This window comes from Ruditapes philippinarum, unplaced genomic scaffold (genome assembly GCF_026571515.1).
Source record: "Ruditapes philippinarum isolate M1 unplaced genomic scaffold, ASM2657151v2 ctg3053_1_1_1_1, whole genome shotgun sequence".
NCBI classification, from domain to species: Eukaryota; Metazoa; Mollusca; class Bivalvia; order Venerida; family Veneridae; genus Ruditapes; species Ruditapes philippinarum.
The window spans coordinates 1891-73979 of NW_026864477.1; the positions used below are offsets into that span (position 1 = coordinate 1891).

General features: G+C 32.9%; 1 protein-coding gene across 1 annotated transcript; it reads right to left on the reverse strand.

Moving 5' to 3' along the window:
- Nucleotides 1-14362: 14362 nt before the first annotated feature.
- Nucleotides 14363-41048, reverse strand: LOC132725750 (uncharacterized). The gene is made up of 5 exons (XM_060710937.1): nt 40627-41048; nt 40230-40301; nt 39267-39528; nt 38909-38974; nt 14363-17097 (listed from the first exon to the last, which is right to left on the reverse strand). The coding sequence occupies exons 1-5, from the start codon at nt 41011-41013 to the stop codon at nt 14711-14713; spliced, it is 3174 nt and encodes a 1057-aa protein (XP_060566920.1). The 5' UTR covers nt 41014-41048; the 3' UTR covers nt 14363-14710.
- Between the last annotated feature and the right edge of the window lie 31041 nt (nt 41049-72089).

A 72089-nucleotide genomic window follows, 5' to 3' on the forward strand; every position in this document is an offset into this window, starting at 1 on the left:
GATCCGTTGCTAGTTTATGCAAATGTTTGTCAAGTTAATTGTCGATAACTTTCCAATATAAAGTTAATGCAGTTCCTCAGGAAAGTCAATAGAAATAAATTCATTAAGACTTTTGCTATCAAGCGCTTTTTTTCTCAAAAATGTAAAAACAGTAATTAAATACTTCAAACTCAGACTGTGTATTACTCTGTCAGAGCATTAAGAACGCTGGATAAACATAATGCTCAATAATTTCTGAAGCCTGAGTTATAAAAGAAATGTGCAATCATCTTATAAATCAGTTGTAATGAAATGCAGGACAAGTATCATTTTAACACAACTTGAAAATACTTTGCTCAATTTTCTAGTTAAAGGTACATATATTAATTTGTATGTTTCAATATTAAACCTCTTCATCACTAAGGTCATCTTAGACGGTCCAATAATTAGCCTTATGTTGTTTCATACTGTTTTGGTGACACTTTTGCTTGTGTCCCTTGTTGTTTTCTCCTCTACGGTAAGTATCTTCCCCTTTGCCCCTAGTCTTATTTTTTTAATTTACCCCCTCTAAGGCTATATTATCATGTATATCACATAAGTTACTTGTATAACAAATATATAACAATGCAAATTCTTATTAATGGCAATTCACATTCAAGAATGTTATAAACGCTACTTAACATAATACTGAATTTCTACTGTTCCCTGTTCTATGCCTCATCGTACGCTTCAGTTCCTATGGCAGATCATGATATATATTTATGCTAAAGGTATTCGGCTAGCTTATAGAACTTCGGTGGTTCTACCTAGGTGTCCGTTTGTGCTTGAAATAATTCAGAGGGACACCTGAGGTCTTCTTCCATCATTAAAACTAGAAAGGGATGATCCAAATATATGTATATAACATAATATGTATATGACAGAATACACCTCAGGCAGACAATATATCGTCAACAGTTTGAACCTTAGAAAGACATAGAGGTTTATACATTTTACAGAGAGAATTTTCGAAATATTAGATTATACACAATAAGTTTTACTAATTGTTTCAAATGAGTGACAAGTGTGCATGTGCACGTCAAATTAACTTGGATAATGTAATAATTTTCAGTTTTATATTAACTATGCTTATCTATTAAAAACACTTCCTGTCTAGTCATGTTAATTTAAGATAGTTCATTTGTAAAACAGATTTAAATTGAAATATCTAAACAAACGTCTTGGGCCTATTAAGTAAAAGTATTTAAATAAAGTTTAAACATTTAATCTCAACTGAGAGTTATCCAATCTCATTCCCATTTCATTGTACATACTGAAAGCTTCTCTCACCAATTAAGAACATTCCCACCAATAAGGTAATTTTCCGGGATCATAAACACAATACGTTTTCCGTATGCAAACAAACATAAAAAATCAAACATTACATTAAAGGGAAATATGTCTCTGACATGCTTGAATAAGGTATTTTTACGTGAGTTATAATGTACTTTTAAAGGTACATAATGAGCTGGTAGAAGAGACAATACTTAAATTGTATTCTACTTTCTATTAATTTAAACTTCATATAAAAACATTTCTTACGAAATATCCAATCTAATTGTTGTCTCGGTCACTATAATTAACTAGGACACTTTTTTTTATTATGGTACACTGAAGTAAATACAGTGTGGTGAGGTAATATATATAACAGACATACAAAATACAGAGCAATGGTTAATGTCATTTTCTTTTAACAAAAAATAGCAATAAGCTACTCTTAACAACTTAAAGAATTTACAATCATGATACAAATATTCACTAAACGATATGAACAAATCATAAAAATAAGATTCATACTAACACTTTATTACAACATAAAAAATATTCCACTATTACTGTCTAAAGATAGAAACAAAAGCAACGATGAAAATACACTGAGTACATGTATACACGTAAAAATAGCTCGAGCATTTTTTTAAAAAGAGTGGAACATGAACACAAGCTATTTGTAGCAACGTTTGTGATTAAACTTACTGTTATTCAAATTAGAAACCAGACATTTCAACTGTTAAACCAGGTTTGAATACGGTAATATAACCTTTGTTGTGCCTTCCTTTGAAGCAAAAACAGGCAAGACTTATTTTTGAAAAACGTACAACCATTTAGAAATAACATTAATAATTGTGAAACTCGGAAAGCTGAGCTTGCCTGTAACCAATCATGTATCTGTTATGATTTCAATGACATCAAAGTAATTGTTTTTTTTTAGTAAATACATGTACTAAATAGTGATAAGTTTGCTTGTAAATAAATTATTTTCAAATGATATCACAGATAGACAAGTGTTAAAAGTAAATAAAAAAATAGACCTCAAAACATGTTTTAAATAAAATTTTGGGCATAACTTCTGACTTAATTTCAAAGAAGAGTTGTAAAACCTATTCCTCTTTAGAATCTATATACATTTTAAATTTCAAGCAAATACCTGTTCTGTTTCTAATAACAATCAAATAATTAGTGGCTTTACAAGTCAAAACAACTTTGATTCCATATTTTCAGTTTTATATTAATTTTGCAGGAATCAAATACCTAAAAATATGTAATAACAAATTCTAGAAATATAATGAATACAATGCATTCATAATGTTCATTAAAAAAGTAGATAAATCTTTTTTAGATTTTTAGTCTGTTTTAAAGCTGATAGCCTTCAGATGAGCAAAAATGTATTATAAAAACAACCAAGAAAAAAACATGTTCTTAGAGTTTACGAAAAGTAGAATATAATAATCTCAATGCGAGTAATAATTTGCATATTACCAAGGGGTCATATAGTGGGGCGGGAAATAGGGTCTCTGCTGTCAAAATAGTGCAAACTGTGATACAAGCATGAATCTTTCAGGAAATTATCTTTAGACCATGTAGATTTCAAAAGTGAAGTGGGCCCAAAAATATCTCTGCTCATTCAAGATGGCCGCCATTTTCAAGATGGCCGCCATATAAATTTGACGTACATAATAGCTCATTCATTCCAATTTTTGTACAGACCTGAAACTTACACTAAAGCATGCATAAATGTTACTCATTTTCAAACATTTAAATCTTTTAGCAATTTCGCTTGGATATTTCTTCAGAATCCAAGATGGCGTCCAATATGGCTGCCAATTTTAATGAAAACTGATATATCTCTTTTGTAGTATATTTTTTGCACACAGTATGCTTATTTCCATATAAAATTGTTAAACATATAAGAGAAAAAAAAAAATCAAATTTCAGGTTAACCACATTGTTAGTCATGTTTTTAGTTTTTTGTACAAAAAAAAATCTTCAAAAATATCAAAGAAAAAGAGCCATTTTCTCTAACATGGTTTTCTAGGTCTATGTACAAAAATTCCAAAAGTTACATAGTTCCTTATAGTGTATTTGATGGTCAATCAACAGTATGTTTTATTGTATAATTGTAACAAAAACAAAAAATGTGAAGGTTTTATACTTATTCAAAGTGGGTGGGGTAAATTTATCAGACAATTGTAGTACAAAATAACGTCTTTTATGAATTCTTATGCAAATATTCACTGTAAAAGTATTTTATTGTATTAAGGTATTTTTATTTTCCTTCAGGTCTAGAGGGTCTACTAAAATATCAATAAATGCAGATACATTCATATGTATACATTAAGTTATTAAATGTGTTTGCATGATATAAGTTGTTTCAATATTCTTGATATAATTTGATAATTGTACAGAAAGAAGACTGAATATTCATCAACGAACCGTATGTTAGATAAAATCATGCCTGGACCCGAGTGAAATGTTGTCTATTTATGAATACAATTATTTCCTGGACAATTTAGTCTTGCTAAAAGCTTGTAACAAAATGATAAAAAGCTATATTTACTTGCACATCATTGTAACCAAGTATAATTGAGTTAGTACTGTCCATTTCTAATAACTTATGTAGACATGATATTTTCAAAAGAAATAAAAATTTAGGCGACTGATACATCATACTATCTACGTGTGCTAAAATAGGTATCAATAAAACCGCTTGACCCACATAACATAGCTTATGATTTGAAATTTAAACTAAATGTATTCATACTTTATGTTCCCCATTAAACAATAGAGAATTGTTGAGCCTAGATCACTCGCCTAAGATCCACTGCTGGAAAAGGTCTATAAATCTTTAATACTGAAGAATGCTAAAATCATATAAGGAGTATCTTTTTTCACCAAATACAGTCATGATTTATAAACTATTTGAAAAGAAACATGCCCAATAACTAGGCTTTCAGAACTACAAGAAGACTCATAACTATATTCTAATAAGAGTCCATGTAAGTGATTTTGGCCCTTTGATAAAATAGTTCATAATCTTTATATAGCATCACAATGTGATGATATACGATATATTTTCTTCTCTGTGCGCACTGTAGTTTTGGAGAAGAATTTTGAAATATAAGGCGACAGGTAAAGCCATTTAAACTGCAGGAGCATGATTAAAAGACCCCCACGTGGAACACAGTTTTTAAAGACCTGTGTAGGGAATCTTATTGAAGTTGTTTTGTTGTTGTTGTTATTTTTAAAAAAATCAACAAACAAACAAATTCCAATGCCTAGAGCTTAGATAGTCACAATATAACCTTGCCAAGTAAAGAAGACCTCTTTAAAGTTACATAAAAAACCTTTTGGATCATTAAGTGTACATGCAAAATAAAAAGTCTTCTCAAAAATCAAAATGCACAGAGCACAGGTACTAAGCATGTAGCACCACCTTGGGTCTTTATTAACATTTTTAATGAATCATGCTCATAGAGCGACCTGGGTTCACAGACGTGTATAGGAAAACACATTAAAAACATCATGTGTTAAACCACAATGACTTGAACTAAGATATTTGGGATACATGCATAAATTTGTATGATGCTACTGCAGTCTAAAATGGTTTTGCAATGAGTATCACTTAATTTACAAAGACTAATGTATTAAATCTGTTTTCTCTTAACCTACAGTATCCGACGCATAGACATTAATCAATTGTGTTATACTCTACAAATATTTGATATATCATGGACAAGTTAACATGGTCCAAATTTACCAAACACCAGAGGTCACTAAGTTTATATGGACTCATATACGAATATGGTTTATTAAAGTCCTCTCGTAAGAAAAAAAATGAAACAAGATATTGAGCATGTTTCTTTAAAAGCAACCGGATTCAATTATGACACAAATCATGTGTGTTATGACATAATTGACACGCCCATAATGATCTTGTTACCTTTTTCCCAACAATTGTCTTAGGTGAGTGATCCAGGGTCATCATTGCCCGTCTTATTGAAAGAAAAAAATGAGATATGATTACTTTAGGAAATACACTTAGTTTGTATCTTAACTTTTAAAAATACCTGCATGCAGGCCAGGCCATATCATTGATACATCTGTTTCACATCACATACATTTTGTTGGCTTTGAAGCCATGTTTATATTATAAATATTGTAAAGGAGGCGTAAATTGTGAAGGAGGCGAAAATATGCGTTTATGGACTACCTTTATACCTTTGTACATGCTTGCTATTTTAAGCACGTTTAGTTGATTTATTGTCTTCTTATATGTCTTTACAATTAACAATTAATATATGATATAAAATATATTGAAACTAGAATTATCATACAACCAAATTTAATAACTGAATGTATACACATGTTTGTATGTGCATTTCTTGCTCAGCGACTTGGCCCGAAGGAAGACAAAACTATTTCATCCAATAAAAAGTACTTTTTAAGTTGGAACATTTGCATGAGAATCTATAGAAAAGTAAAAAGGCAAAGAAATAGAATGAACTTAGCTATGTTTATTTTCTGTTGTTTTTTCTTTTACAATTATCGTACAAAATTACCCCACCCACTTTCACAAAATATAAAACCTACAAATTTAATGTTTTTCTTACATTTTTTTACAATAAACACATGATATAAATGGAATGTCAAATACAGTTTAAGATATAAAGCAACTTTTTTAACTTTGTTCATTAATTTAGAAAATCAAATTTGAAAAATATGAAAAAATTGGAATTTTTTCTTGACCTTTTTAAAAGTCATTTTTAAGACAAAAACTTTTAAAATGTTTACTTTTATTTAGATTAACATATAATTTGACTATCTCTAATATGTTTAAACACTTTTTATCATAATTAATATAATTTGTGCAACAAATTATACTATAAAATGAAATAACAGTTTTGCACAAAATCGACGGCCATATTGGACGCCATCTTGGATTTGGAAGCGGTATGAAAGAGAAATTTTGTAAGATTTAAATTTTTGAAAAGGAGAAACTATATTCATGCTTTTGGTGTTAGTTAAAGGTCTGTACCAAATATTTGAATGAATGAGTTAGTATGTACGTCAAATGTATATGGCGGCCATTTTGGAAATGGCGGCCATCTTGAATGAGCAGAGATATTTTTGGGCCCACTTCACTTTTGAAATCTACATGGTCTAAAGATGATTTCCTAAAAGTTTCGTGCTTGTATCACAATTTGCACTATTTTCTCAATTTCCCGCCCCTCTATATAAAATAAATTCTGAGGAAGAAAGAATGAGACCTGCGGCAGCAATATACCTTTCTAACCAAGATACCAGACATAACTTATTTCCAGTTCTAGCGATACAGACTTCAGAACCTTTACTAAATTGATCTGTTTTGTTCTTTCTAACATTGACTGACATAAAAGAAACATGAAAAACCATATATTTCATTTGTAAAGAAGCAAGTTCGCTAAAGCGTAGAAACCCCGAGAAACCAAGATTAGAACTGTCATATAAATAAACAATACGATGTAGCATACTAACAGTCACTTGTTGTTTCTGAGTTGCGGGTTTAGACAAAACCTTTTTACTTCCTTCATACACTAATTTCACAAGTTCATTATTTATTTTGTAAAGACAATTGATGTTTCCAGCTTATACTGTAGAAGTAAGAGTCTAAAACTCCGCCCGAAACGTTTGTAAAGTCAAATCACTCAAAAAAACACTAAAAGTCGATACTTTAGCTTTCAAATATTCAAAATCATTTTCTGTACACCATTTGACAAAATTTATTAAAATACAAGTCATATTTCTGATTTGTATTCTTGGCTTTGGAGGCTCTGGCCAAATCCGTCTCTTGAGCGCTGCAGATTGGAGGGATTCTATATGCGACAAATTGTTTATCTCAACCCAATGTTCGTGCCTCCACATATTCTGAAAATACAAAGACTAATAAATTACTCAATTCAACATTTTGAAACGTACAATAATGAATTATTTTTTTAACTATTTATTACACTTTATTAATTGCAATGAATAATTGTTCTTGAATTTTCCCAAAAAAGTACAAGTGTTCCACTTGACACATTGTTATACAATATCAAAAAAACACCATTTTCCATATATAACACATCACTTTCCAGAGATTTACTGTTACAAAATTAATTAAATAGAATATTCCATAGTGATGATAGCATCACTCTTCCCTGACTCTGGCCAGCGGTTCAACAATTATATCCAGTTTATATACATTCATTGATACACATATCACCAATATTCATAAATATCCACACTAAAATAACCCGATAGTATTACTCTACCAGTCCCTGACGAGAGATTCAACAAATTCAATATAATAAAGGAAATCATTTCAAACCGACTATAGAAAGGCAAATACTATTAAGCATGTATTTTAAATATCCTTTTTTCTTTCTTTTTTTAATAGCAATGTCATACCATAAATAAACAACTGTGGAAACCGCTTAAGCGTGACGTTACAATCAAAGTGAACTATTTCAAACACGAATTTTTCGTGTTTATTTTTTAACCACATAACTGACTTTTGACCTAATATTACCAAAGTACGCGTGTCGAGCACAATTATACGCTTGTATTACTTCGTACTAAACATGAGATCATGCAACTTTTGAATCCTGTACAATGAAACATAAATCTTAACGTTCGATCCAATTGAAATCTCTATTAACATCTAAATTGAAATTACTTAAACCTTATTTTTAACACCAACACATTACTATTAAATTGAGGCTTTGCAAAAATACTCTCTTTGCAAGAACCTCCTATGAAAAACTTGAAAGGTTTCTTGTATTCCACAAAATCTAATATAAAACCTCTGTAAGTACTTGAATATGTATTCACTAGTAAAGGCCAGAAAATAGCGGATTCCCATTTTGGAATAACCAAAGTACCTTCTGCGCTACATGCTTTCATATGTAAAATAACCCTTGGTACCAAGTGTACAGGTGGTACCAACCAGTTATTTACACCACTCCAATCATATGCAAAAGCATCTACTCCGGACGATCCGGGACACCAGTATTGTGAATTAAATACACCAACCTTGCAATTTGTGTTATCCGCAAACCTATCGATTTGATATGGACCCCATTTTCTATTGAAAAAATCAAAAATCTTGTGTGATACACACCAATCGTCAAAGTCATATATCTTACTATAATAGTCCGCTTCAACATTCAATTCCTTGGGAACCCAAGCTAATTCTAACAGAATTTTAAACTGAACACTCAAATCAAAATATTTCTTGCAAGAGTCTGCAAAAAAGGCTTTGTGCTCCCCCTATTGCAAACACGGACAACATTTTGATTAACTGTATATACTTTAACCAATTTTCCTTCTAATTGATTTTATAAAGAACTTAAAGCTTGTTCTATCGCCTTCAATTCCCTGAATGTTGAACTTTGACCCTGTTCGTAATCTGTAAACATTACATGAGACACCCGATTTATATTCTGTAACAATACTCTTGCTCCCGCGAAATTGCTAGCATCTACAAACATGATTCTTTCTGGTACTCTGTAAAACGATGTAACTGACCTAAAAAGTAAAATATCTAATTTGTTTTGCCAAAAACTTAATTCATCCAACACCTGTGAACCTTATTTGACATAACTGTCCCAATTACATCTGTTTATAAATGGATAATACAAGTTTCTGGTCATAATATTACAAATGTTTCCAAAACAAAAAACATTGAAATAATACTTCCAACTATTTTTCCTAGATCTCTTGCTGAGCAACTTTTAATACTCAAAATATCAGTGACAGCGCGTTTCAATTTACATATTTTTCAGATTTTACTTCAACACTTCCCACTTTTAAATTCCAAACATTACCTAACCTTTCTAAAATTGGAACAGGTAACCAAATACTTTTATCTTCGTTCACAATAAGTCCTGCTCGACTTAAATCTTTTTGTACTTGATTACTAATATTTTGACACAGCAGACTATCTTTACTCCACCCATCATCTAAATACATTATAATCTTTATGCCTTTTGATCTCCAATATGTAACAAGAGGTCTAACAGCTTTGTGAATAGAAAAGGAGCTGATGAAATTCCAAATGGTTATACAGTAAAAACATAGAAATGAAATTTTCCGTTCTTTTCCCAGGAAAAACCTAAATATTTTTGAAAATCATCATGTATGTTAATGTGATGATACCCCGACTTAAGATCAAATTTAAACATTAAATTCCCTACATGACAATAATTTAGCGCTTCCTTGCAACCTTCAAACTTTACTTGAAATTTATGTAAATGTCTATTAATATGTCTCATATCTAAAATAAGCCTTTCTTTGCCCGAGCTATTTACAGAGATTGTCAACGGATTGACGCAAACCGGAATTGACTCTACCTCTTGTACACAATGTTTGCCACAAAATCTGCAATTGCATTTTCTACAAATCTATAGTAATATTTCTTGGCTGAAGTATTATTTTTGAGAAAAACAGTCGTCGAAAAAGTTTCAAAAGGAATCTTGTACCCATTTGTGTATTACGTCTTCTATGAAAGAATTAACTTTTAATTCTGACCTCCAACAATTTATGTTCTTTTTAATACTTTCTTTAACAGAAATAACAGATGTAACGCTTGTCTTTTCTTCATAAGCCAAACCATTCAATAAATCAAAAGAATACTCAACTTTTTCACTTGTTTGCGTCATTTCCCTGTATAACGTCTGTTGCCCCTGAAGTGCTTGGCAACTGGCGTTTGCTGATGGTGTTCATCTGCACAAACGGGCACTCTCTGGCATAATGCCGGGCAGGTTGCAGGCAAAGCAAGCTACATTGGATATTCCTTTCCCCGTAACGCCTCTTCCGTAACCATTTTGGAGACTTTGTTCATTTCCGACCGAATATCCTCGAAAAATAGACTGGTTCCGAAATGACCCATGAAATGACTGAGCTGACCTTGATTGAAGCGGTGAGATAACTTTATGCTGACTGACGTCATAAGGCTTGGATTTACGTGCCCTATTGGCCTTGGAAATTGCTCCCCGCAGTTTAACGGCGTCTTCTTCATCGCCAGCCAAAGGATCATCAGAATACTCGCGTACAGTATCCCAGCCATGACGTCGGCAATCTTCAATAACTTATTGCGTTTGTTGATAGTTTCCGCTTCGGTGCTCACAATTGATAAAATAGCATCCCTATTAGATGAACAAAGAATTTCAATTCTGCCGAACGCTTCTAACCTGTCGTTGTTAAACAAAAATTTTCAAACCATCGTTTTTAAAGTCAAATAAACCTTCTTCAGGTTTCTTTGTATTCTCATTGTCGAACCTGGATTCTATTTCTTGTAGAAATAAGTCTTTCTGACGAGACATACGTGTTCTAATGTGACCGAAAAAACAGCTTGTCCTGACCGAATTTCTTCTTGTCGACTCCTTTTAGACGATAAACTCGGCTCATTATGTTCAGTTTTTTCCGCCGAACTCATATCATATGAAAAATTTACTGAGCAAAAAACAACCTTCCTTATAGTAGCTAACCTCGAAAGTGATTTCTCCCGCTAATTACCCACCAAAAGCACGTGCGTTATCTATCCCAATGAGCTAAATACCGAAAAAAAAAGAAAATAGGACCGAGACACATTTCATAAAAATAACAACGGCTAAAATTTTATAATTAAAAAAAGTTGTTGAAGGTAAACTGACGTCAACAGATTTTGTGTCGGTGAATAAATTCGCTTCAAGCAAGCTTATATTAATATAGATAATTTCGTTTCCTTCTTTATTCTATAAGGGTAATCATTATTGAGTTGAATAGCAAGCAACTTTGTGCTCCGATTAACATAGACGCATACAGTTCAAAATATTTAAGTGTACGTTGGGGTTATGGTGCGATAAAATAAATGTATCCAGTTAACGGTTCGAAATGTTTTCATTATCACTGTTATTTTTATTTTTCTATGATTATACAAAGAGAGAGAGCTTCCATTTATGCGTCTGTTTCCGGTTTTCTAAAAAAAAATTTGTACACCTTCTTTTTCCTTAAGGATTTACTTTAAACAAACGTTTCGTATCACCATCTATATAAATGTTACTATTTGAATTTAATCTTAATAATTAGATATCTACCAGAGATAATTAGGAGTTGGAAAAAGTAACTTTTTCTCTCAGATCACAGATAACTATGTTTCTTGTCATCACTCAATCTTATCAACGTTCAAAGTTACTGTATCTTCATTCCAAAAAGTTGTTGCCCTTTTCAACAATAAGAGTCTTGTTTTTTGTACTGTATCTGGTTTGTGATGTATTTTTCTTTTATTTTTTATTTTACATATAAATTATCCTACAATGCACATCATTCACATAAAAGGCAACATGCAAGTTCAAAATTATTTTTTTTTAACTCCAACCTGCCAATTAAGCAAGAACATACAACAGTTCATACAGATTTAGAAAGGCACTAGCTTGCACATTTAAAGGCACTAGCTTGCAAAAGAGGTCACAGAATCTTGTTAAAGAACTCCTTAGGAACCTTAACAATAGTTTAACAGTATATACAATCAGTCCTGTAGTACATTTTATTCTAACTTTTACATATTGATATAAACACTTTTTAGTTTCATTTTTATACAAAAAGTAGGAATATTAGGAATATTTGTGAAAAAGTAGGAAAGCAGGCAAAAGTAGAACTACTTTAAGCCTGAATAATAAAAGTGCCACAATGTCTTTAATCTTTGACCTAAAATAACATTAAATAAATAGGGGTGATCTAATAGACTCTTGTCGATTTTTTTTAATTTTCTAAAAAGATATATAACATCCAATCCATAAAGGAAATCAAACCAGTATTTTTTCATAAAATTTCGAACCCCAATGCAAAATAAACAACGCAATTTATTACATGTACTTCTCAAGGTATTGAATGAAAGTAAGAATAAATGAGAAGCGTTTTTTTCCGGCCAATACATGTAATACAATAGAAGATCCATTCTCGTATGTTGCTGTTTTAATTAAAGATAGTGTTTTCTGATAATATAAATATGCAATAAATAATAGAATAAAACGGAATAAACAAATAAAATATCATCGTTACTATTGGTTTTTAGACAGAATTTCATGTTCCTGTGCAATAACTAATTTTAATATGTAACCTTTGTGAGGAAAGTATATTTAAATTAACTATATCGTAGTATAATACATTAATTGACAGTGTTGTTTTATTGACACTGTGGTTTACATATGATTACAATACAAACACAAAACTTGATATTTCATTAATATTGAATTAGAATGTACTGAAATGAGGAAGTCTCCGTCGTTACAGAAAAACACACCAAAATTTGCGAGTACAGTTAGTTTGTCGGACCAATTTTAGTCGTACAGTAAGAAAACTGGAAATGTTGTTTATATTTTCGGATAGATATTGAACACTACTCTTGTATATCGTTTTGTTATCAAAAATAAACATGTTGGAACTTAAACTAATCGAATATTTCTTTTAAAACTACTGATACTGAATGTGTTTGCATGTGCGTAACAGGTTGACGGTTGATATTGCAGCAACAAATATCTCAATAACTTCCCCAATACTTTAAAATTTAAGGCTCCAGAATCTGACCTTAAAGAGTAAAATAAATCTGACTTTTTCAGAGGCATATTACTCAGAAATTAGGAAGATAACCCGTATTATTCGTTAGAATCATTATACGGTTTAATTACTCTGGAATCATTTTTGTTCATGTGGGATGAATTTTTAGGTATTATGTGCTAGGACAAATGCGCGAATTTAAGTCTACGCTAATATAAAACCAAACAAATGTTGTCAAAATATCTTTGTACGAAAAATATGCATTGAACACTACATCTCCCGAATCGTGCCGCTTATCAGTGTCATTTATTGATTCAATATATTACTAGTAGTAAGTTTATAAGTTGTACATGGTTATATTAAAGAAATGACTTACTTACTGTCATTCTTTTCGTGAATTTGTACATAACAATTAACTTTTTATTGTATAATCAGTACACTACATGTTATCATATAGTTAACCCTGACTGACACATATACACGCGAGATAGGTGACAACGTGTGAGAGTGGTATTGTTCACTATTTAGATTTGTTTCAAGTAATTAGAAATTACTGTTTTTGTTTGTTTGTTTTTGTTGTTGTTTTTTTTAATTGGAAATGTGAGAATTTAAGACCACACAAACTTACTTTGAAACAAATAAAAGTTAAATCTTTAAGAGTGGAAAACTGAAAATATATATAAGCAAGTTGATTTAACTTTTTCAAAATATATTTTACTTGGAAAATTATCTTAATGTTAAAAAACTTAGAATATAGGAAGGGTCACAAGAAGGATAAAACAGGTAAAATTTTAATCTGATTAAAAATTTTGCGCGATTACAAAACTTACAATATTTATATATTAGACGCTTCACGTTATCGGTCGGTTGGTTCTTCTGTCAGTCGGTCTGTAGACAAAACCATTTCCAGTCAATTATTATAAATCAGTCAAAATGCTTAATAGAGTTACCTCCTCCTGTCTACAGGTTTGTGGCATGATGATAGACAAGTGTGCAACGTTTCAAAGTCATATGTTTATGGACTTTGAAAATATTTGAGGTGGTACGCAAACTTAAACATAAATTGTAAGTCGACAAAGGGGCAAAATTCTGTCAAAATACTTATTAGAGTTACCTCCTCCTGTCTATAGATTGGGACATTATAGTGAACAACTGTTGCAACGGTTTAAAGTCATATGTCAATTGACTTTGAAAATATTTGAGGTGGTACGCAAACTTTTACATAAATTCTAAGTTGAAAAAGGGGCAACATTCTGTCAAAAATACTTAATAGGGTTACCTCCCCCTGTCTTCATGTTGGGGGCATGATGGTGAACAAAGTGTTCAAAGTAACAAAGCCATTTGTCAATTGACTTAAGGGTGTGGTTTTTATGTGTCTGAATTGACTTAGTCAATTAAATGTTTTATTTTAAGTATAAAATCTACTTTAAGAAGCAAAACTTTATGAAAAATATTAAAATTAGAATTATCTATTATTGTATAAAAATGTTGTTTTTTATTTATCAAGAGAAAATGTCATAAAAATAATTCACTATTAATAATCTTTTTCAATACTCTTGATATAAAGTATAAAATAACTCACTAAAAATCCCTTACTTGTGAAATTAATCCAAAGCCATTAAGTTCCGATAAACAACTTCCTTAAATTATTTCTCCTCTTAATATGTTTTTATTTATTTATAAACGGCTGTCATTTAATTAAACTTTAAACGGAAATAAATGTTTGTAAAACAAATTACCGAACTATACGTTGAAGAAATCGCAATTTTGTTTTTAAGGGTCCATTATTAAATTGTTTTCATTTAAAAGTATTGAAGTAATTTCTTCAGTTCATTTTACAATGTTTTTCTATGTTTATTCTTTACTTGTTTTTCTTGTTTCGAACGAACTCAATCATCCCCCAACAGTATCCGTCATCTTGTTTCACATGAAAAGTTTGTGAACTCCGAATATTTTCTCTAACACTTTCATATTCTGTTTCCGGTTTTATGTCGTACATCTTCACTGTTACTGACTGCGGCAGATTTTTCAGCACAGTAATAAAGGTCTGTAAACTTCCTGCAGACATTTCTATCCCCCACAACTCGACAAATTCAATATTCAACATGTCACGTGACAATAACAATGAACTTTCATCTAGATTGATTCTCCACAACTCAACATTAACTAATGACGGTGTTGATATATTTAATTGTAACCTGAAAGGTAACTGCCACAAATATAAATTTGACAGATTTGATAGAGTTGAATGTTGAGACAAGTCCAAGTTCAATCTCTTACAATCATGGCCGTCATGTTCTTTACAGTCTAACGACTCCAATGTTAACTCTTTCATTGATTTTTGACCGGATATAAAATTAAAAAATGTTTCCAGTATTTTGTGAGATATCGTGAAGCGTCTAATATATAAATATTGTAAGTTTTGTAATCGCGCCAAATTTTCACTCAGATTTTCGTCATCATTTGTCCATTTACCATTCCACAAAGTTACGTTCTGTAAATTTGGAAACAATATCCGATTTATATCAGCCTCCTTCTCCCTGATGCCACCCTCATAGTGAAGTTTTTGAATATGACTGAGATCTGTGATAGAGAATAAATCTATAATTTCACGTAAACTGCTGGCGTTGGTGTTTATATAAAGAGATTTTAGGTTGCTTTTATTTTGTTTAAACAAACGTTGTAACTGCTCACTGCGCATGGTGAACAAGTCAATGAAGAAATCTTGTACACATATTTGAATATTTTCACTTTCAGGCATTTTTTGTAAACACGACATGAACATTCTCTGTATTTTTCTCAATGGATTATCGTACTGGCCCCAGCCACCTGTCCTAGTTCTATAGTCGCGTGTTTTCTCGTCTTTATTTATCACAGACATCAAATCATTTGATATTGCAAACATCCGGTCAGAATTCATTTCAATTATAAATGTATAAATTTTTGACAAGTCCAGAATGTCTTGAATATTTCTACATTTTTCTAGAACAATTTCCTGAGCGTCACTGTGAAAACTTAGAAATATGGCTGCGAAGAATTCCTGAACGATTTTGTTGGAAAACGATACTTTACTTAACTTTTTTTTTGGTGTATTAGATGTACTTTCTGACAACATTCCTGAGTGAAGTGTGAAATTCGTCTCGTCTTGTGTGAGGTGTTTTCTAGCAACTGATCCATCAAATACGGGTGTGTTTTCTTTTGTTTCACTAAATAACGTATAATAAGCTAATTTCCCTAAATGCATCAGGAAAGGGTAGTATTTCGTACAGTTAGCATATTCTGCAAAGCATTCTGGGATGTAACTGGAAGAAGGTTCACGCAATTGTTGAAGCTCCCCTTGGATCTCAATCGTTCTTTTTAAGAGAAACTCTACTATATTCATATACAGATCACATATTGAATCTCCTATTTGAACACCATTACACCATAAACAAGTTGTATATATCAAAAGTAGGGGTACAAAAACAAGCTCAGTGTTTTGTCCTTTTTTGAGTGTTTCAAAGAACCGTCTGACGTCGCTATTTAATGAATCCTTATTCGGGTGATACTTCCATTTTTGTAATATCCTTTCTGCAAGTGTAACTGCCGTGATATAACACAGTTTTGTAAGTTCTACCTTTTTTCCTAATTGACACGAATTTAGATCCAAAACACCTAATTTCCATGGTCGCGTGGTAGTCAAGACTGTACACTTTTCTCGGTCATTCCTGTGGGGGATCGATCGTGGCGATCTGTAACATTTCTTGTCGGGGTGAGTCCATTCATCTAGTCCATCAAGTATAACTAGGCATTTCTCATTTTTCAAAATTTTAAGCAAAACATCTTCGGGGATCTTTTCTTCAAGACCCAAATTTGAAACAATCTTTTCAAATATAAGCTCATCTATAGAGCATAAATCGTCTGTATCTCGCAATAAGACCAAAAATAAAAAGTCAAATTCATGCATACAGTCTATATCATCTTTTAACAATAATTTATACATATCTTCGTCTAGGCAATGAGCTTGACACCACACGTTTGCCAAATACTTTGAAAATGCAGTTTTTCCGATTCCAGCATCAGCGAGTACATAAATTTCTCGGTTTGGCTTATTTCTAGTTTTAAACATTTCCGATAATGATTCTTTTGAGCTCAATTCCGGTCTGACATAGAAAGAAGCCAACGGAATGTCTTTCTCTTCAAAACGAGGCGACAGGAAAATTTTACTGTGTCTTGTTTTGTAGAATTCAAACAGACCATCTTTTAGCTCTGAAATATATAATAAAACATTTTACAACTCAAGAATTTGAAATCAATTATAAAAAAAGATGATAGCTGAGAACTGTTTAAATATTTTTAATCAAATACAAATCATCAATGAGTATAAAGCTTTGCATCAATGTAATTATTAGAATTACCAAACAATAAATGTTTTTATAATCATCTTTGTAAATAAAACAAAAACCTACTTGTAGTATTAGTAACACTGTCATATTAACACAGTAAAGGGAATCATACGTCGAAGAATTTTTTCTTTAAAACCATTTTAGGGAATTGGGCAGTATTCTTTTTATAGCTCTAACCATTAAATTATGCTGGTGGTATCAACGCAATTATGTCTACATTTCCTTCCGAACAATTTCTACTACGAACAATTTGCACTACGTAGCTGGCTTAATACATCAATTTCTGATAATATTATGTTTAATATGACAGGATATAACCATCTCCACGAAATTCTAGTATCAATATATTTTATGGACTTATATAGGCAATCACAGATTTGGACGCACGCCTGAAAAACATTGTTATACGATTTCCGTAATTGACTGTTTTGTTAACAATGAACATATGTATGTAGCAACTTTGATCCAGTGGATTAAATTAGAACAATTACAACGTGTGTTACTGACACTATGGCCAAAAATTTAAATCTAAGGTCACGCAGCAGTACTAAATATACTTAAAAAATTTCTACATGCATAACAACTGACCCCTTGTACATAAGTATAATCATATGTTTCGGCACTTTCATATGTACTGTATATATGTTGTCAAATAAGATAAGAAAAAATAGTCCATGAATTTTGTTTTTCACGTCTTTATGTCACTGCTTCATGTATACAGCCGTGAAAAGTCATGAAGCGGATATAAAACAGTGCTGACAATATTTTCAGTACAAAACATTTGGGATAAGACCACGACCAAAGGGGTTACGGTCTTTCTAAGATTGTCTGTGTATTATTATACCAATAGTCAATGTCCAGCTGTATTTTAAGGGCCAACTTGGATTCAAAATAAGACCCCATTCCCCCTTTTAAAGGAAACTATTTTTTCTCGCTTTTCCTGAAAAATCTCTTCGACCCCCCCCCCCTTCTCCAAACCCCTCCAAATAAAAAAAGAAAATCGCTTTTTCACGAGAGGGGCACTCTAGTTCGAAAACAAAATGGTATTGCTCCACAGTTTACAAATCTATTTTTATACATATTTTCAACAAATAATGGACTGTTTTGTTCGTTTCTTAATATTCCCTAATCTCCCCTCCGTGACGCATTTCCCCACTCTACAGTAGTGGACTACTAGTATCCGTTTTAATTCCGCATAAGACAAAAGAAAACAGTTTTTAAATAAACGGCTGATAAAATAAGAACTTTGGGCCTGTCAAAATTTCCTTGATAGTAAAAAAAACACTGAGGAACAATCTGACAGTAAAATAACCGGACTCTTAGTATTAAACAATTCTCCGCAGCCCCATATATTGATTCGACAAAAAAGGAAATATCAAAGAAAAGAATATTCCCTTCTCCCAATAATTTAGACCCTATTTACAATTCACTGATTCTTGCGCCCAGAGCATTTGTCCAGGTATTATAGATTACAAATGCGTCTACATTCTTGTGAATTAAAAGAAATATCCTAGCAAACATACCTATTTCGAGCCGATATCGGCTAAATGTCGGAATATTGCAGTCGGCTTTCCGCCATCTATATCCGATATAGACAAACGTGTTAAAGACCAGTGATATCGGTCCGATTTAGGCCCGATAAACATTTATTTCCTATTATTCAATTAATTGTGTTTTACAGTATTTTCTGCTCAAATTCATTACAGCATGAAATCGAGCTTTTGTAAAGAGTAATTAAGTCGTTTTCCTATAAAAAAAAAAACTTCGGTGCTACCATGTCTGTTGTCGATTTATTGTAAGTGATTTGCACAACTGGTATTTTTCTAGCTCACCTGCCATCCGATGAAGTTTGAACCAAAACTAAAAAAAGTGGATTTTTCCTCGAAAACTTCAGGTAAATTTATAAATTACTTCTGCTATTGAATAAATTAATTGTTGTAGTAAATAATGTATTCAGTTTCATTGATATTTTGAACGTAGGTTGTGAATTTCATAATTACTTTGCCGATAATTATTTTGTAACACATTTTCGCGACTTTTTTTAAATTGTTACTTGAAAATTAACGACTAAGAGAGAATAAACATCAAATTATAATTTTCTTTTCATGTTTATTAAAGATTTTAATAATAATAGAGATGTCAATAAAAAATTTACTCAGAAATATTCATTGATTACTTAAAAAGAAAAGGACAATTGCTGTTTGTCTTTTAAAATGACACTGTTAACCTAGTCCTTTGGTAATAAAATGTGAATATATTATTATGTTGATATATTTTCTTTTTGTATGATGCTTGAAACATGAATGATTCGTTGCAGGTCTTTGACATGACATTAAACAGATTCCTAAATCAGACTGCTGACAACTGAAATAGCTGGTTTTGAAGAAAGAAAAATGTTATTTTGGAAGCTAAAGATGACCAATTAAATTATTGATGCAATACAGAGTCTTAGACAGTACTTAAAATGAGTAATTATATGTTTTAAAGACAAAAAAAATCTATAATAACGAAAAAAAAATATTTAGCTTGAGCTTTTAGAGTTATTGTGTAAAGTTTCATTGTTGCTTTTTTTACTGTTTTATTAACATAAATATTTCAAAAGAAACTGTTTAAATAATATATACTTTATAAGTTTATATAAATAATATATGTTAAATATAGATCAAGCAATAAGTGTAGCTGGTAACTTGATTGGTTAGTACATGTATATATATATATATGTGTGTGTTCTTATAAGGTTTCTTTTCATTTTTTGCTCCAGAATGTAGTAATGAAAAAAGAGAACAACCGTCGCCGAGGTGAAAATCAATAGCAGCAAATAGCGTTATCTGGCAAATGATCAAGACATGGTGGAAATCAAGATCATCTAGAAAACTAAACAAATGAAGAAGGTCATATATATCAGGAGGGACTTTTTTACACAATTTACACTGACATTATTAACTCATTTTGAAATTACAAAATGATGTTTTAATTACTCTTCTATTCAACATGATAATGTGAAAAAAGTCAACTACAGTCTTTTAAAGTTTTACTCAAAATTGTGATCACTGGAGTCTGAATCAATGTGCAAGATCTAAAATACAGTTACTAAATATATCAAAGATAACAGCTTGACTTTACCTAGACAGATGTAAAAAAAGCAAAGGAACAAGTAAGAAAATTGCCATTTAGCTTATCTAAATAGTATTACTATAGCAAGGTTGTACTTGCCATCCAGTCACATGACTTATGTATTCTTGTTCAAACATTTTTATTTTGACTGAACTTTATAGGAAACAGTTTAACAAATAGAGGATATTGAATTAGTGTAGTTTAATACTAAATTTATTGAACGTGTTGAATAAAATCATATGCGAGCCTCAGGCGAGCATAATATTGTTTTATTCAACGAGTTCAATAAATTTAGTATTGAATCTACACGAATATAATATTCTATTTATCACATATATAAAATAAGAACAGTAAAATGTTAAAATGAGTAATTTTGCAATGACGCGCCCATTGTGTAACGCTTACATTAGCGCGCTTTAACGCTATGTTTCTATATAGCGCAAATGACGTCACGTCAAAGTGTTATTACACAAGTGTAATATCGTTTTTATTAAATGGCTTTATACACTCCTGAGCCGCGGTTTATGTGATAAAAAATTTTCTTAAACATTGAAGTATATATGTGTAAATATATTATGTATATGAAAGTTTAATTTTGCAGATGTAAGAATAAATATCTGTTCTGTTATATGTTAAAGCCCCCTATGTATAGGAAAGCGTTAGAAAGTAAAAAAGCTTATTATGAATGTAGGTAAAAATTCGGCTGTAAGTCGGTAAACCGATATCGGCATCCGATATCGGCCCGATTTTAAACCTGTTTGCACATCCGACGTCGAGCCGTCTTCGAATGCCGATATCGGGCCGAGATTGCAGATTATATCGGGCAGACATCGGTCCTATATGTAATGTTTGCTGAAATGTAGTTTCATTCAATAGAGAAGTTATAAATAATAAAGACATGAAAACACAACACATTCTTACCATAATATTTTAAAAAAAAACAATGAAAGAAGCGTCAAATTCCTGATTGGAGTTTCGCTATAATGTATTAATTTAACTGCAATCAACATAATTTAAGCTATTTTTTATGAAGAGACGAAATATGTCATGAGTTTTATTTAAAGATTTTAACTTATATGTCGCGAAATACCATTAAATGGCGCGAACAAAAAGCTTTAAGACCATAGCATTAACGCGTGTAAAAACTGGCAGGAGGTAAAACTATATTGAATCTCCCATTTTTCTCCAGCACTTCCCCCATTAAAAATAATTGGTGAATGAGCTGACAATTCTACGGAAGCCCATTAGTGCCATTTTGTCTTAAGAGTTTTGTCTTATGACTGATGACTTATGTATTATAACATCTGTCTTATGACTTATGTCAAATGTAAGCTAAAAAAGGCGTCAAATAGACCAGTTTCTGTACGTGCAGCCATTGCGGCGTATAAAAGGGGTACAAAACACTGAGAAAAGAAGACTTCTTTGGTAAGTGTTGAATTGTGAACAGTTTTACTTTATAATATTGTTCATGAAATGACAACTACTGTAAAGGATTTCCTGTAAAATTAATGGCAAAGAAATGTTTAACGAGACTCCTGATTTTGTAAAATAGTTTGTAAACGTAGCATCTCCTTGCATCTGTTTCATTTTCCAAAACTGTACACCATTATTTTATGCATAATTACTTGGAACTTTGATTCTATTGATGGAGCTATGCTTTAACTTCTTTTTAAAGCATTGAGAATTTTCAAGTCTTTGGTGTTCTTTAAACATATATCCCGCCCGCTTAGCACTTAGAGAAGATATAAGTACTGGTAAAGAATCCAGGAACACTAGTTTTATGACTGAAATACTGTGAAATTGCCTTAAACTACAACAAAACAAAGCAAAACAAAACTTTCCTAAATTTTAGCTGGACTATTTCTAATCTTGTCATAATTAAATATTTCAGTTTAGTAATACAACTTTACATATTTAGCACCAAGTGCCTTCCTTAGCAACAAGATAGCTATAGAATCTACCATCATACCAACAAAATATCTGATATTGTGCTATGCGAACCAATCTCCGTCTACGTTCAAGTTTTCATCCCCTATAGCTTAATTTCAACAGAAACTAAACTACTACCTAGTAGTTGAAATATTTTACAGCAGCATTGTAATACATTACATATAAATAAATATTTCTTTTTTTTTGTGTGACATCTTATGAATTATAAATAGCAATCTTAAAAACTTATGTACTTTGTATTTCAGATATCTTTAATGAATATGTTCGCGATTTATAGCATGTGGCGTTGTCTGGGAAACAGCAGACTGAGCTCCCTTTGGGAGTGACACCTGACATACCTTTAACATTGACAGCGCTGCAGCAAGTACAATAAAATTGAAAGGAAAGGAATCCAAAAGAACGCCCAAAACGACAAAATTGAAAATGTTGAAGGCTCGGTTTGATTGAGCTTGTTCATTGACCGTACTATCGAGTGTAAACTACCGTCCACGACCCCTTACACCGACCTAAGCAGAATTCAACATTAAAACATGAAAATGGTGAATTTTTGAATTTTGAAACATCCGCAGATTTGTTCATACAGCGGTTATCATGGAACTTTCAACGTGACGTGTTAGTGCCATTCCATGAAAAGCGGCGTATGGTCCCCCAATTAAAAATATGAGTGTGCCTTAAACGAGAAAACAATGGGCGGAACTAAATGGAATTTTGAAAGTGAATCAGAGGTTATAGACTTGTATACTTGTATAAGACTTGCGTAAGTGATACAATATTTTTATTTACTGTAAGTTTTACATATCCTGAAATTGTTCTGCTGTTGTTTGTTGTAAATAACATTAAAATATCGTTGCAACAGCTGAAAGAGTAACCAAATATATCTACTTACGACGTCCAACTGGAAACACACCCACAATCATATTGTTCTTGGTTATTTTTTCAATGAAATTGTGACAAGCGGTCAATGCATTGACTATCGTTCAATGTAAAACGCTGGATAAATGAACATAGTTTCATCAGAGTTCAATCTTTTAAGACAACCGTTGATCCTGATTTGATTTTACTTGGAAAGCCCACAGAATGAAGAGACGCCAAGAAATGTATGATACGTCGGTGGTCACGATAAACTGAAACCATATACTAGAAACTTTTCATACACGGTGTTATTAATATACTTGACTAGAAGTGTCACAGAGTGTAACAACAACCTTGCAGTTATCGCCATGTATTATCTTGAAGAACTGGAGACGCTCATCATTGCTCCACAAAAACTTCGTTTTAATAAATGAACGGACAACTCAACCCAGTCTTTACTCCAATCGTTCTTCCGGTACAATAATATGTCGAATCCTAGAACGTTTATTTTCGGGAACTATAAAACGTTTCGATGAATAGAGATCTGGAGAGGAACCACAAGACGTCAATGAATTCAATGGTGGATTTTCTTTTTTCAGAGATTAAAAAGACAGTCACGGGTATGGTGATGTGAATGATTGACATTATGTTTCATGCACTTGGTTCAGGATTAACAGAATTGTGAATTGGAACCTACTAACCGTACATAAACAAAATAAATGATGAGGTACCAAATGGTAACTCGATTTAATTTACTATCTATCGGAACAATTTTGCGGATTATTGGCATTATTGAAAGATTGTAGATCAACATGATGTTGATGCTTGTTGCGAAATGTACGGCTTACGCAGGACTATATGCATTGAAGAAATTCAATTCAAGAGTTAGCAAAATTACTACAGACATAGCTTTGCCTTCCCAAGAATGTACAAGGGGCTCTAGAGCTATTGAAGATGTTTTTTGTGTACTTTTTCTTTATTCTTGTTTAATTGTAAAGCGGGTTTTACGAGTATATTTTCATATTGAGTTTTTAAAGAAGTATGTAAAAATAAAAAAAGCAATAAACAATATGCATTTCTGTGAGCAATTAGTTATATCTTTAATAAACTCAAGACAAGCAATAAATTCAATATCAAAAGAAACAAAATTGATGTTATTATCTCATTATCAGATCTTAACTTATAATTGCAACTGAAACAATTTGTCCGTTACGGAAATGGTACTTCAGCCGTTATCCAAAAATATTAAAAAGCATTGACGTCACAGTGGTATTACGAAAATGTTATACAATGTACACAATATGGCCTGTAGGTCTAAACTACGAAAACTAGCCTGTCTTCGTGATAATAATAAAAAGAATTCCAACTTATTTTGTTTTAACATAGATCTTTACTTTTCTTTCTTTGTCATTAATACAATACAGTAATACATTCTTGTAAAAATAAACTTTTCTTTTCTTTTTTTTTTAGAATTGAGATACATCTAAAGTTTTTATGGTGTAAAATAAGATTAGCGTATACAAACGTATATAAAACTAACTTAGCGAGAGAGCTTGTGTTAAGAACGTAATAATTAATTGTATGACATATGTTTTTTCTGATCGTTTTGCTGTGTTTGATGAGATGCTCAGTTTCCTGTACTGTACTTACATTTTCCCAGGGTTACGGTCATTCACTATCAAGGATATAAAAGGAACGGGAAAGCTATTATGAACTGTCGATATGGGAGCTCTCTCGCTTTTTTGGTCTTTTTAAAATATAAGTAGTAAAGCGATGAAACGCACCAACAAATTATAAGTTTGTTTGAAAATTAGATATATCTTCAATTGACATAACAGAATTATTTTGAAATATCATTTTTATGTTTTGACAGGTTCACTTCCATATCTAATAAATTTCCAAAATTTTCTTGTTTATCTGGAACAATTCTAGTTGCATAATTTGTAACTGTTTGAACACCTTTTTTATCTCATTTATTCTTGCACCTCTTTGTCTCCGTCCGTGCTGTCACTTGTCTAAATTGCCCATGAATTTCATAAAGGCACCCAAGCTGTAATTTATATGTGGGATGCCTCTCAGTACCCAGCTGTTTCTGAAATATAAAAAGGATACCAAGGATAATTTAGTGAAAATACACCGAGGCATACATATCTATCTAGAAAATTGATGTTTTTTTTTAATTAATTTTGTTAATTACTGGTGAGGGTAAAACACGTGTCACTAACATCAAAATTTGTTATACGTTAGTCTAATTTTCATACTCTAATTATTTTTTGCTGATAGGAGTGTTTATTTGCAAACTTTACCCGAGAATATTTTAACTTGGACAAATCTACAGAGCCTACATTTATTACTTAATATAGTAGCATTTATCTTATTATGTATAACAAGGTTTTTTCGTGACACATTTTGTATTGTGAATTATGTGTTATGACTTGTGCATAATGACATTTGTATTATGTCTTGTGCACTATAACTTATGTATAATGACTTTTGTATAATGTGTAATGTGGTATACAATTGACAATTATATATTTTGAATATTATGGTTCTTGTTTCCTCAGTATCAGTATTTCATATACTCACATATATTGTTCAACTAGCAAGAAATAATTAATTTGATAAAATATCATCATTCGATACCTACGGCTTTGTACTTGTCTGATAAATCATAAATCGATTTCTTGTATTTCTCTTTGTAAAGAGAGTAACTGGACTGAATGTATACTATGTTTGTCATCTATGGATTCTCCATGTTTTCTGTTTTATTTTTCTACTTATTGGCCTGCTATGGACCTACATTTTCATCTGAGATGACCCATATTCGAACCCTACTCCTAACCTTGTATGGGAGATAATTATAAAGTGAGGGGAACACTTACCAAAAGCGCCTTCTGTTTCACTATCAGATCAGATCAGATATCCAACGTCAGCCATGATGCGTGCACGTGATGAAACTTGTGTTTTCGCCGCTTTTTGTCAAGTCTTTATACATAAGACAAAAGTTTTAATACACAAGTCGTTAGTCATAAAACAAAAGTGCTAAGACAAAATGACACTAACTGACTTCCCTACAATACGCTATAATTTTTTGTAGACTTTTTTGTGTCATTTTTTAAACTTTTTCGCGTTTGAGACGTTGTAGTTTTTTTTCCTTGAAATGCGCATAGCATAGCGTTTTAAATTTGTGAATTTTCAAAAAGCGTGTTTTAAGACATTTTTGAAAATGCCATGCTGTAATACTATCTAGATACTATTTTGATTGGGTAATATTTATTTAAACCCACTCGCAAGAAGACAACACAACTTCTTATTGTGACAACAGACATTCCGCTTCTCGCCATCGATATATACTTTCGGATAAGGAGTTCTTTTATGCGGAATTTTTTTCTAGCACAACGTCGTGATACAATGTGGAACAATATTTGATATGTACATAAGGTATCAACTGTGGTTAACCGGCGTAGGGCTGTAGAGATTCCGTAAAGTACAGGGACAACCCTTGGTGAACCGGGACAAACCGGGAGATTGCAACGATTGTATTAAAATGTTTAATACAACCGGGGCTTACCGGCACTCACCGAGAAGGAAGCCCAGAACCGTGTTCTATCGGCTGGGCGCCAGAAATCGCCGGGGAACCGCCGTATCTATACCGCATCCATACCGTGACAAACCGTTGTTAACCGGGATGCGTGTTAATCAATGTCAAAACATGGCAGAGCCCCGGTGATGACACGATGTTGCCACGGCAAAAACTGGCAGAGCTATGTTAGAGCCAGTGTACATTGCGGTTATTGGCGACAACGCTCCGGTTGGACCCGGTAATGTCCTGGATATTTCCAGCAAGTCCGGGTTATAAAACTGTGATAGACTGTGGCTTCACGACCTCATGCCGATAACAGCAAATTTAAATAGCATGTATATATACACTTGAAGTGCTACTATGGATAATTTTGTTAAATGAAGACACGAAGGGCCATTCTTTACTATTTCTCCTGAGGCGAGATTTCCTTTTGTCCTTCCCTGAGTCGTTTTCAAGGCTGCATCAACCTTTGAAGGCGTGTAAGCACAGTTTTCCCAACTGTGTTCCCCTTTCCTTTGGTTGGCATCTCTGCTGTCTTTTTACCAAATGACTGATGCCAACGTGGTAAAGCAGTTTTATTCTTATAAACTTGAACCGTGAAACATCGGCACATTATGCCTACGTCACATTTCAAGCGGAGACAAGCCAATAAAGAGGAGTCGATGGGGCACCGTTGATAATTTGAGATCAGAGAGAAACATTTCAATCATGTCCGGAAAGAAGTGGGTGTCATCCACCCTCTGTGGTACGTTAGTTATTCGGTCGGACTCCGAAGGGTATTCACCCGGTCACCCGGTGAAAACACTTGGCATCTTCTTTCTGAACATCGATCGATATTCTTAAGTTAATCGGCGAAGTATCGTACGGTAAATATCTGATTGCCTTCCGTTATCTGGTCGGTTTGCAGCCATCGTACAGTGACTGTAAAGTATACGGTCAAAAGAAGTGCGATATCTAACCAGCTGTCGGACGGTATTCGTATGGCATGTTCTCCTTCTTTCCTGCCGTTTTTCATGTCTTCACTTTTGCTGGTCTTTTCCCTTGTTTTCTGGGTTAACTTGCCCACTTCCCTCTGACTTCTTTCTCACCTTTCTTTACTGACTGTTTGTGGAAGGCAAATAAATGGAAATTGAAAACGTTAAAAAACATCTGACTGTGTGAAAACGCAGAGCTTTTAATGAGATAATATATGTGTGTAATTAAGTTTCTTTATTCTCGTCATCGGTTGCCCGTGCAGGCGAGTTCTCCAGAAGAGTCGTTTTTAGAATAAGTCGTTTTAGATTTTTTTAGGACAGCGCAAGATACAGATACAGCAAGAAACCCCAATTTCAGAAAAATATAAAAAACAAGATTAACAAGGAAGGGCGGAGTTCAATGAAGGAACTCCGAAACAATCCAGCAACACAGGACCGCCAGCAATAAGCCCAGCAGAACACCAAACAAACCATGAGAGTTCATAAGGCAAAGCCAAGAAGCTTCTCCTTCTCATGCTATCCAAGTATTTAAGCACTTATACACGGGACCTCAATTTTAAATCTCGACCAAAATAGCTCACATAAATTTTAATTGGCCAGCCCTGGAATCGAACCCACAATGTCGAGTTTACAAGTCTAGCGATTTAACTGATTGAAGTCTGCAGACTGGTTAACGATAGAATGGTATTTGGTGATGGTGTTTGTGTTAACCCTTCGGATCACGGCAGTAATCCAACTTGCAAGAGCGCAATTCAACCACGGCATCGTTCCTTAAGCAGGTATACAGTAATAATCTACTTCACTTTAGCAAGGGATTGATATCCGTTTTGTACAGGCTCATTCAAACCGAGTCTGTAATTCTTTTGTAATTTTGTTGTGATTAATACTTCCGAGGGATCACTTTGTTTCCAGATTTCTGTACAACGAAAGTGAACTTCACCGTCCGAGAATTGAACGCGGGTCGCTTAGTTCATAGTCAAACGCTTAACCTACCGTAAGGTCTTTTTAATACTCCTGACGCTATACTTAAAGGCACCTTAAGACCATACGTGCAACATACTGCGTCTATCCGGGCCCCAGCCGGTAACCTGCCGAGTCATATTCGGTGAGCGCTCTGATATCGCTCGAAAACTGGAGGATTATTTGGCGCTCAGAATGTGAAAATTTTCACCGACATGCAACCGATACCGAAAGGTGTCCGGCCGGGGTATTTCACCTTGTCTGCTGTGGTGAACTGGCGATGTACCGGAGGCCGCAAGAAATTAACTCCGCGCTAAAATTCTCCAATTATCCGTTCGGTGTCTCACAGGTGACTTGACACCTGAGGGTCACCGGCCGGAGACCTTAAAAAATTAGCCCGTTCAGACATCGGTACTTCATCGTAAACCTAATCGGAGTGTAATGTTACGCAGGTTTTACCGGGGCGTCACCGGGACAATACCTGCATCATCCGTAGCTAAACCGTGGCGCAATCGGCGATGGTCGGGATGGACTGTGATGAAACCGTTTCTAGTCATGTCTCCATCGGGATCAACCGGGAATACACCGGGTAGGCATCGGCACTTTTCGTACATATCCGGTGCTATATCGGGTACTGAACCGAGAATACACCTGGGCTCTGTCGGGGATGTGTAAACGCAATTTGATTTTTCAGAAAAACACCACGGAACACCCCGGTTTACCGGTTTAAGACACCGTAGCGATTACCGGGACAGTGCAAATGGGGATAAATCGCTGGACAGTCTGCCAATGAAAGAGACAGTTTGGCTTACTGTCGTGACCCGGAGGGTAAACTGCCACCACACAGACCATATAAATTTTTTAAAAAAATCATATCATCAACTGCGTTAGTAACGCATTTGATTATTCAAAACAAACGCTTTTTATTGACGACTTTGTAAACTTTCTTTTTTGAACTAAGAAAAGTATCAATGGAATAACACATAAAACGTTACTAGACCGTTAACTTGATATTTTATCATTTTTTGTTATTTCATTTTCATTTTACCATCTTGAGGCGAGTTGGTTGCTCAATTTCAAAATTCCTAGTTGAAGGTCTCATTTGCAATTCTTGTTTCCATTCTATTTTATCTAAATTGAAAGAAAATACATAAATTGTACTGTTTAATCTAAACTTTTACTCCAACTTTTTTTTAAATGAAGTATATTCAGAAAATAGCGGGAAATAAACATAAAAAATTTTCAGTCAGTTTTTCCCTTTTTTCATTTTTCACAATTTTAAAAATTCCCAAGTTTGGTTAGTTAAATTAAAAAAAAACCAGTAAAAATCCTAAAAAATGATTTGTCAAAGGTTTTGTTTCTTTTTAATCGTAAAAACTCCTTTTTTACAAGTTTTAAGGGGCATTTATGATGACGTTAACTTTTTAACCAGGAACAATTTCGTTTTTTTACACCATTTTGTTTTTTTTCTACCACCAAACAAACCCCCGATAACCCAAATAACCCTTTATCTCTTTTTTTAAAGTTTGAATTTGTGGAAAACCCGCTTTATTGGTTTTGGGGACCCGACCACCCCTTTTAAAAAAAGGACAATATCTAACTGGTGCCCCAAAAAATGGTTTTCCAAGAAGAAGTTATCAGCGGTGTACTAATAGTTATGAAGATAGGTGCGGACTCATCCGTAATGACAAACAACAACAAAAACAACAACAATCAAACACATATAAATAATTAAAAAAATACTTAAAGAAAATCACCCTTTAATCAGCGTATTTATAAAAAAAATACTTATATATTATATAATTATGAGTCATATATAGAACATTACGGAGAATTAACGGAAACAAATTTATAATCGCTCCCAAACGAACTGAAGTGTAAAAAAACAAAAAACAAACAAACAAACGTGTTCATTTACAATTGGCATTCGAAATCAAAGGGGGAAAAGCAGCTTTCCCCTTTCAACAGATTTTCTGTAAATTTTCATTATACGGAACGTAATAGAGTGATCTGAAATCTAAAGGTTGAAATCCGGATGTTTTGTTAATTGAATGTCACCCCCAGTCTCTTCCGTAATGAACAACTACGACGAACATATTAAAAAAAAAATGCGACGCACTGAAAAAAGTACGGAAACAAATCAGTCACAATTTAGGTTGACATACAGGTACGGCACAATTTATTTGTTGGTGTCGTGTTTAAATAGAAATACAAATCTTATCGTTAAGCCCTTAAGGTACTCCACTGAGGTTTAAAAGGCTAAATACATAAAATTTAAAGTGTTTGCATAGATCAATGTGAGCACTTAAAGCAGAAAGATTAAGAAATATACTGAGAAAAAAATTAAAATCGTATTTTCGTACTTTCGTCAGCCTGATCATAATGAAAAGCATTTTTCAGTTTTGTGTAAGTTTAAGATTAAATAATTATTTCTGAAAAAAAAAACGAAGTGAACGAATGATCTGAATGTTTGCTCACACATTTTTTTGTCAATACCTACATCAAATGGAACATTCATCTCGGGTTAACGCATGTTTTTTTCGTGTTATAACGTCTGCAGAGTCCCCCGGTCCAACAGTTCCGAGGGACTCTGCAGACTTTATAACACGAAATAAACGTGCGTAGACGCTATCATACCATAAAATTTTAAAACAGATTCATAATGTATATTTTATACAAAACACATACATTAAATCCTTGCTTGGACGGTATGTATCTAATTCTACATGTTTTACGTATGCGTTTTATTTTTGGGGCCAACAACTTGGAAAATACAAATTAAAGTTCGAATTTTAATTGATTTAACAAAGCTTTACTTTGGAGATTTATTAATTCATTACAAGAAAAAAATTAAATTTCTCTACAAAAGACAAAACATGACCCTCACAAATTCCTAGAATGCTTCCAGATTGACGCCACAAAAAAGGTCATCAGAACTGTTCTGATTTTTCAAGCACACAAGTTCATAAAAAAATAGGCACTAAACATTATTCCCTCAAAGAAATATAAAGAGCATTTATCAATGTATACATCTATAAAACAACATTTTCTCATATTCATTTTGTGTTATTTTGTTTGTAAGTTAATCGGAGGGTTAAATTGAATGACAGATATTCGTTTACATTGACAACTGTCCGTTTCTTAGAAAGAGCCACAACCAAGATTAGTGGCAATGTCTATACGCCGTATTTCCAGCATAGTTACTTGAATGCTGCTCGCCGTTATGCGATTGAGGGCCTCGAATCAATAATTTCAATAAAACTTCGGAAAACAGGCCAAATCGTCAATTTATTTGTTTGTTTACTGGGACCTGTATGTATTGCGCATAGGTAAAACCGGGCTATAACAAGAGCGCGTAACTATGTTAACACATGGTTTTTGTCCCGTTATAACCCGGGCAAAAGAGGGAAAATTAGCAGATTTTTGCTGTAATTTAAAACACACAGTGCAGTATATGTAATAAAATTACTGTTTTGTCGGGATATATTATTTCATATTTACTTTACACCGCCTTTAAAAAATTTCAAAGCGGTAGGAAGTGATTCTCGACCTGTTCTTTGCAAACAAATTTTAACTTCTCCATATGAATCAGAGGTGTACAATGATGGAAGCTATCATGTGTCAGTTCCTTAGGAACGATTTTGAACTCTTTACCTTATATAGACGTGTTTTGACGGCTTTTTGCACATCTCCTTTCTGAGGCCTCAAACAGTGAAAAACACTGTTTTTCCTTTGAGAAATGTTGTTAAAAAAGTAATCACTTTTTCAGCGCCGCTCCCCATCAAAATGATACATCAAGGGAATGCCAGAAGGGGGATGTGTCCCCACGAGTATTAAAGCATTTTTCATAGTTTCATTGCAGTTTGAACTTGTAACAGGAGGTTTTTTCATTGCAAAAGGCCATTTTTCACAATATGCTCATGAAAAGAAGGTTTAAACATATGCTAAATGAGATGCGGTGGCATTTATGGACATAGTAAAATATGCGGGCAGACGTGCCACTTAAATGGACTAAGGGGCTATTTCTTTTGTTATTTTCTTTTTTTTTAATAGAGGGCATGGCCCCTTATTCTATTGTAACGGAGTGAACTCTATTGTTCTTGTTGGTTCTGTTTACAGTTAGATGGCCCCCTACTTCTCTAAAATAGCCCGCGACGTCTTATATGTGTCCAAGCCATAGCATAACGTGGTGACAAGAAAGCTTAAGCGTGGGCATGCGAAAGGTTCACGTGGTCACGCGACGTGTATTACGTGGCCACGCTTTAAGTGTAACTGCAGCTTCATTTGTTTTAGTTTATTGGAAGGATTTGCGTCTATACTGCATGCCGGTTAGCATGTCACGAACCGGTACCCAGCACCAAAAAGTAAAAATTGTTTCTGTTAGTTCTCGATTATCAAAAAAATGTTTTCAGTTATTTCTGTTCCGCTGACCGATCCGAATTCGGGAGGGATTGTTGATTATTATACATCGAACCCTCTCACCAGTGATTTCGACGATGAAGCAAAGCTTTAAAGGACTGAAAATCAATCAGCTAAACGTCGAAAGTCTCAGTCAGGCAAACGTTCGCAGAAGACACGTAGACAACCATCTGCTACGGTTACTGCGCCTTCTCTTCCTCCTACATTTTGCTTCCCAAGCGCAGCAGCATCACCAGCATCATTTCCGATCTCACAAACACGAAGCAATGGCTTTTTTTTAGGCTCAAGTCTATATCAACAACGATCAACCGCCTACGGTTTCTGTTTCATGTGTGGATCTTTCGACCACTTACGGCGTTCATGCCTTCATGTCGCAGACAGTTCAGCAACCAACTTCAAGCCAATCAAGAAGTAACATTCTGAATACAGTTGATGTAGAAGATGAGTATTTTTGTAATGACAGATAAAATTAAATTCTTAACACATGATTATTTTGGTTATGAGTCTGGCCAGAAAGAAATAGTTATAACACAATTTAAATTTTTGGAAATCAATTAAAATAAATAATTTTGTTATTGATACGATTTTGCAGGGTTATAAAATTCCTTTTTTCTCTAAACCCGAATTATGCCATTTGTCCAATAATAAGTCTGCCTTAGAAAACTTTTATTATTCAAGCTTTTTAAGATTTGTTAGACAGGGGCTTGATAGAAATTTGCAAAGAAAAAACATACATAATTTAAGCACAGACATGTATATTAACCCCTCATACATTCTGACTCAAGAAGTCACGATTACAGTGGTTACGAAGTAGTAACTATTCAAAGCGTTACATACGGTATTTGGTCTCCCGAGGAAATGCTACTTTCCTCTACTTGGAGAGAGTTAACCGCAGTTTTCAGGGTTTAAAAATCCTTAGCATATTTGCTTAGAGGCAACCGTATTAAATGGTTTACTGACAATCAAGCGGTCAGTAAAATAAAACCAAAAGGGCCGATGGTACGTGATTTACAGCAAGTTCCTGTTAGTATATACCGATTTTGTTTACAAAATTCCATTTTAATAGATGTAGAATGGATTCCTAGATCACAAATCAGGAAAGCGATTACATATAAAAAATTATTGATTATGGTGATTGGGGAATCAATTTTACTATTTTAAATACTTAGCAGTCAAAATGAGGACTATTAGATTTAGACTGGTTCGCCTTGAATCATAACGCTAAATTGCCTGTATTGTGGTCACGTTTTTGGAACGAAACCTGTTCAGGAGTCGATTATTTTTCCGAAAAATTGTCAGGGAAATACGGACGTTTTGTACCGCCAATATCTATTATGCTAAATGTCCTACGTAAAATAAAACAAGACATAGCACAGTTAATTTTTGTTGTTCCAAAGTGGTTCTCAACGCCTTTCTGTCCTATTTTATGCCCTAACGGTAGATTTTGTAAAGAAGTAGTATATCTTATTATCTTACCATTTTACACAAAATGTTCGAACGCAAGGGATATTTTTGGCAATCAAGATTTATCTTTCGATATGCTTGCTCTAAAAATTGTTTTCTTAAAAAACAATATTTTTTTTCAAGTGACGTTATATTTTGATGCTCTTTTTCTAATTTTACTTTATTACGTTAACTCAAAATAACTTTAATTTTTTATCTTAGAGTAAACAAGAGTCTAACGTCAAGCAGTTAATATCTTAATACTTAATACTTAATATCACACTAAAACTAGACCTATGTGAGCATAAGTAAGATTTTGAAATCATTAAATTGATCTATTTAGGCATTTTAGCCATGCAAACGTTTAAACAGGCTTAGCAGCCATGAGAATAGCTTAAAGACTTAGCAGCAAGTCATAAAAATATTTTGACGAGGCATAGCAGCCATGAGAATTGCTAACGACAAGACCTTACCTTAATGAGGCTTAGCAAATATCAGAGTAGCTAAATGAGGCTAAGCAGCAATGAGATTAGCTTAATGAGGTTAAGCAGCCATGAGAATAGCTTAATGATGCTTAGCAGCCATTAGAATAGCTTAATGTGGCTTAGCAGCCATGAGAATAGCATAAGGAGGCTTAATAGCAATGAGAATAGTTTAATGAGGCTTAGTAGCAATGAAAATAGCTTAATGATGCTTAGCAGCCATGAGAAAAGCTAAATCAGGCTTATAGCAGCCATTAATTTTAAAATATTTAACTGTGTAAATGTTTCCTTCAAGACTTTACATACACGATGTTAATTTTTATGAAGTTGATCACTTTATTGGTATTTATGCGAAAGCCCGGTAGGGACATTTCAACTTTATGAATCCCCGATTTCATCTTCATGAATTCCCGATTTCAACTTCACGAATTCACGATTTAGAATATCACTACTTACCAGTTCGTCCATGGTTTGACCACGGGCGATATATTTTCTTTAAGATATTCTATATCTACATGTAGATAAAAACAACTTATCATGTTTAAAACAAGTTGGTTACATTTGTACAATAAACTCTACTATCATATACTTATAAGCACAAAATCATCTAAAAATTGTTAGGTAACTATATTAAAATTTATTAAAAACTACAACACTTAGTGGTCTGAAAATCCCTACTTGAACAATATATTTAGCGTATCTGAAGAATATTGTAACAGGTTTTGACTGTGACTTTAACAATGCATTTTTGGAGAGAATAAATATAAGTTTATCTTCATCAGTGAGTTCAACAAATTCTGGCATTTAGTTACGAGCTTTTTCTAACATAGGTAACCTAATATGCTCATATGCATTACAAAATAATAATGCATGTTTTTCACAGTTTTTACAAATTGGACATAGCCTTCTGTCAACGGAAATGTTTCATATCTACCAATAAAAAGCTTTATGGGAGCTACTCCACATCTGACTTTCGCTAGTGCAGACTTGTGTGTACGTGGCAAATATAGTTTACAATAATGTTCAATATTATAATCGTGTTGTTACAACTTAACTGTTTTTAATTTATTACCACTATTCTAAGTTTGATCAACATTCCTATTAAGCTTGACTATCCATTTATCCTTGACATACATTTTTGAACAACTTTTTCACAAAAAGACTTAGACAAGACAGTTACACATCCACATGCCTACTCTACTAAATTTAACTTTTCCATATAATTATTAAATTGCCTGTTTTTACACATAATACTACTCTTGCGCCAAAAGTAAAAAAAGATCTTATCATTAACTCTATTTACATCCATTCTAACAAATCTACGCCATTGTTTGACATACAGATCCCCATTGTTTCACAAGTGTCGACAGCCGAGCTAACTCTCCATATAAAGCTGATGTAGGTGTAAACTGCCCAACACCCAGATAAAAAACGCATTGCCCGATTCTGTATCGCATCAATGCAGGAAAAAACGATTTATTACCGCAATTAGAAGCATCATATAAAATGACTGGCCAAACTGTTGAATCATACAATTTAACAAAGACATCATATGACATGGACCCTAATGCTTTTGATTTGGTAATACGTAACCCCATTGCTCTCCCTGCCTTTTGAGTTATACACTTAGCGGTTATATCATAATCAAGAAAGTAATCAAGTTAAAGACCAATGTAGGTATCCTTGTCCTACAAATTTAAGACTATGCCCGCCACAATTGAATTCAAATGAGGATTCATTATCCGAATGCTGCCACCGGAAGTGAATAACGTTGATCTTATTATAATTTACTATCATAGCATTTGACGTAGACCAATTTGACAAAACATTAAGCATAAAATGAAGATCACTTTCAGTTTCAGCTACGAGTGCAATATCATCAACATATAATAAAATTCAAAATCTATATCTATTACTTTACCAAAAGCTTTAAATTTTATTATTTCAACAACAAACATCATCATTGTCATTATTTCAGTCAATAATTAGTCATATTTTATACTTTAACATGTTATGAATGTACACGTTATCGTCGTGACATTTAACATATTTGAAAACTTATAAATAATAACACAACAATACATTTCGACGATTTTTTGTTTGGCCATCTACTTTTTATCGTCGTAACTGTAGGAGAAAAGTACGCGATTATTCATTAATTGACCATTTGTTTCTAAAGCAGCTTCATTGAAATTTGTTAACGAAAACAAATTGTATTATGTTTGGCCTTCAATATTTACTGCAAGATTAAAAAACGTTTTAATTTGTTTGGTTTCAGTATTTTTTAAATTGATCCTCTGTGGAAATTATAGTAAAACGTATTGTCCTCACGGTAAGACGTATCTGTGGAAACAAACTTTTGTAGAATTGGCACCACCATATAAAGAATAACACGACATAATTAGACATCTGATATTTTAAAATTTCGACTAAGCGCACACTTTGAGCTTTAATGAGTCCCCATCCGATATTGCATATGTCATATGTTGATAATTTTTGTTTTTATTTCCAAACTTTTTCATAAAAAAATTCGTTTACCTGTAGGTTGATGATTTCTCATCTCGTCAATGTTAAAATGAATGGAGCAATCATAAATATTTACAATGCCGAACGTACAAAGACATCGGTATGATTAATTCTGCACTGCTTATTATCGGAATAAAACTCATATTCGTAACAGACAACCAGTAAGATATCAGTTGTACTAAAACCGACCGACAAGAAAACTGCCCTGCAACCATTGTGTACACCGGTCTTACTGTCGATATTTGAGAGACCGGTGTGTATAGAATGGCCCTGCAACAGGAACGCGAGCAAAACGCAAGTGCGTCCCGCCTATGAATTTCTGTTATTTCTTTATGTCGATATTTAACAATGTGTAAAAGTACATTACTAAATTATCAAATTAAGATTGTCATAAAACATTATTATCAATAAAGCAAACAATTTTAACATATATTTCAAGGTATTGAACGTTTATATTATATAAAGATACAATAGACTTTTTTCCAAAATGCGATATATCGACAATAATGATATCTAATTTTTTTTATATATATTGAATATAGTATCATAATGAAAGAAAAACGATATACATGTATATATATTAAAAGTAGTATCAAATTTAATTTCTTGCAAAATTCAATAAGCACATTTTCGGTTAATGTTTTGGTAAGAATATGGAAACATTTCCTCTACATTTTCCAAAACGGGCATAAAGTATGTTACTCAAATAATTTTAAGTTAATGATTAAAATAAAAATGTTTATGTCTGACATTTGATTGGAATGAACAGTATATAAAGCTGCATGCCTCCAACCACAATATTTGAAGAAAATCAAACTTGAGTAAAATGTGTACCATTTGCGCCAAATAATCTCTGTTGCGTTATTTAGTCATACCGATTCAAAAACGTTTAAGGAGCAGCACAGTTTCGGTACATGGTTCAATAGGTCATATAATAGTACATGGTGATGCTGTTCATAACACAATACGGTAATCGATTTTTAAAGTTTAAAAGTTTAAAACGGAATGAAACGTCCACGTAGCACTAAGTAACTAAAATGATGTTTTCCGATTTTTCTATGTACCGATTTCTTCACACTGATGTTAATTTTTCGTTTAGGTTAAGTCGTATTTTGAAACGGAGCATGTGCAAAACAATATTTGTAGACTGCCCCTAATGATTTTACGCTTTAAAAGAGATGCATGGACTACAATCAGATACGCAAAAATGGATTCCGCCAGCAATCAGTCTAATCACTGTGGAGTGGTCTCATGACCTCTCCAATAAAACTGCATCTATAATGACCTACTCTTTTGCTTTACTTACCATTCCTTTTGATATAAATGTAAATAAGTGTTTACATGATAAAGAAGTGTAGTACTAGTAATTACCCTTCTTGTGTTTCTGATATTTTTCCTCCTCTGACTGTACAGAAGGAACAACTTCATTACTGTTCTCTGTTATGAAATAGATAAACATTTTATCAGTATATATTCTAATTATTTTCCAAGTCGTAAACAACAGAATATTGTCAATTAGCAAATTGACTTTCAACTTTGTTTTATATTCATATAGAGTAGTGAATGAATTTAAAACTAAATGTCTTGAATGAGCCTCTGGAGGGCATGATTTTTATTCACTTTAAATACACTATTTAAATCAAATATGATAATGTTAAGCAATCAATTTGATAATGATTCAAAAATCATAAATATTAAAAAAACAACAACAAAAAACCCAGATCTGCACCTTGTCTTTTTATCTCCTCGAGTTTTTCCTCCACTTCAGTAACCTTAGCTTTTACTTCTGTAATTTCGTTCTTCCCTTCAATAACATCTGTTTGTACTTTTTTCATTTCCTCATTCAGTCGATCAACATTGGCTTCATAGTCCTTCCACTTTTTTACTTCTTCTTGTAATCTTTTATCTTCTTCGGGATCTAGAGGACAGTCTTTGAAGTCGGCAATTGTTTGCTGGATATTCAGAGCTGGTGAACTTTGTCGTAGAAGTATCTGAGAAGCAGTTCGATAAGATTTATTAGCTAAGCATGTGTTTGTCTCTTTCTCATCAATATCAATTATTGAACTTTTGTGCTAGTTGATTTAATTGATATTAGTAATTTACTATACGAATAAAATAGAAAGAATAAACATGAATTAAGTATATAAAATAAATAAACGATTAAACGCATTGTCCATGTATACTACCCTGTCATTGGATGATTTTCTTGACAGAAAATTTTACAGGTGCATCATTTTTACGAAAAGTCATGAAAGGTTATTTCTTATATTACAGATATACGAAGTATATCTATGATTGAAACGCCTTTGACATGTTCGTACGTTAGTAGAAACAAATTACTCATAGAATGAATTCGGTTAATATGAAATGACATTTACCATGCAGACGTAAGCAACGAGTGCAACTTAAATACTTTAAAGAAGATATTGGACGAATATAGACTCATTTCTTAATTTACTGGACGAGGTAGTTACATACCCTGTAAACATGTACATTAGCAATTATTACGTCGTTAAAAATGCGCATAATTTTATGTCTCAAAAGAAAAAAATAGTCAAATAAATACATATAATATTTGAAATATATTCTAATATAACTGTCTTTCTGATTAATTGTAGATAATTCTCTTAGGCAAATTTTAAGCAGATATAATTTACAGAATAATTAACAAATTCTAAAAGCATTTTCTAACCCGCTCGATGTCGTTCCACTTAGTTACAAAGTCATTGGATGTTATTCCAGTTGTAGTAGGTAGATGACATATCTGAAAATAAAATTCGCATTACCAGTGATGTAGCGATTATATCCCCACATGGACCTGTATAAGGAAGGTATTGCTTGTGTGGAACATGCAATGCAAAAGTGTTGAAATATCATTTTGTACAAAAACATATGAACAAAGGGATATTTTGTGTCCACTGCTTTTGTGATCATATCGAGGTATTCAAGTTATCGTTTGAACAGAAAGTGTGAGCTAAATCAACTCGCTTGACACTTGTTTCTTGCTAATATCTGAACTCCAGAAAATATATGACAATCTTCTGTCACATTAAAAGTTTTCAAATAGTGATCTTTTATAGCGTACTTACTTCATTTCGATAAGCTTTTAACCGACATAGGTCTGCCTCAACTGTGTTATCGGTTGATACGGGCATTGCGTTCCAGTCGAATTTTTTATTCAATCCAAAACACTTCAAGCATCTTAGAAGACACATTATAAGAGTGAAATCCATCTCTGACGTAGTTGGGACTTTACCACCCGTTGGAAACAATATATCATATTGTACCTGTGTAATAGTACCACGGCTTTTTAAACGTGTTATCGTTGTCTTTTCTTGATTCAAACATGCACTAAGAGTTTTGCCTTGAGTAGTCAATGTCTGGTCAATGAAATCTCTCAGAATAAGAAGGCCTCCATCGATAATTATGATTTGTAAACGAAATAAATTTACACGATTGTCTGGCGCCTGTGCCATTTTCTTTAATTCTTTTTGTCAACTCTTTGTAATGGCAACATCTGTTGAAAAAAAAACAATTGTATTGAAATATTGGACAATTACTTTATAAATATACGAAATAGTACAATGTTTTCAAAATTACTTTTCGTTCGATTTAGATGATGTTTGATTGTGGATATTTGGACAATGTAAAAATGAAAGTATTTGAATAAAGAAATTGATGGATATTTTGATGATGTTAGAATGAAGATATTTTGATAATGTAAGATGGTGGATATTTGGATATTGTAAGTAGGTAGATATTTGGATGGTGTCATAAATGAAAATATTTGGATAAAGTAAGATGGTGGGCATTTCAATGATGTAAGAATAAAGATATTTTGATAATGTAAGATAGTGGAAATTTGAATATTGTAAGTAGGTGGATAATTAGACGATTTAAAAATGAAGATATTTGGAAAAAAGTAGAAAATGAATTTTTAGATGAAGTTAGATGGCGAATTTTCGGATAATGTCAGATGGTGGATATTTGGATAATGTAAGATGATGGATATTTAGATGATGGATATTTGGATTGGATAAGATAATGAATATTAAGATGATATAATTGATTTATATTTAGATTATGTTAGATGAAAGATATTAAGCTGATAGATGATAGTAGATGATGAGTCTTTGGATTGTTTAAATCATTGATATATAGGTGATATTTGGTGATGGATATAAAGATAATGTGAGATGATGGATGTTTTGATGATGTTAGATGATGAATATTCAGATTTACGCTCCTTTCGCAGCTCACTGAATACACTCACGTTACTTCAGACTGCTGCTGTAAGAAGCGTCGAGTTGTGATATTGCCCTTTACAATGAACTTTGAACGACCAACGAAAATCTATCAAATTACAATTCATCCAAAAATCTTTATACGCATTTCATTGGTTGAAACATATCACGTGTCTACAAAGTTTATAAATAGACGCGTATTTCCTCATTTCCTCGCCAGTTTGTAAACGAAATACAAGAAATAGCGTATCCGGCCTGACATCCCTACAGTACAGAAGTTTGTTTTTCGTTCAACCATTGAACAAAATTAGGATACATTTGATTGTTCTAAACATGGTCATTAAAGTTACTGTTTTTCAAGGAAAAGCGCACCTTTATCGACATAATTTGCAAGAGAAACCAATTTCCGCGATCTAGATCTACATCGGAAAAAACAAAAATTGACAGGACATATTTTGTTTGTCTACTGCACTCTGATTTAGACAACTCTATATCATGTGTGAAGAAGATGCACCTGTTAGTGATGTTGAAGAGAATTGAGATTGTACTGTATTTGATAAAGTAAAGTCAGTGTACCCGGTGTCGACACTTTTTTAAAGAAACATAAGAAAATTATCGTATAGTTAAAAATTCTTCTTATAATTGATATTATTTTGAAATATACATCCTTTGTCCATAAAAACTGATGACCAGAACGTTTCTATCATAAGTGGGTCATATTTCTAGGCGCACTTGCTTTTAAGCAACGGGAATGGGCCAAATATAATAGATAGAGGACTCGGTTCCGCACACAGGCCATTTTTATACTGAAAGGTTATTTTACATCTTAAACATGTTTTATATATTATTTAACATCTGTAAGTCCAGATAAGATATATTTTTATGCAAATTTTCTGGACTAAATTTAATGCACAATACAACCATTTATTTCCAAGCATAGTAGCACACAGGAAACATGTAACAGCAATGGAAACATACTTTTTTACCACTTGTAGGTAGTAAACACAGACATAAAAATTATTATTGAAATTTAGTCATGATTTGTTCGATAAAGAGTTTGGTATTATCTTAAACAAAAGAATCAAGGTGAAATGACTTGACGTTTGGTAGTTGGGAGAAGTTTATTCATGTGCATATATTTCATAATTAACAGCAAATTTGCCATAACAAAAACATACATTTCTTTTCAAATATATATTTTATAATAATCTTAAATTAGCATGGTTTACTTGCTGAATAAGTTGTTTTTATGTGTAACCTACACAGCCATGTATTTACATTTTCGTCTGCACTCTCCAGGGAGAAGCTGTGGTGCAAGATCCCAGATTATGCCAGTACAGTGAAACAAAATGAAAACTGAATAAATTCATTTGAATTTTTAATAAAAAATGAAAAAAGGGAAAGTGTGCGGGACCGGGTCCTGTGCGGAACCGGGTACACTGACTCTAGCCAACAGTACACCAGTCTGATCTGCATGTCAAGACAGTTCAGGTTTCAACATAGTATGAATTTTGATTTATGTTTAATCATTTGAGTTTGTGATAATGTGTTAGTAATGTGACATTATTTTTCACTGTCCAGGAGAGGAAAGTTATATATTTCAATAGACAGACTTTTTGAATTGTGATTGAAGAATGATTGTTGATTAGTAAATCCTAAATGTAAAAAGACTGCCACACTCCTTTAATAAAATGACAGCCACACTCCTTTAATAAAATGACAGCCACATTCCTTTGATAAAATGACAGTCACATTCCTTTAATAAAATGACAGTTTATGGAGGATATTTACAAATATTTTTGTGGTTAATGGGATTTATTGCTCCGCGCCCACAGGCGCTGAGCTATTTGTGTTTACTATTTGTTTTGTCCATGGGCCCGGATTTGAGCAATAAATCCTTTCGATTTACAGCTAAAAGTAAATCCGCATTCAAGAACTCCTTTCGATTTCTATATTGGTTTCCCCGTCGGTGATTCGCAGCATGTCATATTAATGAATGAGAACCGGAAAGCAGTTCTGCTGTACATAAATTCGAAAGCTATAAATAGTTATAAATGTTCTGATTTTTGACACTTAGGTTATAAATTTGTTATTTCCCTTTTTTAGTAGTACATGAAATTATAATTTGTTACATTTTGAATTAATTTACACACAGCATATCAAGTATACTATTAGTGATTGAATTTGTCAATATAAAGAAGTTTTCAGGCATAAGATTTTAACAATTTTTGATAATTATTTTTAATTTATATTTATGAAATAAAATGTTTAATAATAACATGTTGATATATTGGTTGTTTTGAAATAATTATACTTTAGTATATAACGTTACATTTCATTAGCGTCATTGGTACAGCATACCGCTTTGTGAAAAAGGTATGACGAGGGACCGTACTCGACAGCGAAAGCTGCGTTTTGTAGCCTTACGAGCGGATGGACCCTCATTAAGGTGATTGCGCTCTGTCAGCCATGTTTGTTTCACAAAGTCTGTCCAAAGTGAAAGTAGGCCAAAATTCATTTAACAACTATGCTCACATTGCTATATGATGAGCCATTTGCAAGTACACTTCCAGTTCTATGTTTTAAAGACTATTTTAAACAAAAATAAAAATGAAAACAATAAGAAATTTACATTGAATGGGCTACATTTCTGCAAAAAAATAGCTTTTGTTGGCACTAAAACAGACTTTAAAAAGGATTTTGCCATTCATGAAAAGTGCATAAAACTTTGCAACAGAATGTTTTTGGTCTTCAGAAATGTAGCACATTCAAGGTAAATATCCTTATTGTTATCATTTTTATTTTTGTTTTTAATTGTCCTAAAATATAAACCTGGAAGTGTACTTTCAAATGGTTCATCATTTTACAATAAGAGCTTTGTTGTTATATGAATGTTGGTCTACTTTCACTTTGGAAAACAAACATGGCTGACAAAGCGCATAGGCTATAGATAGATATCATGACAAAAACAGAAACTTTGATCTGCAGTTTGAACATGAAGTGTAATGTTTTTATGAATGGTTTTAAAGCAATTCAACAAAAAATATATATTGATCTCCCAATAAATTAATTAACAATAGTTTTTTATATATTATCAATGTCAAATAGTTTTCATATCTTTGTCTCGCACGAATATGAAGTTAGTGAATTTCCTCATACCTACCTAAAATTCAGGTAACAGTCTTCTATTATATTGATAAATACTGTATCACCATGTAACGCGTGCATAACAAACAAAAAAATCCTGAATTTGTCTTTTTGAAATTCATCCCATTTTTCATTCCAGAGTGTGTTCTACTTCCAGTATTGAAAGAAACCATTTTTTTTAATTTGACATGAAAAACATTGCATGTAATATTACATAGAGGATATTTGTTAAGTTCGGTGTAAGATCGGAATATATTTCACCGAGTGAGCACCAAAAGGTATATTTCACGAGTGAAATGTGAACTTTTGGTGTTCACGAGGTGAAATATATTTCGATCTTACACTAAACTAAACAAATTTTCTTTTTATTATATGCAAACAAACGTTGAAAAGGACATTTTTATCTAATACTAACTGAATAACGCGCCAAATAATTATACAACGTGACGTCATTTACGACGTCACTTTATTAAGTTGGTTTCCAGTTCTGTGTACGCTGGTATTTCACTGAAACAACGTAAGGGGCTTAAATTCTAAACAGTGAAATTATCAAATTGATAATTTCACTGTTTCAAACAGTGAAATTACCAGTTTTAATTCACTGATGTATTTCTATAATCCATCGAAAAGCATGTAATAATATATTATAATATAAGTCCCTTTTGTTACTATTTGTATATTTGTTACAATTATAACAGACTTTGATATTTTTATCATCTTCTGTTACTGACTACAGTAGTGACAAAAACAGAACACAGTACAGTCATGTCACATAACAATAACATGTCTTGTAAGTCTTGTTTGTATTCAATGGAATTACTTTCCTTATAAGGTAGGCATCAGTGAAAGCATTTTTTATATTAAATATCTTTCCCCTCTTTTTAATTATGGACAGTGCATAAGAAAAGTATAATTATGCAAAAATGGTTTACAAAACATCCGGAAAAAATCTACAATAGTACTGAATCTGAATATAACATAACCTGTGCGTATGAATAATTTGGTAAGGTATCTGCAATGAGCACATTTTTTTTTGCGCGGAGCTTCTCAATTGCTGCATTGCAGCAACATTTGTACTTGTACATTACTCAGTTAACATTTATTTTAATTTACATTATCACAGAATCATGAAAAATGCATACATTGTACCTACCCAGGGAAACATGATTCAGCACCCTTAGCATTACTACATGTGAAATATCCCAAATTGACCAGATTATCTTTCAATATGGACTAAAGCATTTATCAATTTGAAAGCAACTTCACAATTTGTAGTGGCTGAAAAGTGAATAGTACAGTCCATGATCAGATCTTACGACACAGATGTGCCGCCACAAGAGTTTTTAAAATTCTATAAAGTGTTAAAAATGTATAAAATATGTAACCATGCAGCTAAACAGAAATTAAATTTATGTGTGCATGGAATATAGAAAATTAAGTAGCCATCATTTCATGCAGTGTTTGATTTCTCTTAAACTCTTTTACAATTGTTGTTGGTTTATACAGTTTAATTATATTTAGAAATTCTAAAATATTTACTATATTGATATTCATTTTATTTTGTTAACAAGAATATGTTAAGCTGTAGAGGATATGTTTTGAACTTGTTACATAATATAAACATTAACAAGATATCTTCCAGATTGAACACAATAAAGTGATTTATGTGGCTTTTAAATAAAAACAATCTTGTAACAGTTATCATGATTTATGAAATAATTAATATAAAAGGGCCATACAGTTATCAAATTTGATTTATTAATATACATGTCAGGGTTATGCAGGAGATTAGTGCTTTTCAACTTATTATGAGGGCCCAGTGGATTTGTTCTTTACTTGAAATTAGGCAAAGACTGTCAGGAGTGTTTGGCATACGTGTATATTTATTTGACCTTAATAGCTGAATGGCTTAAAGTTTAGTATTCATTTGTCTAAATACTAGAATAAAACCTTGCTCCATGGACAGCCAAAGTTCTTGACAAGAAATGAAAATAATACATATATATCTTCCATAATCCATAGGTCATTTTGAATGTAAAAAGTTTGTTATAAATATATTTCTCTTGGGAGTTATTAGACTTTTTTTGATAGATTGCACAAATATCTGTCTTTTTGAGTGTTTAAGGTCACATAATTACAGACTGCCTCATAAAGAAAGTAACTATTAAAGTTTGGTCATGATAGCTAGAGGGATTTTACTATTCCGAAATGTAAGGTGCTTATGGGGTATTGAAAGTATAAATTAAACACTAGCTCAAAGGAGATACTTTAGGAGATGATTTAATTTCAAATTTGAAGTTTCTGCATTTTGACAGATTTCTGTAGATGTTTAAATGGATCAACACCATTTAATTGTTATCCTCTTCTGAAATTACGGTGGAATATATTTTGACATTTATTAACATAAAGTTGGTTATTTTCTTTAAACAACAGGACCGTTACTGTATAAATGATGTTTTCATACTCATACTGTACAATTCTTATATACAGTACCATATACATATATATACGTATATAATTGAATAAATGTCATAACTTCTGATTTTTAGGGTATATGACAAAACAGAAAGATGTGTTTCATCCAGTGTTCACAGGGGTTGAAGAGCTTTGCTAGCACTTACAGCTACAGCTAGTCCAACATATTGTGCCAAATAAACATTGTGTACTAAGTACATGTATAAAATAACCATTAGAAATAGTACTGTTGAACTTCAAGGCAGAAAACATAGAAGAAATCAGTGATCGAAAATCATCAAAGTATCTGTGGATTGTAAGTGGGAAGTAAATGTTATGAACAAAGACTTATAATGTGATTTACATGCATTTACAGAAGATAAATAAGGATTTTTGACCTTGTTTATTTATTTTAAAAATAAAATTTGGGATGGAGAATTATATGACATATTACTACAGCAAAGATCAAATCAAGTTATCAATCAGAGCCAAATAGCAGTCTTAAAGTCTTCACCACTGCAAAAATGTTGAAATATGGTTAGACTTCAATACGCTGTATTCATTCTTTTATCAATCGTTCATATATTTTCTGTTGTAAAGTATGACAACAAAACAATGAAAATCATCAATATGCATTTAAAGTAGCTTTTAATATTTATTTATGAGTTTATGTTAAAAGGCACATTATTTCTTACACATTTATATATTGAAGACAATTTTAATGTATGACAATAATATTGTAAAGTGAGTTTTAAGGATCTTTAAGTTATATTGTATTAATATGTAAAAATAATTCCATAATTTATACTTTTAATTAGTTAATGCAAAATATTTTTAATGTTCATAATCCTGTTCATTTATATTGTTTTAGACATATATGATTGATGTAAAGCGCCTTTGAACATTTTAATGAAAAGGGCGCTATATAAATGTGGTATTTATTATTATTATATTATTATTAATACTTGTACAGTATGGACCATCATCAGTATATGATCAGATACCTGCATTCAACATATTGATTAAGTTTAAGTTGTGTTGGAACACTTTCTCATGGAATGCTTTATAGTATAATGTGTAATTTCAGGTCAAGGTTTTGCCCAGGTTTTGCCCGAAATGTTAAGTTTTGTGAAAGGTGACACTTTCACACATAATCCTTTGTCAGCCTTATGGTGACAAATTCATGAAAACTACATATGTATTGGTGCTGCAAGTTGTGACCTTTATCAAAAAGATGTAATGATGGAATTGTAGAAATTTATTTTTATTTTTACTGATAATATAAAATATGCATGTGCAATTTAAATTTTTAAACAGTTTTAAATCAGAATCTTTAGTTTCCTATCAACACTCACATCAATGACTGTAAAATTAAATTCTGGCATCATTTTCCATGAAATTTAGATCTTTTCTTTTACAGTTTTGTATTTTTTGATAAATTTTAAAATTAGCTGTTTCTGAAACTTTAAAATTTACTGTGTGAGATTTTGTGTAATGCATTAAGGATGTAACAAGTTGAATTTTGTTAACCTCATTTTCTGCCCACATCAGGCACCAGTATTTTGTGAATGATACCCCCATTATAAATTTGAATATTTAGGGTATTTACAGTATCCTTATTATTACTGTTGCTTATAAATTAGATAGCACCTTTAATTAATTAACAATGCAGCATGCCTCCAGGTTCATGCTAATTTTCATTAAAGTTTTCAAAATGTATTAATATTGTGAAGTGAACAAAGAAAGTATTCTACACATTGCAAATGGCACTTACATTCCACGTAAATAACCAAAAACAAATCAAATATGCAAAAATAGTCCTTATAAGTCACGCTGAGGGAATATGGTTAATAATAATGGAAAATCAAAAAGTACCTTTTTACTTTTCTAAAATTCGAAATACAGTTTATTATTATTTAAATAATTTGATTCATCTGCAGGCATGAAGCTTTAAAACTTATTGAACATTTTCTTTGATAAGCTGGTATAGCTTATTTACAAGCATGCATGAAAATAGCCAATTACACTGTCCTAAGGATAATGCTAAATTACGACCAAATAGTATGACCTATTTTGAGTAATAGCCTCATAAACCAGATACTGTTCCGGCCTTCTTTTGGCAATTCTCAAAATATTTATATATATATATATATATATATATATATATATATATATATATATATATATATATATATATATATATATATATATATATATATATATATATATATATATATAATTATAATTAGCTCACCTGCTATGGTAAGCTGTTTTGATCGCTTTACATCCGTCGTCCGTCCGTAAACGTTTACTTTAAAAGACATCTACTCATAAACCGCTAAGCCAATTTCATCCAATCTTCACAGGAATGTTCCTTTGGTAGTCAACTTTAAAAATTGTTCAAAGAATTTAATTCCATGCAGAACTCTGGTTGCTATGGCAACCGAAAGAAAAAAACTTAAAAAATCTAATTAAAAAAACCGAAAGAGGTCGAGCTTAATTATTTGGCATGATCATCGTCTAGTCAGTGTCTACCAAGTTTGTACAAATAAAAGCCCAGAGGGGGGTCATTGAGCGTCTTCAGGGCCATAATGGCCCTCTTTATGTTTTTTTTTTTGTTGTTTTGTTTTTTTCTTGTGAATGATTTTCTATGTAATTATTTGAGAAATTGTTAATTAAGTTAGCTTGCATACTTCCTGATAAAGCTTAGAAATCCTTGAACTATTTAAAAGAAAAGACTTATGTACAAATAGATGAAATTGATATACCTTTAGTGTCTAAGTTACTTCTGATTATATTCAAATTAATGCTGGTCACATGACTATTGTGGTTTAAATAAAAACAAATTTGAAAGAAATTTGTTAAATTATTACCATTGATTTAGCAAAAATAAGATAATAAGATAATAATCTGTAGGCACTTGCTTTGATTTAATGCATATTTAGTAAACATTGTACAATGTAACGATGTGAATGGGTATCATGATTTCACTGAACATAGTAACAATATAACTGGGTATCTGACTCAGAAAGCTAAGTATTAAACCTGTGCTGAAGACACAAATTGTACTTTAAAACCTGAAGTATCCAAACTAGCTTAAATATGCATTGTCTACTCATTAGCTAGCTTATCCTAACCTATATATATTTAGTGTTGGTCAAGTTTGATCTTGCTGTTTTTCTATTGTTACTATTGACATAGGATGTTAACTTCATAGGAAGAGAAATATTTGTCAATTTATCCCTGTGATTGTGAGTGACCTTACAGCCAACCTATGTACCCTTATTTTTGTTATGTTTATGTGATCAAACCTTGATACATTATATTTAGGAATGTGGTTATACATGTATGTTAAATCAATAAAATATTGCATTTGTAATTCCATATTACACATGACTTAGAGGTATGAAATAAATTCATTGATGATCTACAGTGCAATTATTATTTTTAGCTTAACTATTTGAAGAAAAATGGGGCTATCCTTTACAATTGGAATTCTTCAGTGTAACATCTTAATGTTTTTGTGCAACTAATGGTTTGCACTTCACCTTGGTTTGAAATCCGCATTATTTCATGTGTATAAGACTTTGCACACTTTTTGTTCATAAAAATGGTCACTTTCCAAGGCCAGTAACTCTAGCATGGATTTTGACAGAAGACTTCAGATTAACAGGTTAAAGTTTTGCCTGCAAAATTAATCTTGAAACTTAATAATAGTATACCTTGGAGGTCATTGTCAAAGGCTCATAACTTGTGAATTTTAAATGAAATATGGCCTCATGCGAACATAAAAAAATTGCAAGACTTGATCATATGTATATAAATGAAATATTCCTTAGTTAATTCAAACATTTTCCATCAAGTTCTGAGAATAGTTAAATAGAAAAACTGTTCTATTGACAGCCCTTGTTGTTATTATTGCTTTGGGTTGCTGTGGTTGTCTGCTGATTGACTACAATATTGTTAAGTAGAATAGCTGAATTTCAAATTTCAGTTTTACTATTGATGTTTAAAATAGTGTTGGTTGAGTCTGCACATATATGTATGTAGTATGTAAGTCATTTTGCACATACATGTATATCATGCCTGTACAAAACCTGCCCATCCATGGAAAAAACACAGGATATGAAAGTACGTCAAATTTGATCTTGGATATTCTTAAATGACCATCATTAAAGCAAGATGATACTGAATTTGTATGTACTGTTCTATATAAGATCAGTCAAATTAATATTTTATTACTTTTTGTGCATAGTGTACTCCTGGTGTAATGTTGCAAAAGCATGTGATCACTTCTTCCACTTTATTCATACATGTATTAAACAATGTATATAAGAATGCCTCGGTTTTTCGAGGGATGGGTTGAGTTATTGTCGAAATGCTACTGGTCATCTGAGAAAATATAAGAAAAAGAATTTTAACGGCCAGACGTGTACTTTCTTGCAGTCAGAATATGCGGACCATTATTCGTATTGAGCTACCGTTTACGTAGACTCCAAAACAAATGACGATCCGTAAATAATATATCATCTCGAATTTACCATTTTGGTCATTTAATAGAAACGTTTAAAACAAACAATTTTAAGTAAAGTACAAATGAACACGCATTGTTTACATTACGGTGCGTCAAATTCAGGTATGTGACAATTCGTTACAAGTAAGCTAGTCACTGATTGGCTGAAGTGTAGACACGGATTTTCCTGTCTAAAATAAAAATATCGGTCTGAACATACAATTTTAGCAGAGGTAAGAAATGGAACATTTTATCAGGCCAATTTCCTGATAAATATATTTTCTTTCTCCTCTTGTATTGTGAGTAATAATCGGCAGAAGTTCAAACCTCTCTATTCTTAACCTGCACAAGTTTCATTCATAAATGATGTTACCTTTACGCTGAATTTCTCCTATCGCTAATAATAAATTGACATAGAAACTGGACAATATTGTATACATTTCTAACAGCATGAAGTACCTGACCATTGATCATGTTACACAAACGTTTCCCCAAAATTAGGATGCATGCTTTACCAAGATTCGGAAAACTGTATAAATTAAGCCCGCATCCCGCAAACTGCAGTTTCGAATAGCGGAGTTCAGTATTTTTCTTCTTATTTCAGGGTAGCTAAAGTTCTTCTTAAAAATTTATAAATCTGTTCATATTGTTCGTTAGTTTTGTGTATTCATAATTTCTTAGAAATACATAGAGCAAATTTTGGATAGTTATGATTTATTTAAAAATATTCTGCTAAGGAACTTTTATTTTTATTTACAAACGGTACTTACAATTTATTTGAAAAGAATATTTACTTTACATATATGTTTTACATTACAATCTGTGCTATATTGTTAAGTATTAATATGTTCATGAATTACAGTTTTGTACCATATAATGATACGATTTGAAAATAAAGTTTCGGATAGCGGAGTTCAGTATTTTCTTCTTATTTCAGAATATATGTCAGTCTTCTCTAAGAATCAGATCCCGAGTTATTCCCCAGGTCGTTTGTGAATTAAGCTCAAATAAAAGGAATCAGCTTGATAATAAAAAAGCGATGTTATCAAACTAAAAACAAAAGTAACACCAAAAACGGCCTAATAATTCGACCGATGCGCAGAAGAGTAATTCAAGTTATGTACATGACTGATATTTAGATGATGTAAGTGATTGATATTTAGCTTATGGCATTTGGATGATGTTAGATGATGGATATTTGGATGATGTTAGATGATGGATATTTGGATGATGTTAGATGATGGATATTTGGATGATGTTAGATGATGGATATCTAGATGATGTTAGATGATGGATATTTGGATGCTGTAAATGAATGATATTTAGATGATAGAAGACGGTGAATATTTAGAAAATGTAAATGAATGATATTTAGATGATGTTATATTATGGATATTTGGATCAAAATGGTTGATATTTGAATGATGTAACATGGTTGATATTTGAATGATGTTAGCTTATGACTTCTCAATAAGTATTGGTGTTGCTGACTAAATATGAAAAGATAAATAGTATTGGTCAAATAGGATCTACATGTAAATTAGCGGACCAAGAAAATAAATAAGTGGATAGTGTACTGAACATTTTTGTCAATAACATAAAAATAACAAAATTTTGGACATGTGACAGGCTTCAAATGGCATCAGATCGATCTTAAGTGTAACTAGTAACCAACGCTAATACTCTATCTCAATCCATTGAGAAGTTGCAGCACTTTGAACTCAGTTTTGATGGGGGAAAAAAACAATGCAAAATAGTGATTTTTCACAAATTTGAAACTTCCCCCCTAAGCCATGATAACAGGAAATTTACGATTTACCATGCTGTTACAGAGGTTATAGTCCAGTCTACATTTGTGCCAAGATTCATCAATATTAAAGCATTGTTCATAGTTTCATAGCAGTCTAAACTTGTAACAGGAGGCTTTTCAATGAAAACGACAACTTTCACAATATGCTCATGCGGTAAAAGGTATTATAGCATAAAATCGGCTATTTTTCCCTCTTTTGCCCATGTTATAACGGGGCCAAAACCATGCGTTAACATAGTCACGCGCTCTTGTTATAGCCCGGTTTTACCTATGCACAATACATACAGGGCCCAGTAAACAAACAAAAAATGACGATTTGGCCTGTTTGCCAGAGTCATGCGCTCTTGTTATATTGGAATTATTAATTCGAAGGCCTCGATCAGTCGCATAACGGCGAGCAGCATTCAAGTAATTATGCCGGCAATACGGCGTATAGACATCGCCGCTTATCTTGGTTGTCGCCCTTTCTTAGAAACGGACAGTTGTCAATGTAAACAAATAGAATCTGTCATTCAGTTTAATCCCCCGATTAACTTACAAAAATGGAAAGCACAAAATGAATATAAGAAAATGTTGTTTTATTGACGTTTATATTGATAAATGTTCTGTATGTTTCTTTGAGAGAATAATGTTTTATGCCTGATTTTTTAAATTTGCGTGCTTAAAAAACCGATTCTGAATTTGAATCTGATGTCACTGATCTTTTTCCTACCGCCAATCTGTAATCATTCTAGGAATTTCTGAGGCGTCTGTTTTGTCTTGGGTAGAGTAATGTTATGTTTTTCTTAAGTTAATATATCTCCAAAGTTAAACTTTGTTAAATCAATTAAAATTCGAAATTCCGTTCGGTTCTCAAGTTGTTGGCCCCGGAAAAAATAAAACGCATACGTAAAACATGTAGAGTTGGATAAATACCGTTCAAGCACAAGGATTTAATGTTTGTGTTTTATATATAATATACATCATGAATCTGTTTTAAAATTTTATGCTATAATAGCGTCAACGCACATTTATTTCGTGTTATAAAGTCTGCAGAGTCCCTCGGAACTGTTGGAGCCCTCGCCCTACCGGGCTCGGGCACCAACCGTTCCTCGGGACTCTGCAGACGTTATAACACGGAAAAACGTGCGTTAACCCTATAAACAAAGTTACAGGACAACAACAAGCTAAACAAGCAAAACGAACATTATCAGAACTAAGTGACACCATCAATGAGAGTATGAACTTGTCATAGGTTCAAAGTCAGCGGGATATATTACAGAATCAATGTTAAGAAAAGAAGACATAGCTCTAGACATAAATTACAAAAACCATCACATGTTTGAGTAAAATAAAATTAAAGAGAAAATTTTAGAGACAGTTAAGCTCCAAAGTAGCAGACAAACAAAGTCTTACAATATCAAACATAAACTTCACAAATACTCTGTTACAAAGTATTCTCTAGTACATGTTCGCAGGATTTGAAAAGTAATTAAAATGGTAACATACTTGTTGTCAGAAACCGTTGACGTTAAAAGAACAGAAGGTATTTGAAGAACCGGTGTTATGTACAGTGTTAAATTAAAAAAAAATTGTTTCCCAACGTTGGGCTCTTGACAGTTGTGAGCCAATGCTAAATTTTATAGCAGAATTGTACGCACCTTTATCATATAGCATGGATGCTGTCACTGGAAAGTCATTTGTCCTAAAATGTGCATCGTCACAACTGTAACTCATTTTTCTAAGAAGAAAACAACTGCTTGAAAACTGCACACGGCTCTCTATTATTCTTTGTTAGCTGATGAGTCATTAGGGACTCATAAAGAGCAGTTTGCTGTCATAATATGGTTTCCATTTGGTATTCTTGTAAAAAAAATTCTGAGTGCAAATGAATATAATTAATGTTGAACGCACTGACGCGGCATCACTTATGAAAGCCATTGAAAGGCTTATCTTGACAATAGGGAAGGACAGCAAGAAGGCTTACTGTATTTGGGGGGGGTTGTTTTTTTTTCTTTTTATTTCTTTTTTTTTTTTTCTTTCAGAAAATTGATGAGCGAACCAACCTAAGAAGGAAATAAGGGTACTGGTTTTATAAAAACAATTCCTTATTCAGAAAGTCTATTTCATTTTGATGGCAATTCCAGTCAGGTAAGCATATTTTTCAATAAATTATTCACAAATACATGTACAAATTATTTTTATGAAAAAACAAAATCTTAACAAAGAAATGAAATCCCAATTGTCTATAAAAATACTGAAAAAGGTTGCCATCTAAACAGCTTTCTTTTCTAGGGAGACAGGTGCTCAGACACAGCTACTTATGCGGTAGAAGTGCCTATAACACACTTCATAAAGTTGTAGATGCTTGCAGTTGCTCACAAGTCCTTGATGCATTTGGTGCATTCAGGTTAGAGACTGTATCAGACACTATTCAAGATTTAACAGGTCATAATTAGGTAAATTAATAAATCTGCAATCATACATTCAGTCCTAGCCAGATATAGCCAATGGTAGGATAATACGTCATCGCGCACCTGCTGAATGCTACCACTCAAACATTTTTTTAAAGAAAATATGTCGACACCAAGGTATAATATGATTTTATTAAAGTAAATTGTAAGAGTATCAAAATATAATGTAGTGCACCAAAGACTGGCTTCAGTTCTTGGGGTAATTAAAATACGTTTAAATAAGTTTATAGTTTTATTGTCTGGTTTAGGCCTGAAAACGGAATAATATATTTTTTCTTTGAGTGCTCCCACTCGGACTTTTCCAACAACCTATAAGAAATGTATTGAAACCTTTTTTCCACCGCCTTTTCGAAGAAAAAAGGGGGATATAGTAATAGTCCGTCTGTCCGTCAGTCCGTCACACTTTCATGTCCGGTCCATAACTTTGTCATTTATCAAAGGAATCTGAAATAACTTGGCACAAATGTTTGTTATGATAAGACGATGTGCCATGCACAACAACCAGACCCCTACCACCAGGGTCAAGGTCGCACTTGCTCATTCAAGGTCAACGTTGTCTATTTGAGGGTAAATGTCGTGTCCGGTCCATAACTTTCTTATCTTTGAAGGGATTTTGTAAATACTTGCCACAATTGTTCACAATAATGCGACGATGTGTCATGCGCAACAACCGGTCACCTACCTCCAAGGTCAAGGTCACACTTGGAGGTCAAATGTTAACATAGTCTATTACAGGGTATATTTTGTGTCCGGTCCTTACTTTTTTCATTTATCAAACGAATCTGAAATAACTTGGCACAAAAGTTTGTTATAATAAGACGATGTTTCATGCGCATCAACCAGACCCCTACCTCCAGGGTCAAGGTCGCACTTGCTCATTCAAGGTCAACATTGTCTATTTGATGGTATATGTCGTGTCCGGTCCATAACTTTCTTATCTTTGAAGGGATTTTGTAAATACTTGCCACAATTGTTCACAATAATGAGACGATGTGTCATGCACAACAACCGGTCACCTACCTCCAAGGTCAAGGTCACACTTGGAGGTCAAATATTAACATAGTCTGTTATAGGGAATATTTTGTGTCCGGTCCATAACTTTTTCATATATCAAAGGAATTTAAAAATACTTGGCACAAATAGTCACTATAATAAGACGATGTGTCATGCGCAATACCTGCATACCTGCCTCCAAGGTCAAGGTCACATTTCGAGGTTCAAAAATTAACATAGTCAGTTAACGGGTATATATTGTGTCCAATGTAGAACTTCTTCATAGTTGAAGGGATTTTGAAATAACTTGGCACAAATAGTCACAATAATAAGACGATATGTCAAGTACAACACCTGCACCCCTACCTCCAAGGTCAAGGTCACACTAAGAGGTCAAAATTTGACAGAGTCTGTTATATGGTATATTTTGTGTCCCGTTCATAACTTCTTCATAGATCAAGGGATTTCGAAAATACTTGGCACAAATAGTCACAATGATAAGATGATGTGTCATGGAAAACACCAGTGTTCCTACATCCAGGGTCAAGGTCACATGTAGAGGTCAAAGATTTACATAGTCTGTTATAGGGTATATTTTGTGTCTAGTCCAAATCTTTTCCATTGATCAAGGGATTTTAAAAATACTTTGCACAAATAATCACAATAATAAGACGATATGTCAGGCACAAAACATTGGTCCCTACCTCCATGGTCACACTAAAAGGTCGAAGATTAACATAGTCTGTTAGAGGGTCTATTTTGTGTCCCATCTATAACTTCTTCATAGTTCAAAGGATTTTGAAAATACTTGGTACAAATAGTTACAATAATAAGATGATATGTCATGCACAACACATGCACCCCTACCTCCAAGGTCAATGTCACATTTAGAGGTCAAAGCTTAACATAATAGATTTTTTTAAATTCAGTGTTTCATTTTATTTCTTTGATGAATGTATTGTTGCATTTGCAGATTTAGCATTGATCATAATTTTGGACTGAAAGTCCTTAGATCCATACCTCAATCTTTTGAAGTAGCACAATTTTATGCTTCATATAAAACTTCCCCGAGGCGGGGAACGTTGGTAACTCTGTTACAAATTCTTGTTGAAAACTATTTTACAGGTTCAAGAGCATAACAAGAGCATAACAGAGTAATATCTACACATTTTTTCTGGATTCGTTCAAAAGTCAGTTTTTCTCCTTTTTTATAAAAATCAGATTTTATTTCTAGGAATCAGAAAGTTTGCTGTTTACATTTTTAAATGATATACATGAAAACAAATTCACCTGCAGGCATTCAGATGTCCAATAAGAAAAAGGAAGTTGTACAAGTTTGGAGATGTTTGTTAAACTAGGGAAAAGTAGGTATTTAAGAGTTTTATAGTGGAGCTCTCTACTCATTTTTTTTTCAATCAAATGTATCCTTGTCGTCAACCTTTATCCGTGGCAATTATTTAAAACTAATCATTAGTGCTTCACACAGATACCACAACGAGTTGAACCTGTACTATCAGATCCAAATCCAAAATATACACAACACTATAAAATTAGTATTTCATAATTACACAGGGATATGAAACTTGCACTTTTACACTATCGTTCATGAACATATTTGATTTGAGTGTAACAAAGAACAATAATCTTAAGTTTTAAAAAGATACCATTTATAGAAACAAAAGTAAAAAACGCTGCAAAAACAGGGAAAAACAACAAAAATACCATAATTTGTTTGATTTATATATTTATAAGTTCAAATGAAAATAATCATGGAAACCCAGGCGCTAGACTTATAAATCTAATTACACAAGGTGTTAATGTTGTTAAATGTAATTTTGGAGTAAATAAATAAAGAATTAAGAAAGTTAAAATAGATAAGAAAAAAATCGAAGATTAAAAAGGAGATAATCCTGGAAATATGAACGCTTGATTTATAAACCCCATCATATTAAAATGATGTGGGAGTTTAAAGTATACCCTTTCAGAAATAAGAAGTTTGAGTTGAAAAATAAGAATTTCTAGAAAAAATCTTAGGTTCATATTGTATATTCGTTTGAAATGTTCGCACATATGATTTGAGTGCTAGTAGGACATAATTTTGATAATTTTGATGCTGCAGTTAGGAACCTAGTCACATATAATGTGGTAAATGATCAGAAATTGAAGTGAATACCTTAAAAACAACTTATATTAAAATAAAGAATACTACTGCTGAAAATTTTTAATCAGAAATATGAACGCGGTTGTCGAGTAGTACAGCTTTTAATCAACTTGTAGTCGACCCTAAAGTGATGTGTTTATGTGTTTAATCTCCTTACTGTCATCTATCTATATTTCTTTTTCTATTAAACAAGTTCTTTTTGGGTAATTTAAAAATGTTATATTTATAATGATCTGATTTCCATAATAAAATTATTGAAATCAGAGATGACTGGTCATTGTATTCTGTCATACAGTAATAATTCATACCCTTTTTTTTTTGGTTTGCATTTTTTACAAAATTTTAAAGTTAGTAAAATTCTGAAAAAAATGTAAAGGGGAAACATACATGAAAAAGCCTTACCTTAATAAAACTCAGGTTGAAGAGACATTTTATTGGTATCTGGTTTTATGACCCCGCAAAGGGGGTGCGGATAGATTTGCCTCTGTCCATCATTTTGTCCATCAAACCAAATACTGTTTTCTCTTGCCTGTTACTATAAAAGTTAAATTTCTTCAGCCATGTAATTAACTTTCTAAGAATGGTTGTCTGTATGAAACACACTTAGGTATTTGAGGCATACTTTACAGGATCAGCAGAGATATTGCCCTTTTTTGGATGTTTCCAGTATTATCATATAAATCAAGTCAGTAAATAAATATGAGTAAAATCCAATAAGTGGAATAATAAAAGTATGATCAATGTTAAAGTTTATAGAGAGCAACATCTATTTATTTCCTTTCCAATACAAACCACATTTTTTCTGTTGAGAAAATTTATATGGCGTTCATAATATCCATATATTTATCTATGCATATAACTAATATCAACCTATCTGTTAGTTTCACTGTGAATTATGATAGGATCCAGATTTATTTAGTTTTCATTAACAAAATATGTTACTATAGAAACAACAGTGAAAAAAGAAATCAAATAATGTGCATTATACACCTCAGTATGTTCTCTATCAACATATTAAGTTACTTGAGTCTAACTTCTGTACTTTATTAGCTATTGCAGGACCTTGATATCTTCTGACGTACGAGAAGGTGAATATTATACAGTATTATCATCCTTAGTATATGTTGCCTGCTTTGTCTTTTAACGCTTTGTCTCTGATATACAGACTTTATATCCAGACTTTTATATCCTTTCAAAATTCTATTTTGTATTAGTTTCGCACATTGTTTTCTCGTTTAGGTCACATGAATGGTTTTAATTGGGTACCATAAGATAGAGAAATAAGAATCCCTAAAAAAGCCCAACACGGCAAAATTAAAAATGTTGCAGGCTTGGTCTGATTGAGCCCGTTCATAGACGGTACTGTCAAGTGCAAACTACCACCAACGACCCGAGCACCGGCCTAGGCAGAGCTCTATGATCTCATCTCAATGGTCTAGATCATTTCACAAATAAGCCATTTCACACATTAGCCGCTTTTCCTGGTATGGCACTAATGTGTCACATTGAAGGTATCAGAATATCAGACATATGATTGCAACTGCGATGTTTCTTGATTCAGAATTACGCCATTTTCGTGCTAAAATGTTGAATTCTGCTTAAGCCGGTGCTAGATGGCTTGGACGGTAACTTGCACATTCTAGTACCATCCAAAAACAGGAACAATCAAACCGAGTCTGTAGCAGTCACAATTCTGTTGTTTTTGGCGTTCCTTGAGGATTCTGTCTTTTGTACATTTAAGTGTGAATTACTCATTGCCAGAAGTTCATAAGTTTTATTTAAAAAGAGAAATAGACAGATCTGCTAATACAAATCACAACAAATGGAAAACCATCGTCGGTGGCCGGCCGCGTTGTCATTGTTTCAAAGGAGTAAAGGTCATTTGCGATGGATATTAAACTTCGAGAATAAAGTCAATATACAGATACTGAATAAAATAACGTAGCTCTTGATTGTCAGTAACTATATGTACAGATATCGATTTTGATTTTAGAATAATATATTGTTGATCAATTATTGTATCAAAGCAATTAAATTATCTTATTTTACCTGATTCACCAATTTCTCTTGTCAGTGGAAATGTCCTTGATTTTTTTTAATTGCTAAAACAAATAACAAAGGTCACGACCTGCTCAATGATCTAGATCATTTCACACATAGTTCTTATCGCAAAAAAAAAATTGTACATATCTTACGACTTTTCGTTTACACTATCATGTCTTTATCTGTATTACGTTTTTAATATCGGCCAATAGAATACTAGGTTCATTAAATAAACTTTACTTGCCTGTGTTACGTTAACTGCCGACCAATATCCAAAAATATATTTATCTTACACGCCCAAATAGCTCACATTGTGAATTTGAATTGCTTGTGTTAAACTTTTTTTACTATTCTAAAGATTAACAAAAATAATGAAATGTTGCGTGTTAGTGGCATATGCTTTCAATTGGTATATCATTTCTTTATTGCAAATGTTAAACTGTTACGACAATTTCCTTCAATTGACCATTAATGTCGAAATTTTAACTAAGTAAGCAAACAGAAAATGGATGAGCCAGAGACCTGAATCAAATTCCACACTATAAGACTATGTGTTTCTGCTGTATACCAAATATTAATTGACTGTGATAGGTAGTTGCTGAGAAAATTTCCTTCCATTGGCCATGAAAGTCGAAATTTTAACTAAGTCGTCGGCAAACAGGAAGTGGATGAGCGACAGACCAGAAATCGAATCTCACGTCATGGAACCACGTGTTAATGATGCATACCAAATATCAAGAGGCTGTGATAAATAGTTGCTGAGAAAACTGTTATGAATATTCCCTTCTTTTGACCATTAATGTCAAAAATTTTTAATTTAAGCTGAAAAACAGAAAATTTTTAATCAACCTAAATTCAAATCCCACGCTCTAAGATATGTGTTCTGCTGAAAACCAAATATAAAGAGGTTTGTGGGGATTTTTAAAAAACCGTTTACAAAAAAATTTCCCTTTCCCATTGACCTAAATTTTCAAAAATTTTAAACTTTTTTTAAACAAATTATAACCAACCTGAAAGTTTCCCCAATTCATTTTATTATGGGACTGTGGGTTCCACCTACTTTATATGGGGCTTTTTGAAATTTTAAAGACAACATTTTTTTATAGTCCTGACCGAAAATTCGTAAAATTTTTTAGAAAAAAGAGCAGGGGACTTGTTTTCGGGGAAAAATTTTCTTTTTTCTACCCAAATTACATGTACTATTTACTAGGGGAAAAATTTTAAATTTTGGTTTTTTCTATTTTGCTTTTTTTTCACTACAGTATTTAGGCAATTATTGCCTTTGGGGATGCTAAACCCCAACCCCTTGCGTTTTGAATTACAAAAAAAAATTTTAAGATCTTAAAGGGTTTTTTTAAATGGTGAAATTTCGTTTATTTATCGATATTTCTAGTTGCTAGGCATTTTTTTTTATGCATTTTTTTTTAAGTAATTTTTTTTGGTCTAGTTTAATTATTAATTAATTTCCATTTTTTAGAGTTTATTTCCCAAAGGGAAGAAAAATTTTTAAAAATTTTTTGGGGAAATGTTAACAGATTTTTTTCCCCTTGACAAATTACATCACTGTTTTAAAATGTGTTTTTTTTTAATGACAGGGAAATTGGTGATTTTTTTTTTTTTAGTCTATCTTTTTCAGTCGTTTCAATTTTTAAATATTTTAATTTTGTTATTTCAAGAGTTTTTTAGGGGAAAAACGCTTTACAAATTCCAAAAACCTTTTAAAAACCCTTTTTAAAAGGGGTATTCTAGTCAGAAAAGCAAAAAAAATTTTTAAAACAGAAAAGTCATCTGGGGGAAGAAGATCCCTTTTAAAAGGGGCAAATTTAGGGGGACTTTTTTCATTCCCTCTACGTCCCATAACTATAAAACCGCCGAAAAAAACATTCTTTTTGGGAATTTTACTAGCGGGAAAGTAAACATTACAAAATTTTGGGAAACCCGCGAAATCGGCAATGAAATTTTGGGGAAAGCCCCAAAACTTTTCCAATGGTAACCTTTTTATAAAATTTCCTTGAAAAAAAACCATTAGTTACCGGGCATTTTTGGTCCCCTTTGATGCTTTAAAAAATAGATCAAAAAGTCAACTGAAAAAACGAAAGGGACAGTTTTTGAAAATTTTTAAACGTCTAATTTTCCCTTGGGTTCTCAAAAAATAAACCGGGAACAAAAAATTTCCCGAAATTTCCCAATATTTCTGGACGGAGCGGCAGCAAAGCAATATGTCGGCATTATCTTTCTTCCAAATTGCGCGAATCAACACGATAATGGCTAAATATTAGAGCGTCAAGCTGCCTTAGTAGAAGAAAAAAAGTTTAGAAGAAGAAAAAAACTTAATTAAAGTTCAAGGAAAAACTGGTTGAAATTAAAAACTGAAAATTCGCGTTAGTGACGCAAAATCAAAGGTATAGAAATCTTGAAAAGAGTATGCTTTATGATGGATGAAGTTGAGCACCGACATTAAAGTTTACAAGGCAAAAGAAGAAATAATGACTTCCTGAAAGTCCAATCAAAATTGTGCATGAATCTGAAAATGGGCTTCTTAAAATGACGCAGAAACTGAAACCAAGCCCTAAAGAAGAAATTATAAAATTCACTGGGGAAATCCAATGGAAAGTATAAACCGATTCTGTCAGACAATTGATTGCGAAAGTGAATAAAAAAAAACACGTATGATGCAAAAATGAACTACTTACTCCAGTTTTACTACAGTGAAGCCTATAGATAGCCTTAGATTTTTCATATCTTAAACGAGAGAGTGGATATAATGCCTACCATGAAAGAATTTTGAGATCGCTATGAGACCCTGACATGTTGCCAAATGTTACGTAAAAAAGGCATTAGAATGGCCATTGTTAAAGGACGATCCAAAAGGCATCTGGACTCGTACAGCATATTTTTAATGGAGTTGTCAGTATGCAATTGAAAACTAGATGCTGCCCACGTGTACTTGAAATCTAGAAAACATTAAGTCAATTGTAAAAAAAAAATTACCGTATTCATTACAAGAAAGAGGTGGAGAAATACAGTTTACAACTTTAAAGAAAATAGTAAAGCAGTTCAAGTTTGAAAACTTAGTAAACTTTGTTCGCAGAGGGCCAAAAAGGCAAATGACCCTCTATACGGGAAGTCCGTAATGTCTCAACAAGTACCAGTGGTGCGCAGCTAAACAAACATCGCCGCTTCAGCGAAAAGCATTAGGAACAAATACACAGATAAATTCTAGTCCGACACCAAAATGCGACTTCTGTGAAAGGGATCACTGGATAAGTTCGTGTACGGGGCTGAATAATAAACCAAGATATGACTTTCTGAAGTCAAACGGTTTGTGCTACGGTTGCTTACGGAGGGGACATCAAAAATCTGTATGTCGGAAAAAACTAACATGCAGTCGTTGCAGTGGGACCCACCCATCTATATTACACGTTGATCCGCGCCCAGTATCAAAATGCCCAAAAACCAACAGTCACAAAACCTCGGGGTTACGGCTATGGGGGCTGGATATCGACAAGTGTTGCCCATTGTGCCTTTTAAGATAAAATCTAAAGGAACAGCAATATCGTTGTAGAAATCATATGCTTTTCTTGACAAATGTAGCACTTCTACATTTTGTGCAGAAAATTTGCTTGATAAATTAAATGCCACTGCCAAAGGGCGGAAAGTTACAATTCAAACAATCACTGAAAAACAAACTCATAACTGTCTCGCTGTTACAGGTTTAGAAATTTTATCCTTAGATGGGTCCACGGTCATTAATTTACCGAAAGTGTATTCACAGCCAAATTTACCTGTATCGTAGAGAGATAGAATAACAAACGCAGAACTCGAACAATGGACTCATTTGAAAGATATTAAGTTAGACCAAATTGATTCCGAAGTTGAAATCCTGATCGGTGTTGATGTACCGAGAGCGCTCGAACCATGGGATGTCGTTCCTAGTGTTGACAATAGCCCATTTGCGATGAAAACAATTTTTTGTTGGGCAATTTATGGTCCTATAAACTGTGGTGATAACGATCTTGAATGTTCAAATGCATTCTCAGTGTTCCGTAACTTTGTTCAGACAAGTCTAGACCAGCAAGTGAGAGATAACTTTAATTTAGATTTAAGTGAACGAGTCATAGACGATGTCCAGGAGCATTCGCGAGAAGATAAACAGTTTCTAGATATAGTGGCAGGGTCTGCCAAGTTAGAAAATGGACACTATGTTATAAACTTGCCATTCAAGTCTAAGGACATACAAATGCCAAATAACAAGAAAGTTGCATACCATCGTCTTGCACTTTTGAAAAATCGCTTTGAAGGGGACAGTAAGCTTTACGGTGAATATCGTGAATTCATGGACAAAGTCATTGAAAAGGGTTATGCTCAGCATCAGCCAGTCCCTGAAAATAACATAGATCAACCAGGCAGAGAGTGGTATTTGCCACATCACCCGGTCCGTCATCCAAAGAAAGATAAGTTAAGGGTTGTTTTCAAATGTTCGGCGCGCTATCAAGGAACATCTCTAAATGATGAGCTATTGCAGGGACCCAATTTGACTAATACACTCGTGGGTACTTTACTACGATTTCGTCAGGAAGAAGTTGCTATTATGGGTGACATTGAAAGCATGTTTTACCAGGTTCGCGTTAATTAAATGATTAAGCTAGACTTACCTGTAAGGTGAAGGTTAATCATGATTTCATCCACATAAAACTCACTAAGGGCTCACACAGAGAGAAGACGCAGCTATCAGCAGCCAGTGGTCATATTTTAGAGTAAGTAATGCCGAATAATATCGCAAAAATATCAGTTTAAACGGGGAGGTAGGGGGTTGGGTGTGTGAGCCCTTAGTGAGTTTTATGTGGATGAAATCATGATTAACCTTCACCTTAAGGTAAGTCTAGCTTAATCATTTAATTTCATCCTACATATAAACTCACTAATGGGCCCCACAGAGATTTTAGAGTCCTTTTTGCGATATTTTGGAAAGGACATTACGTGCCATCCAACGCCATAGTAAATATTTATCTTCCATGTTATTATGAAGTACAACGATTTAATTTCAAGACATAAAGGTCTTTTTGTATTCTGCAATTCGGTAAAAACACATGTTTTTTCATATTTTTACAGAATATAAATGCCATGCACAACTATATAGAAAGTAATTAAATATAGCTATAATTATTATTATCACTACAGTTTTGTTTTTTTTTTTTTTTTTTTTTTTTTTTTTTGTCCCATTATTATACACTCTAATTAGCAATATCTATGATAGCCAGCATAGATTTTCCATTGGTATTTGATACTGGTTTATCATAATATTTAGCGAATGTCTTAGCATTGCTCCATCCCGCTGATTCAATTATTCGTCTGTAACGGGACTCCACGCATGTGTGCGATTGAAGACGCAGCAGCGCGCGTGCTATGTGGTTTGAATGATTTATGCACCCCAGCTCTGTGCATAATTAGCTTAATCCAGCGACAAATTGTTTGTTTTGAAACGGCCCCATGAGGCTTGACCGTTGATATCAGTAATTTATTGGTATTTCTGAGGTCTTTCGTTCTCTGTAAATACTCACTAATGACGCTGACAATACACAAGCGTTTATCTGATTTAAAACTGTCAAACAAAAAGGGTGTCTGATGCCGACCAGGTTTCGATGTTTTTAATAAATGTGGAGTGTTTATTATCAATCATTCGTCTGAAATATTAATGTCTTCCAAACAAATGAGATGGAGTGTTTGACACCGCTGAGCTGACAACAATAAAAACAACATGCTTAATTTTCCAGCCAAAATAATAATGTATCATTTTTCTGTTTTTGATAAAAAATCTAAAACTGTTCGCACATCCCATATCTCTTTATATCTCGGAAGTGCCGGCCTTGTGTTAAATACACCTTTCATGAACCGTGATATCAGGTTATTATTGCTGAGATCTACGTTTGAAGTTATCTTAACAAACCCACAAATTGCTGATCTGGCAATACCAATCGCACTGTAGGTTATCCCTTTTGAATATAGGTGAGACAAAAATGCTATCACTGTTGCTACAAGGGGTTTAAAGGGATCGTGTTTCCCTTCACAGAAATGAAACCATTGTTTAAGATATGTTTGATACTGTTTCCTGGTTGTTCTCCGCCACGAATTAATGATAATCTGCTGAGCTTCATTTGAAATCCCTCTATCTTCAAGCGCTTTCCTGATAAGGGAAAAAGCGCCAGCCTCATCTTTTTTAATGGGTGTTTCTTTCCCGGTCGATGGCACAACGTAAGGATGTCTGAGGGTGCTGAAGTAGAAGGCATGGTGCAACAATAAGTTGTATTAATGTCGGCCACCATGTCTGTGCAGGCCATATTGGTGCTACTAAACACAGTAGTTCTGTCTTGATCTATTTCTACTTTTTTCAGGACCCTGCCTATTACACTGAAAGGTGGAAAACAATAATAACAATTATCATGCCATGAGAATGAAAAAAAGCGTCTATAGCAAAAACATTTGGGTCAGGTTGTCTTGAAACATACGTCGGAAACTTGTTATTTAAGCGAGATGCAAATAAATCTATATTTAAGGACGGAAAGACCGACAAATTGCTGTGAACATCTCAGGTGATATACTCCATTCTAAATCTTCATTTCCAGTACGACTCAGTTTGTCTGCCGTGCGGTTCAATGACCCCGATACATGATGTGCTGACAACAAAATGTTTCTTTGAATACACCAATGCCAGATATCGCGCGCAATTTTATTCACATGAATCTATTCTTCCCCCGTAATTATTTATGTATGATACACTCGTAGTGTTATCCATATAAATTTTTATATAGAGAATATTTCTGGTTGTGTTTAAAAAAGCGACAATAGCCCAACTTGACACGCTTTTAATTCTAACACATTGATATGTTGATTTTGTTCTTCCGCCGACCAAAAACCATTTGTTCGTCTATTTTCTGTTTTATCATACGCGCCCCACATATGTCCCGAAGAATCAGTAAACATAATGTTATTCGGGTCAGGCGATGTAATACTTTTGAAACATGAATGTATATGAGTGATCCACCATCGCAAATTTTCCAAAATATCTGGCGTGATTGTAAAAAAACTATTAAAATTACCCTTATGGTTTTTCAATTCCCTTTCCTTATGTCGTTCTAAAGGTTTCATGTACAACGGAGCATGCATAACCCCCGGTGATGCTGCAACCAGTTTTCCAATAATCTTTGAAAATTTTTGAATTGTTATTCGCCGGCATGTTATTATGTTATTGCAAAGCTCTGTGATATCATCACATTTTTCCTTTGTTAATCTTATTGTCATTGTTTTAGAGCACAGCACAAATCCCAAAAATACAATCTTTTTCGACGGAACCAGGACAGATTTACCCATTGAAATTGTAAATCCTAACTTGTCTAATAAATCAATTGTTTCGCTGATATTTCGAGCACAGGCGGAGTATGACTGACCTTGCAAACATGCGTCGTCGATGTAAATTGAACTTAAATGACCCCGCGCTCTTAAATGAGAAAAAACTGGCTTCATCAGTTTAGTGAATATCATAGGGCTTTTTGCAAATCCCATCACAAGCGCTGTAAATTGATATTTTACACCTTCGAAAAAGAAACGAAAATACCGTCTGTCCCGTTCGTATATAGGTATAGTGTAAAAAGCATCAGAAATGTCGACCTTGCCGAAATAACAATTTTTTCCTCATTGCTGTGGTCACTGACCCCAAAGTTTTCCATTTTAAAATGTATTTTGCTGACGTAGTTGCTATTGAAAGATTTTAAATTCAAAATAATTCTAATCCGTCCGTCTGATTTGTCTTGTGAATATATTCGAAATGTATTCTCCGTCCAAGTTTTCGTCTGCAAGTTCTATTATTCCTTGATTTAAAAACCGTGTAATTTCAAACTGTATTGCTTGTTTTTTCGTTTTCTTTAAAATTAAATGGTTTTGGAATTTTATACTGAAAAGGAGTTGCTGACAGCTGTACCCGATAACCGTCTACAGTTTCTAGTATCCATTTATCTTTGGTTATTTTTCTCCACTCATTCAACGCCATTCTGGTCTTCCCCGCGCGAAAATTCTGTGAAGTATTTATAATGGTAGAGGAATATTTCATATTATGATTACTTACTTCGGATATTAATTTTTCTGTGCTCTTGATCGGAAAGTATTCATTTTCTGCTGTTTTGTTCTGTAATTGTGATTTTGACGTCGTCGCTGTAGATTGAAATTCATGTTGCCCTGTGAATTGAGCGCATGTTTCCGTTTGTGCTGAGGTACCAGGGTCGCCATGCCCTGGCGTTTCCCTAAAAAAGAAGGCCTGGAAGTACATGTAAGTTGCTGCTTATTGTCCCTTAACTTTTTAAGTTCTTCATCTACTTTATCGCCAAACAGATAAGTGGCAGATTGGTTTGCTGAACAAATTGGCCTATAAAGCGGGAGAAGTTCTTTCTTTATCCTGTCACGTCTCATCTGAGAAGTAGTGACAAAAGCATTGGTTAACAGTTTGAAAGTATCCCCAATCAACTCTTTCATTTTTGGTCGTCCATCTGTCTTTAACTCATCCATGGTCATCAATACCGGTACCAAAGCAGACGAAAAAAATTTCTGTGTACTCTGCAACAGAAAATCCTGTGCTTTAACTTGAGATGGCAACTGTCGCCACAACTGCTCATTCATCAAAGGTACTTGTAGAAATTCTACATTGTTAGGCCTCTTGTGTGTGTCCAAAAGTTCCTTTATTTTTTCTTCTTTCGGTTGTACCTGCAAAGCTTTATTGCTTAAAGTGGCTAGTTTGTCACTTATCGCCGCTCCTGTTTCTGAGGCATCCTCGAAGAAATCCACCATGTAGAATTCATCATCATCATCATCATCATCATTTCCGTCGGTGACCCCAGATTCGCGGAAAAAATCTCCCACGCTTTCGTGATCTGAGCCTGAATCATCCCTCGTGCAAAAACGTTTCGAAGTTGATGTTTCTTCGCAGGTAACTGCAGTTCTTTTCAAAGAATTTACGTCAGACCTCATTTCAGTCAGAGAATCCGTTAAACCTTTTATTGCATTTTGGATGTCTTCTAACTGACTAGAAGATCCTGCAAGTGTCCCGAATTTTTCAAATATATTGGGAATATTGGACTGGTTGTTTCCGACCTCTTGATCGTCGGCCATGATCCTGAAAAATGTTTTTTAAACATTTCTAGCAGCAGTCCATTTAAACAATAAAATGAAGAAATGAAGAAGAAACATATATAAACGATTAGAATTTAATCGCAGTCAGGCGTAAATAACGCCGTCAAATAGATATCTACATAAATCATTAATTCGTCCCTCTGTGATATGCACGACGCCTGATTTTTTTTTTTTTTTTTTTTTTTTTTATTATTATTATTATTATTATTATTATTATTATTATTATTATGTATGTCATGTTGCATGAACACGCCCTATTGCAAACAAATATATAATTTGTCTGTAATGTTCAGACCATTTTAGCTTTTCCATGGTGTTGGATAAGCAATAATTACGAACAAATGTATCTTTTGTCTGTGGTGTTCAGACAGTTTTTAGCTTTTCCATGGTGTTTGGATAAGCATAATTACGAACAAATGTATCTTTTGTCTGTGGTGTTCAGACAGTTTTAGCTTTTCCATGGTGTTTGGATAAGCATGATTTCATTACGAACAAATGAGTCTTTTGTCTGTGGTGTTCAGACAGTTTTAGCTTTTCCATGGTGTTTTGGATAAGCATGATTTCATTACGAACAAATGAGTCTTTTGTCTGTGGTGTTCAGACAATTTTTGCTTTTCCATGGTGTTTGGATAAGCATGATTACGAACACTGTATCTTGTTTTGCCTGTGGTGTTCAGACATTTTTTTTTTCGTATTTGGCAGCAGTGTTCAGACAAAATTGGCTAATAAATATTGTTGTTATAAAATGTATAACTACAAATGTATATATTGTCTGTGGTGTTCAGACATCAAACATATACGAGGTTTTTTTTTTGTTTTTTTTTTTGACAAAAATTTAAACGATTTTAAGTATAAACTTAAATATATACAAATAAATTAAACATACCTCTTATCACACTTTTCTTAACTGCTTAATTAATATCCACAAATGAAACACTTGTTAGTCCTAAATAATTACACTATAATAATTTAAACTTGTGAAAAATACGACAGGCTTTACTTTAATTAAGAACAATTATACGTCTTGACCGTAGCTGCTAATGCCTCGTTATGACCACTGGCTGCTGATAGCTGCGTCTTCTCTCTGTGGGGCCCATTAGTGAGTTTATATGTAGGATGAAATCAAAGTGATGCAAGCTTCTTGAAATTTCTATGGTTCGAAGATGGGGACGTTAACAAGAAAGTTGTCGAGTACCAGATGGTTGTTCATTTATTTGGCGCTAAGTCTTCCCGAGTTGTGCCAATTATGCTTTTAGGGAAACCGCATTCAATCACGGTAGTAACCATGACAACGAAGTGACTAAGACAATACTAAGAAATTTCTATGTTGACGATTGCCTCAAGTCAGTGCCAAATGTTGAAGTTGCGAAATCTTTGGCAAATGATCTTCAACACGTTTTACTACAGGGCGGCTTTCGTATTCATAAATGGCTATCCTCGAGTCGTGATGTGATGTCAACCATTCCATGTAGCGATAGAGCTGTTGACCTGGATCTGAACTATGACACTTTGCCAATTGATCGCGCATTAGGTATTCAGTAGTGTGTAGAATCTGAC

Bases quoted from the DNA above. Each gene is read 5' to 3' on its own strand.
- LOC132725750 (XM_060710937.1), bottom strand. From the start codon at position 41,013: ATGGCACAGGCGCCAGACAATCGTGTAAATTTATTTCGTTTACAAATC. The intron at 39,529-40,229 runs GTTAGAAAATGC...ACTGCTTCTCAG, and splicing joins AGTGGAACGACATCGAGCGG to ATACTTCTACGACAAAGTTC. The intron at 17,098-38,908 runs GTAATTACTAGT...TATATATTTCAG, and splicing joins ATATCAGAAACACAAGAAGG to AGCTAAAAGATGGTCTGTTT.